Raw genomic sequence first — 72,089 nt, 5'->3', positions numbered from 1 at the left:
ACACACAAAAAGAAAAAGTAAGCGAGAAAATCCTGAGGTTGTGCTGTAGGTTACGGCGGCGAGTCCCCCTTTTGCCTATGCACTTTTTTCATTGCCTCTAGCGCCGTAACACGCTATGCCAGAACGGATGATTGTTACCAAGAATATTGACCTCAACTTACAAGGCATCGTAGGCCGCAGGGCTTAAAACTTATCCTTGTCGCGTTCTTTTCATTGGCCGCCACCCTTATCACGTTATTCTATTCTTTTACTGACCGTGCGGGAAAATACTGTTTGACTGTGGTTTCCAATCAACATTGACCTGTCACGTTCATTGACCTCAACACCAAAATGCAGGTTATACTGCTGGACTCAGAGTTGTCTTCGAACTTTTGTGTCCGTTGGCGCAGTTGTCCCCACGTTATGCCAGATCTGAAGTTTGTTACCGATAATAATGGGCCCAGCCGCAAACTGCTCTGTCTTTGTCCTTTTGTGGACGGCGGGAAAAACTTGATACAGAAAAACGCACACACACACACAAAAAAAAAAAACAGATGTTCGGGCAATAGAAGCTGCCGTTCTTTGAGTCCATGAGCTGACGGATCAGACGGTTCCGTCTGTCCAGAACAGCGACTTGGCTCTTCGACTACGAGCCTGCTGTGATACGAGAAGTGTTTGAGTAATGAATGGGTTTGAAACAGTGGCTGGCCCACCCAACTTGAGTGTACGTAGCCCACGCTAACTCTAGAAATAATCTCTAACACGAAGCGCTGTCAAAAAAGAAAAAAATGACAACACCTCTATAAATCCTGTGTTATAAACAGGTTGATCTTACAATGCAGCCACCTGTTTTTAACAGAAATTACACAAGAGAACTGTCGGCTTTTTTTGGACTGCGCTATGTGTTGCAAAGTAACTAAGTAAGTCAATAAAAATAACATGTTGATTTGCCACCTGCATTTGTATTCTAGTTATACCGCACGTGAAACGATTCCGTCGTATTCCGATACGAGTAATTTCTGCTTAGCGATGTTAGAGTTAACGACGTAACACAAAGGGGTCAAACGATCCAAGCCCGGCGAACCCTCAGACGAGTCAAGAGATCCAACCGGGTCAAGAGATCCATCGAGTCAAGAGATCCATCGGTGGATCTCTTGACCCGTTGGATCTCTTGACGTGGAATCCTTCTCCACCTAAGTGGCATTGTGTAGGGGAGAGGAGATAACTCAATGACGACACAATCACAAGAATTCAATCGCTTTAGCACACACGTGCATAACTTTTCACAAAAAATGGCACTTGAAGAAGAAACAAGGTCACGTGGAAGTCTATTCCATTCTTCAACTCAACTGTTTTAGGAAAAAAATAATTTTTGAAAAGGGACATATGGAAACCTTACAATCATGGTCTGCACGTTTTGAAGTATAACTCGGTGGAAAAAGATAATGCCCTCGAGGAATGTCTGTAAGTCCGTGATATATGCGATAAAAAAGCTTTAATCGAGACTGTCTCCTACGGCATTCGAATGAAGGCCATCCCAGCATGGATCTCAGATGTGTTGATCTAACTTGAGGAGAGTAATTATTACAAACAAATCTAGCCGCTTGGTTTTGTAGTTTTTCTAGTTTTCGCCGAAGGTTTATTTCAGGGGGTCCCCAAACCGCGCTACAATATTCTAAAGACGGTCGGACGTATGAGTTGTAGACAGTTTCTCTAATATCTCTAGGAGCTCTTTTGAAATTTCTTTTAACAAAACCTAATGTTTTACATGCCTTGCTTACAATTATGTTTATATGTTTGTCCCATTTTAAGTCATTACTTAAAGTAACGCCCAGATATTTATAATCACCTACGGTATCAAGAGTAGTGTTGATTGACTTCACTCTGACGGCGACATGATAGCATGGCGGCGGTCAGTCATGAACGATTACGCGCCTTTCACATAAAGACTCCGAGCTCAGAATCGCACAATTCCAATCCAACTACCATGAAGCGTCGTTTGCTTGTCAGGTGACAAGTTCAACATCTCCGTATTATTTTTAGTCCGTCCAGTCCAGTCCAGTCGTTTGCTGTATTCGCGTCTCCTGACTGATAATCAATATACATCAATATCAATATTGCCATGAATCATCATCGCGAAACTTCCAGGGCAGGCACGAAACGGTACATCTCATCCCGGCGCATGCTGAAGAAGAAGCAAGAAGCTTCCAGACACATCGCCTGCTCTCTGGCAAACGCACGTGCAGTTTCTAGACTTTTCGGCGCGACGCTTAAATGCTTGTGCGCTCCAAGCTGGGGCATTCATTCTTTGGACTCAGTTGTGTTCAGAGAGCTATCACTCTTGTGTTTTGCTACCAAGTAGTCTAATAAACCGTTCGCTGTTTATTCGACGACTCGCCGACCCATTTCGCTTCGTGACAATATCAATGACTTAAATCACTTAGGCCGACGTAGCAGGCTTGGTTGACTGTTATATTGCTGCCGAGATTCTGCGAACAACCCGGTGGGTTAGTTAACCACCGCGACCTGAGCTACGTGCTGGGGCAGTCAACCCAAACCAGTAATTCATGGTTACGCTGCTGTCGTAACCACTACTAGTCTTGTCTTTTATATCCCGCAAAATCTTTCAAAATCTTGAACAACCGTTGACGTCTTCCTGTCCACTGTACCAGCACTGTACGACACAAATGGAAGTGCCTGTTGTGCCTGCCTGTTGTGCCTGCCTGTTGCGCTTCATTCCCTCACGTGGGCCTTGAACCGGTTCGTGATTCGAACCGTTTGAAAAAAAAAACAAAAACGGTTCGAACCATTATAGTTGCCTCCTGGAACTGAACCGGAACTGAACCCTTACCGTCGAACCTAAATCCAAACCGAACCGAAAAACGTTTCGGTTCGACTCTCTGGTCTCCTGTGAAATTGGCCCAAGACGCAATGGTTTATATAATATAAACCATTGCGTCTGGCGTCTTCGGGCTACACCCGATTTCTGCACGAATTGCAATGTTTTATGAGTTTGTACTGCGGGTTACGTGCACTATTTACTAGCAATTTATACGAATGTGTGATGTAGATATTATCTGAGTGCAAAAATAAGTTTGCGAAGCACATTTGATCTTGCAACAACAACAACAACAAATAAGTAATTATGATGTAGTGGGACGTTTCGCCACTGAGACGGCACCCTATTCAGTTGCTTGAGGGGGTGAACATGGTGAATTATGATAAATATTCACCAGCTCGCTTGCGCACTTATATTGTGATGTTGATGTTTATATGTTGACGTTGCAACATGTGGTGCCAGTCTCTCTAAATCTCGAGGTACATATGCTTGACCAATGTAGGCTCCAATATTAACCACGGGCGGCTTGCTGGACAGAAAGAAGAAAAACTAACCCGGTAACACCCGAATGTATCAGTCACCCGATTTCACCCCGAATTACAGATTTAAAAATAGCACCCGGTTTTTAACTCCCGCATACGATATTGGCATATAACCCGAAAAAGTCACACCCATACTTATACTATATGGCATGCAGTTAAAACATAAAATAAAGGCCACCTGAGTTACCTACCTGCAGCTGTGGAACTGCTCCGAACGTTTAGTTTTCCCAAACTAGAGCGAAATAACTTTGACAAAAATGTAAGTGCTTGAGCCTGAGGAGGAACAACAACGAATACATTTATGATGATGAATGGGGAAATTCACCACCTGAGTTGTGGCCCACTACCCCCCAATGCCAACGGGACTGCATGAGATGTAAAATGACAATGATGTGACGATGGAGGAGAGGAGGTGACGATGGAGGAGAGGCGGTGACGATGGAGGAGAGGCGGTGGCAAGGTTGCACATCGGCATTAAAGGACATAAAGGAGACTGGTGTATTTGGTAGAAATTAAAAAAAAAAACAGTGCCGGGGAACACAGAAAAGACAACACGAACACATCGCTGAACTATAACCAAGTGACGTTTATTGCTGTGAAATGCTTTCTATCTACTTCAAGTTTTTACCAGATATGTTGGACCAACCAGCCCACACCCTCTCATTATTTAATGAGACTGGTGTCTTGCAGAAAATTTGCAGGGCGCGACGGTGTTGCGGGACATCGGTCCAGGCTCCAAGGACTGTCGCCAAAGTGAACAGAGCGGCAGTGATTTGCTTCAGTCGGTTTCGTAACTTTTCTCGTTGACTCCTGAGGAGGTCACAGTCCACCATCACGTGCTTGATTTCTGCTAGCACGGAACACCTGGAGCATAACGTGGTGTCATAGCGACCAAGCATGTGTTTGAAGAGTGGGGTGAATGTCACACCGAGACGGAGCCTGTACAAAGCGGACAAAAAGTTGCGAGGCAGCCGATTGGGCAAGCTCAGAGATAAATCGGGATCCACTTGTCTCATGAGGGTCCTTGGTGGGACATCTTGGCACCATCGTAGATGGGACAGGGGCTTTATCATATCGGCAAGGTAGCTTCTGCTATCCCATTTGGAGACTTTGGTGCATAAAACACAATCAGACGGGACGAGAATTGAGCCTCGTCCCGTCCGGTTGTGTTTTTATGTACCAGTATCTTGTGGTTCCTCATCAGGCTCAAGCACGGATGTTCCCAGGATTTTTTTTTCAAGGGGGAAGTGTGCACCCCCCCCCCACACACACACACCTCTTTTCCTGCACACGGACGCTGCGGACTGTGGGGGTGTTGAGAGGTTCATACTCTTATCATAGCAGAGAAAAATCATAACGACCTGTGACTAAAGAGTGCACAATTTTCACAAATGACCTTGAAGCTCTGGGGGCACATCACCCCTTGCCCCTCTCTCGGGCTCAGGGATTTCCATTTCCAAGTAACTTGCTTAAATGGTGCATCGGGATGCTAGGTGTTAGGTCTGGAAGTCTGGAACTTTGAGGCGGATGATGAAATCACCAAATGTTCAGCTTGGTCATATATCGTGCATATTATTGAGCAATAATGCGCAAGTTTGCGTTACAATTATGAGAAGGCGATTATATTACATTGAGTGTAAGAAAGAACGAACAGTGTGGATGGCAAGTTTCTCTAGCTTTCTTGTCTTCCGCATAGTTTTGGAGTCCGTGCCTTTCACTGAAACTAACCTTTTTTTTACTAACCTAAGTTTTTTAACCGCGTTTTAAAAAGTATAGTACAACAACAACAACTACATGAATGATGATGGGATGAGGTGACTCACCGCAACAATAGCGGTACCATACCTCAGTGCATAGTACAGAAGACAACTCTGCAACTGGCGGAAATTTCCCCTCTCTATATTCAGCTCAATTCTGTAGGCTGAAATTCCCAACGCGTTAATCCCCAGTGTGGAGAACGCTAAGCGGCCAAATAATCTCCAAAACGACCCACTGCGGATCACTGCAACGGCGACCGGCAGCTGTGAAATATGTGAATAAAGATTGCAACAGTTTATATCCTCACTTAAATGTTATTAGAATAACCCGAAAATAACGTGGCATATTTCATCCCTTCGGCATAACTACATTTGCATAAGCCGTGCACCATATTTCTTTATCACTTTTAACTTGAAAAGCAGACCAAGCTTAACGGCGCTGGGATTTTCCTCCACAAAACTGTGCATCCTTAACCAAGAGTGTGGTAACGAGGAAGCATGCCATGATAAGCACATGCGTTGACTTGTGGAAAGATCGAAAAAAGAATACGAGCGCAGTGTAGCACCCGAAGCGACTCTTCCTGATCGACGCGCGTCTGGTTCCGCATTTCGGTCGGCAGTCGACGTTCACGCGAACTGTTCAAGTTTAACTCGTTTAAATGCTATATATGAATGCATTTTAAAAGATTATGTTGGGTTCTTTAGCGTGCTTTGCATGTGAATTCGACTGCAACAGAGATTATAATGTAAGTAAGGGAGTACATAAACTAACGAGAAAAGAAAAAGAAGCCCATCATTGGAAATACACGGAAGATTGCCCAAAGAATCATCGTCATAGAACGTAAACGTTCCCATGTTATTCTTTCGAATCACTCATTTTTATGCGAGAAGTCGAGTGTCCTGTATAAAGTTATATTGAGATCTGTGCGTTCAGCCAAGAGAAAATGGATTCAAGGTGAAAAGAACGCCGATTACAGTTACAGACTAAACGTTTTTTAACTTAATTAGATGATCAGATATAAATGACGCAAACAAAAGAAAATGACGGGCTGCAGCAGAGCACTGACTGGCCTATCATTTCGGTAACAGCTCGAAGACTTAAATTTCTACATAAAAAAACAACAAACACATAAAAAGAAAGAGAAAGGGAAAAAACTAACTGTCCATCCGGTTATAATAATGCTTGGATATAGTTGCAACATATCGAGAAGTAACCGTATCACACGCTGTACAGCAGCACTCGCGTTTTCGACCTCTGCAATTTTGCACTTTAAGTTTAATGTGCACTTTTGATGGAGTTGGGAATGCGGAAGTCGTCAGCCAAGTTGATACCGAAATGTTTGAATGCCGATTAGAAACAATGTTGCCGAATGGATGCCTACAAGTTGATTTTACAGCATTTTGAGCGTTCTAGTGACACTTTTCTTGAGCGACTTGTTACAGTTGAGGAAACATGGTTGCCATCACTATGATCCTGAGACAAAACAACAATCCACGGATTGGCGGCAGTTGGGTTCTCCAAGGCCGAAAAAATTCAAGACTCAACGATTGTCGGGTAAGGTCATGGCCAAGGTTTCCTGGGTCAAGGAATGTGTTTTGCTGGCTGACTATACCTCCATAAGGGTGAAACAGTTTATGCGGCATACTGCTGTAGCTTGCTCTGGCGGTTAAAGGAGGCTTTGAAAGAAAAACGGCGCCCGGAAAGGCATTTTCTTTTTGCAGGGCAATGCATCGGCTCACAAAGCAGGCAAGACAATGCAGATTCTAAAGGACTTGCGATATGAATGCAATGAACATCCGCCTTACTCGCCGGATCTTGCCTCATCGGGCTTCTTTTATTTATTTATTTATTTATTATTATTATTTTTTTTTTTGTTGTTTCCATTCACGAAGAAAAGTTTGAAAGGAAAGAGGTTCTGAGAGGACTCTGAGGTCATTGGAGCAGTCGAAGCATATTTTGGGGAGCAGGCGTCGAACTTTTTTTTTTCTTTCAAAGGTTAAAGAAGTTTCGGAAACGGTGTGCCAGGCGCGATGAACTTTGAGGAGAATATATCGAATTGTAATAAAGGTTTATGACTCTATAGGCCGCGCTCTTCCTTGTCAGACCGATAACTTTTCAGCACTCCCTCATAACAGGAAACTGAAAAAAAAAAAAAAAAAAAAACACACACACACAAAAAAAAAAAAAAAAAACGAAGGACGAGAAGAAAACAGGCAAACGGGAGCATATAGGGTATGGTTCTTAAAGCTTTTTTCTTGCGAGGTCATCCGCCTCTCATTAGGCTGAAATAACAAGAAGCAAGGCAGATAAATCCTATGCAGGATACGAATACGGTAGTGGACAACGTTCAACTTTACCTGCACAGCAGTGCGATCATCAGACGACCTATTCGATGTTTTTCAAAGTTCGTTATTTATAGGTACATTTTATTTTACTCATGTACTTCCCTCCCTGACTTTTTTTAAAATTCAATATCTTATATTAACAGAAGTTTCCGTGATCATGAAACACTGTACAACAAAGGTTACGTCACCTGTCGACATCATTTTCTCACTATACGCCGCGGCTGTGGAATGTATGTCTTATGTGTTGCGCTCGCGCTCGGGTTACAACAAACAGGCTGTCCTTGTTTGCTTCGTCTCTGTGTACGTGTAATGACTGCACAAGTTCGTTTTGCCTCGTTGTGTGCGCAACCAGCAATAAAGCAACAAAACCCTTTCAAACTCCCCTGAACGCGGAAAGCACGAACACCTTGACCTTCCGAGTCTGATGCCGCCCAAGATATGCGCCAAAGGTGTAACGGTTAAATAAACACAAAGATATCTGGTGTGATTGCATCGCAACAAGGGTTCCGTGCGTTTACGCTCACTTCATTCACAGTACGTTCGATTACGACTTACGAAAGGGAAATAGATTATATCATTGTAATACCAGCTTTTACTTGTTGTTAACGTGATTCCTTCGATCGATTAGTATCCCTGGCTATACATTTAGAAAACGAGACAGAAAGCTACTCCGGTGGTTTTGGCATCTTCTCAGTGATTATACAGATGGTGAAGGAAATGAGGGTATCTGCGATAGCGGTACTTGTCCTACTTTTTTAACTTTTATATAGTATTAAGTAATCTTCCATGTATATAACATAACAACAAACACCAACCAAACGCTAGTGACGTGTACTTGGCGGAATGTATAAGCAGATTATCCTCTGACATTTCCCTAACTTCAAACAAATTTCACAAATTTGAAACAAGCCCCTGGGCTTAGGCGAGCCCGTGCACCGTACATGGACCATATTGCTCGAATAAAGGATTATTCTTATCATCATCATCATTATTATTACCAATCTTGTGTCATTTATGTCCGTTGTGGCACCTTGTGTCTCAACGTAAGAGCAGGTGCATGCCGTATATTTTGATATTTCTAATACACGCACGTATTCAGCAATCGACGAACGCCATTCACTTCTTTGTCGATATCTTGGACATGCGTATTAATTATTTCAAGTTGTGCCTATGACATGTACTATGTAACACCACACAACACGCAACTGTCTGTATGTGCTTCTCATGTATATATTCGGACGTGTATTCCCATGTATACATACTAGACGCTATGTCTCATGTGGACTTTACAACCATGCTCTTTCGCGTTTGGTGTGATCCGGGCCCCCGTACACTTTACGTACCCTCATTTTCTTGATCGTGCGCCAACGCCAAGGCCGCGAGCTGTTCTTCGGCACGTAAATAAGTATTATGATTATTACTACTAAGCCTTCTCGGCTTAGGCAGGCCAGCTGTGTTGTTGGTTATCCATAACGTGAACAAAACGAATTGAATTATTATTATTAGTTATTCTTTAGTTCCGTGTTAGCACCGCGAAGCAACTGTGGCTGTGAGCGGCGTACAGACGTGGACGGCGTACAGACGTGGACGGCGTACAGAGTGAGGACGGCAGGAAGGAGTGGGGTACAGGGGGTTAGTATGCCTCCTGGGCCGACTTCAGGAGGAACTGTGCCGACATTCGTCTGGAGATTCTTCGGAAAACCCTTTTTAGTTAGTCTACGCTTACATTCCTGCGACGTCGACTACATCTGAATATTTTAGGTTACTGATAGACAGACTATAGAGCGAAGGAAACAAAATCTCTCCGAATAACCTTTAATGGTCGAGCATTTCACCGTTGTCTGTGTGTCTCCTCTCTGGCCTTGTTTTCAGGTTGCGCTCTATACAAGGATATCCCGGGTGTTCTCCGCACACTTTTTCATCCTTACTCCTTCCCTGTTCACGTAAAGTTTGTAGCAGATTATAGGCCTCTCCGATATGGTTGCACTCGCCGCATTACTTCTGGAAAGTTCCGCGACGGTGCCGTGGGCGTGCAGTGCCGGTGTAGAACAATTCAACTGCAGCTTCGACAACCGCGCTCTTGCTTCCGCGGTTGCTTCCTAAACGAATGCGCGAATACAGAGGTCGTCCGCACTTGGCGACACCGTTCTGCTGCTCGCGCTCTAGCTTTTTTTTTTTTTTTTGGTTACGTGCCAGAATTTCCTTTAATGTATTTTGCAAAAAGGAAGAAGAAGAAGATGAAGAAAAAAAAAGTGCAAACGACCGCGACGTCCTTTCGCCTCCGATGCGGGCCCGCATTATTTGTAACGCTCGACACAGTTGCATCTCCTGTCCAGCATGGACCTCTGGGGACTCTCCTGTCCAGCATAGGCCGGTCGTGACCTCGTCCAGATGTGTACATGATGTAAGCGGCAGTGGAAAAAGGTACAGAAGTACTCTACTGCTTGAACTGGCGTGCTGGCTTGCTGTGCTCAAGATCGCGAGTTCGATCTCGGCCGAGGGTGGTAGCAATGTGAGGGAGGTAAACATTGCTTCCAGCACCGTGTGTCGGAGATTTTCGGCGCACATCAAAAGAACCCCAGGCGGTCCAAATTATCCGCAGTCCTACCCTGCGGCACGTGCAACATGTCCCCACACTGCTCAGACAAACCTTACATGTAAAATCACGGTACCATTATTATTTTATTTGTTTGAACTGCTGCAGCGAGTGCAGCAGACAACTAGAAGATATTTTATGTTGCCTTACATGCTAGGCCTTAAGGGCGGCTACTTTATTTACAGCGGTAAAGGGGGGGGGGGGTATCGTTATCGAAAGAAAGAAAAAATATATATAAGAAAGGGAGGGCGGTCTGCCTGCCGAGACGGGCGGCAATTGGCCACAGAGAGCTAGAGAAAAAGACAAGAAAGAAAGGGAAACACGAAAACAAAAAATAGAAAAAAAGAAAACTAAAAGAACAGGACACATCAACTAGACACACGACACATAGCGATAACACGTTCAGTGCAAAGTTCGGTGGCTGTGCCATCTGGTGGTCACCTTCGGTTCACTCCATGCAGTTCACCATAATAGATTTCAGTTTGTCACATTTGTTACAGCAGGCCACATATTTGTTAGTCACATTAGTTGGTCACAGGTTCGTTGTTCACACTTGTCACAGGTTGTTGGTAACTGAGTTCACAGCGTTGTCTATTTCTTGTTTGCGGTAGGGGAAACCGTGGACAGTTGTCACGCGGGTAAACTGTCACACTGCCTACTAAAAGAGAATGAAGCACAGCTGCGTGGCCGTCTCTTATTTACTTCCGTGTAAGCGCCGCGCAGCAACTGTTGCCATGAGCGGCGTGCAGACGTGGACAGATGGAGAGAGAACAGCAGGAAGGAGTGGGGGACAAAGGACGCGTGGCCATTTCGCTACTGTTTGCTAGAGGCACGTGTAACCGGTAAACTGAACAAGCTGACCGTCACGGAAAGCCTGGCTGCGAGAACAACAGCACAAAACGTTGGATAGTTAGCATACGTAGCATACGTTGGATAGTTAAGTACACTGGTGAGGCAAAAGACAACGCCAGTTACGTCGGGGTAAGTTGTTTCTTTTCTGGTAGGGTAAGTTGTCCCGTGTCTGGTCTGGCAGAGTCAGTGATGCCGCAAATTGCATCCACAATGAAGTTGAGTGGCTCTTTTTAGTACACCGTTATATAGGATTCGTGTAATATTGTAATTCTTGCAGTAGCGGTTCGGGTATAGAGCGGGGGTCAAAACAGACATGGGGTCCGAGCGGAGAGCAAGCTTCTGCATACCCTCTTTTGCATGTACAATGGGGGGGGGGGGGGGGGGGGGGGCTACAAAAAAGAAAAAAGTAAAAGAAAGAAAAAAGTAAAAGAAAGAAAGAAGAAACACTTAGATTTCCATGGAAACTGTACAACAGCTAGTACAGTCCTGTACACTGTACCACACGTGCAGGTTCTTTGTTCTCGTTCAATTTAGTTTTCATATGCACTTCCAATAGGCGTTGTATTCGTTACATGTCAACAATAAGCACTACGCGAGAGTGCACGTGAGACGACTTGCCCCAGCGTGTGTGACAACCTGCCCCGCTATCGGTGCACATAGCTACACTTGACAACCTCCACGCCGAGTGGTTTTACATGCTGCTTCTTTTTACCTGACACTTGTTTCATACGCGTGATGCGTAGCCAAGAGATTCCACTCAACTGCAGCAGTAGTTTCAGCAGCCTGATATATACGTACTTCCGTCACAGAAGAACGGAAAGTAAAGAATGTCACAAGTTCCACCGGTCTTTTTTATTTATTTCCGTGTTAGCGCCACGAAGGAACTGTGGCTATGAGCGGCGTACAGGTGTGGACAGATGGGGAGAGGACAGCAGGAAGGAGTGGGGGACAATGGGGGGGTTAGTATGCGTCCTGGGCCGGCTTCAAGGGGAACAGTGCAGTCATTCGTCTGGAAAGTCTTCGGAAAACCCAGGGAAAACCTCAGACAGCACAGCCGGTGGTAGGACACCAACCACCTCCCAGTCTTAGACACGACCTTGTTCTAGTTTGATTATATCCCTGCGTCTTGCATTCATTTCAGGGCCGAATCTCCGGGTAGGAATCCATCTGGAGCTGCCTTCCACCTATATTTCCCTCAAGCTACTCATGTACTGGTAAATGAAGCATATACCGCGAACTTTTTTATTCTGCTTAATGATACATGACGGAAAATTGTGTCCACACCTGGAGCTATTGCACTTAGCCAGCTAATTTTAGCACAATCTCACTGGTGAGTCCTCGTATTGATTTTCCACCAGTGCGCCTTGCGGAGGACGGCGCACCTGATGAGTTTGTATTATCAGTAGCGGCATCTGCTGGGTCTTTATGTACAGTCAATGGCAAATATCCCTCTCCAAATACAATTAGAACAGATTGTCGAGAATCTGTTGTGTCGTCCCTGTGTGCTCCTAGGCTGTAAAGGAGTTTTCGTTTCTGTCATGGTTCATCAGCTAGCCTGCATTTTGTGTCCTCTCCGTCGCGACGAAAGAATGAGCTTCGACGGCGTCGATGTATGTCATCCTTTGCATTGCTGTGCCTTTAACAGCCTTTTTCTGGACAGTTATGGATGGCATTATGTTCCCGTAATTGGCTTGCATGCCGAAAAATGACAACTTGCAATGTAACATTCTCGTCATGTGGATTTTTTCCTACAAATGTATTGACTGCGGATGTGCGAATATACAAAATATCCACACGGTTGGGGATGCGGTTGCTGATGCGGTTGCGGATCTTACATGCGCGGGTACAGTGCGGATGCAGATGTTGTCAATGTAATCTGCGCTCACCTCTAATTATAGTTGCGATCTCAGTTGACTCGCGACGTAAACCCCCAATTATTATTATTAATTGCTGTACGGGATGCATACGTTTCGCGTTACAAGTTTATAACTTCGCGCGACGATGCTCAAAAACTTTTTACTCAAATACTTTTTAGAAATTTACGAGGATAAAATCTCCTTCAGAACTCTTTATGTGAACAACATAATGTACCACCTGCACCGAGGAATTGCGAGCACGGAGGGAGCAGAGCTATTATTGGGTAATACACTGCATACATTTGTGCATAGCTCAACTTAAGCATTGGATATATTCAAGCATTGCACATATCATGGGCACTGTGGCTCATCATTGCTCACATTTGTCCAGCGGCATGCCTGAGCGGGTTAAGACATCTCATTCGTTGTTGGTAGCACTGGGGGGCGGTTGGTTGGACTGGGTTCCACCGGCTGTGCTGTCTGAGGTTTTCCCTGGGTTTTCGGAAGATTTTCCAGACGGATGTCGGCACAGTGCCCCCTGAAGGCGGCCCAGGACGCATACTAACCCCGGTCTCCCACTCCTTTCTGCTGTCCTCTCTCCATCTGTCCACATCTGTACGCCGCTCATAGCCACAGTTGCTTCGCGGCGCTAACAAGGAATAAAATATAATTGCCTACATTTGCAAAGGGCTTCTGGTTTTGATGCCCATGTTTATTCAACTAGAATGTCGTGGTTGTAAAAAAAAAAAAAAAGAAAGAAGAAATGCAGCGGCGTGGTTGAATGCTTACAGCTTAATGCTTAATGCTTCATTCGTTGGTGGCAGCCGTTCTAAAAACTGGCAGGTGATGGGTTCGAATGCTACCACCAGCTGTGGTGTCTGAGGTTTTACCTGGGTTTTCCGGCAGACTTTCTAGACGGTACAGTTCCCCCGAAGCCGGCCCAAGACGCATGCTAACCTTCTCTCTAGCCCTCCCTCCTTCCCTGCTGTTCTCTCTCTATCTGCCCCCTTCTGTATGGGGCCTATAGTCACAGTGACTTCGAGGTGATAACAAGGAATAAATAAGCGCAGCAGAAATTCAACACGAAATGACTGATTAATGATGCAGGATTTTATACGAGGAGGATTTTATATCAGTACAAGCGCACTGTATTTTTTTAAAGCTTACTAGTTACTTCTGCAGTTACTAGATAAAGCAATAGGAAGGATACTTATACGTAAGAGCATTTTGTACAGTTAATCTTAGAAGTTAATTTTTGTCTCTATTCCCTCTTACACATTATACAGGGTGTCTCCGTTAAATCCCCGGGCTAGATAATTCGCGAACGGTGCACCAATCGAAGAACTTTCTTTTTTACAAGTATCTGTCCGATACCACCTACAAGCTGCGCACCGTGTAATGAGTGGGAGGCGCTCATTATTTTAATAAAAATTCAAATGAGTTTCTTGAAAAACATTACTTCTAAAGTAGGGCGCCTTTGGCATTAAAATGGGTACTGCCCCTTTTGGGACCTTCGATGGACACCATTTAGAGAAAATCTGCCACCGAAGCGGGTCATTTGTTGCAAAAATAAATTATATACTATATTATTATAATTATTATATAACATTAATTGATGTCAATAACTACATTATTTTCATATAGGGTATTAAAGTAATTTAAAATTGAAAATTAATTTGAACAATTCGAAAAAAGAAACGCCTTACGAGAGAAAAAAGTTTATATGCATAGCGTGAACTAGAAAGCAGTACTTGCTGCAAAATTCAACAATACGATGCAAATATTTCCTTAAGTAAGCAGGTCGTACACGTATCAGATATAACGCTTGAGATGTTTTCTTCGACATTGGGCGTGACTGGGGTTCGCAGAAGTTTGACAGCCCGGATTGAGATCTCGCCCAGAGAGTGAGAAGGTCCGAAAGTAAAGCGCGAACTTTCACGTTTCTTAAAGCAGTGGACACACCTCGTTCGTTTGAGGCAGCCGCGCGGAAATGTCTGGCACGGTTTTCGCTTTTTGTCTGGCGTAGACTTCTTTTTGTTGCGTCACTTTTGTTTACAGCTATTTTGTTGCGTTCCTTCTTTTGTAGATGCGATGACTATTCGCGTCAGAACGAGGAAAACGAAGGAAGGGGAAGACGTCGACGAAAGACAAGTGCCGAGGAAATTGGTCGCATAGCCAATGATAAGTGGTTTGACGTCGCGAGACGACTATGATCCCGAGCGACGCTACAATTGTCGACCTGTCGACTGATGTGGCCCTCCTGAGGATTCATTCACGTGCGCCGAAATCTCAGCTCGCGGCACACACGTATATTTAGCGTCCATCACGGACTTACGGAAGAGGACGTGTCCAAGCATGAAGCTATCTTTACCTTGTCACCAAGTAGCTGGCGTCCTCTACCGGGATTAAACCTGGCACTTTTGGAATCAGTAGGCGGACGCGCAATCAACTGATGCATCGATGCTTTTTTTTTTCTCTTCTTTAGTACATGTGGGAAAAGAATGAATTGTTCCATCGAGGCTGGTAGCCAAATGGGAATAGCAATAGTTGTCGAAGCTCTATAGGCACAATGGCAGTGTGAACGTAGTATGAACTCAGCAGCTGCGAAGACAGGCCGTTCCGTATCCAGTGGTATGATTTTTAAATTTTTTTTTTTCACTTCTGGTATCATTTCAAAACGTTTACACGTAGAACGTTTTTAAGTTCGGAAATTAAGTTTGGCAATATGTGCCTAGACAAAAGTAGTGTGCGAGCCTCTCTAAATAAGCGTGTGTTGCTTGTGGTATACGTATAGAGGACGACAGGTATACAATACAAACATCGAGTACAGCTTCAACTCTTTCCCAGTGTCCGTACTCCATGGTTACCTGGATATTAGTTTTCTTCTGTGGACGCGCAGCAATTGAGCTTGTTTGAGGGTCGAGTAACTCTTGAGCTTGGGCTTCGGCCACGCTTTTGACCGTTTCCCTCTGCACTTCATCGAAGACGATGCCAATGTACGGACCACACGTCCAAGGTATGTGGTAATGGACGAAGTGGTGCTGTGACGGTATACACACAGCGGCTGGTTGATAGCTCTGGCTTTGAGACTCGCGTATATTAAACTACTACCATGTTGTTGCTCTTAAAAGTTTGTGCTAGCGCCGCGAGGCCACTATGTCTATGAGCGGGGCAGAGACGTGAATCATGCTGAAATAATAGCAGCAAGGATGTGGGAGGGGGGTTAGTATATGGGTCGTGGGCCGACTTCAATGTGAACTGTGCCGACATCCATCAGGAAAGTGTGCCTGAAAGCCCAGGAAAATCTCACAGATCAATCGGTGTTCTGTAGCAAGTTGTGGTATGCTGCCCGCATCATGTATCCCCCAGTCAGAATCACCGCTGAAATCAACTCTCTTGTATTTTGTTTTTTTTTCTGGAACGGAAGAAAACACTGGTTGCCACGGGACATCTTGCGATGGCCTAAGTCAGAATGTGACTGGAGCTTTACGTGTATCGAGATGTATTCCTCTATCTTTGCCATGAAAGGAGTACTGCACATTCTGAAACGAGCTGACTTCCCTGCTCGGCCGCTGGTACTGTTCTGGCTAGGACCATCAAGGAGAGTACTAGTGCCCCGTGGACTCGGAAACAGATGTCCGGCGGGTGAAGAACCACCATTCATTTACAAAAAGGTAGTCCAGCAATTCAATCGTTTACAGGAAGCTGTGCCTGATCCGGACTCTCGACTCGCCTCAGTTTCTCGCATATGCGTAGAACTCTTCCACAAAAAAGAGCATCGAACAAGGTGACGCACACTTGGGCAGGTTCAAGAAGGGAAGGCAGCCCACTGGTCTGCACAGTGAAGTGAGCGATTTTTTCAGGAAAGCTAGTTGGCAGATATTGCCAACGAAAGACAAACTGGCCAGATGAGGTCTTCTCAGCAGCCCCTCATGTTCCAACTGCGGCGCCGAGGAAAATAGTGACAATGTGCAACGAGAGTGTGTCATAGCAAGGACTCTGTGGACACTCGTGTGTCGCCGCTTTTCCATCCGGTATCGGCCTATGCAACAGATGAGGACAAGGTTCGAACAGCTAATTATGATAATGACAACTTTTACGCTTTGGAAATTTCGCTGCAGAGCCGTAGCTCAGAATAGGAGGAACCGCCTGATGCATAGGCTCTCCATGGTGATTCACCTGGTAACAGACTAGCTAGACTTTTTTTGTTGGGTGAGCAGGAGTTCTTGCGACAGCGGTCCATGCCGCCACGTTGCTCTTCGCAACGGACATGTACGGTTAACGGGCCTCATCTATACATAGTATACTTCTCTTAGTTAGGCAGCCACAAGTTAATGCACTTATAGTACGTACCTTGTATTTCTTGTATACTGGGACTGAAGAAGGTAAGTGACATCGTTTTGTTTCTAAAGGACGGCGGCCGTGTGGCACACCAGTCCGAGATTTTTCAGCAGTCAGGTTTTCTCATATTTTGAACATTTCGTAGACAAGTGAAATAAATATTCTATTCAGGATCAAACTCACCCGCATTACACGAATGCTTCGCGCACTGTGAAAGTGGAAGACTGCTGCACAGTGAACTTGGGTGAAGAGAGCCACCTTCTCCCGAGGGCTGGTAACCCGCGATGTCGAGATTGCTCTATGGGGGCATTCTTTCGATTAATCGGAAAACCCGTAACCATACCTATATTTTACAAAACCTTTCTTATCGTAGATTTCAGGAAAAAAAGACCAAAGGAAAAAAAAAAGATCAAAAAGATCAGGGAAAAAAAGATGCACTGATGGGTCTTCTTTTCTTATCGATCTTTTTACCACATGGGTCTTCTTTCTCGTTTGGATCGTTTTTCCCTCCGTTACGTGACCCCGTTGGATAAGTTGATAAGTAAATTTTAAAAAATATGGAGAAATTGGAACTTCTTTGTGTTGTATAGAGTTGTAGTTCGTATTGAGACTTGAGACATCCGTTCCAGCGTTTTCACAGCAATGCGCTCCTTGCGTATAACTTTTTTTGCCTGCTAACAACAATGTAGTACTACCGGTAATGCACTGCGTGGCTTGCATTTGGCTCTGCTTATTACATGGTCTCTTAACAATCAATATTTTTTAAATAAGTAAACAATGATAATAACTTCATAATATTCATAATATGTAAATGCAACTGCAAATAAACTGCAATGAAGATTAAGGGTCACCTGTCGCTAATACCGCCAACAAGCCATCTGTTGTGTTGGGAATCTCAGGATCCCGGGATGGATATAAAACCGAGACAGCACCTTACCATACGCAGTCTTTCAGTAACAACTCTGATTATTCATGTGTACGTTTCGCGTCTCTCTCCTCGGCGGTCTGCCTCTATACTCGTGCGTACATGTCAATCAAAACATTTCTCATAACTTAATGGTTTCCATTCTGCTTTACTATGCGACGCTTTTTAATTTCAAATAGCGGGGGGACTTTTTATTCGCAGTCTCTACACACAGTGTTCAAGATTTATTTGAGGCTGGCAGTTTTGGAAGCCAGAGCTTGATTTGGTCTTCAAAGACCAAACCAAGCTCTGGCTTCCAAAGCTGAGTGACTGAAGCATCAAAACCTATTAAACAACAAGAAGAGAATGCACCTGATTACTTAACGTTAAAGATAAAATTGCTTTTGAAACTCCAGATGTTTTATTTTCCAAACGAGTTGTTCATACGTAGTTTTAAAGGAGTTGTTTGTGAAGACTTCTGGTAGGCCTGACCAGTTTTCAGAAACTTGCTATGCCTCCTTAACTTGATGTCTAGGCCAAAATTAATCCACAGACCCGACCACTGTGGCGTCGCTCATGATCGCAGCTGTCTCACGACGTGAAGTCCTGAATGATTATTGTTGTTGGCTGTGGCACAAGATATCGGTGACCGTGAACCAAATGTTAAGGGAAGAGGAGTTCACATTTTTGGTTACTCGCTCTCAAGTCAACAAAGGAGCGGTGGTAACAGAACATTTTTTCGACTTGAAACGCGTATTTAAAGGGTGAAAACAAATGTAATAACGGAAGGCACAACCTTAGTTTACGGATAATATATATGTCGTGAACTGACGTTATTTCAACACGATAATCCTGACCCGAGGCATCATCGGTACTCCCTATACTCATACATTTCTCAACTCACTCCTGTTCAGCTGTGTGTGTTGGGCGCAATTTGCATTACATTTGCAATATTTCACTGCTTAAAAAAAGAAAAGAAGAAAATAGAATAGAAAATAGTTTTTCCTCTTTGTTGTCCCTCGCGGGCACTTTTGCGACTCTTGTTTATGCATGTGTATTAGCCGAGGTAGAAGTCTGGGTGGCCGACAGGCCCTCCCAACAGTTGGACAGGATAGTCGATACTCGATACAATAGTCCGCTTAAGCATTCTTTTCTGTCGGATTACACACGCGCGCACTTTCTCGTTTGGATCTTCTTTCCCTATATGGACGTTTCTTCCGTGTGGATCTTCTTTCTCGTTTGGATCTTCTCTCCCTTTGGATCTTTTTTTCCTTCCGTCACGTGACCCTGCTGGATGTTCTTTCCTGGTGGATCTTTTTTCCCGATGGATCTTTCTTCCACAAGCGCTACGAACGTATAAAGAAAGGAAGGGTTATTTTCTTCCTTTTCGTTGGTGCCATCCGAAAATGAGCCGTTTATATTATAGTCTGTACTGTATATTTAGTTCCATACTCCCACGTTTATGCTCGGCATTTTCCGCGGCACATCAACGACTAAGTTCCGTTGTGCCAACATGTCCTTTTTCCTTTTTGTTTTCTGTGTGGCCAGATGTCGCTTTATTTCCTTTTCATTTGAATGATCAATAAATGCAAAAGCTTATCGCAGATATGTCGGACGCTGCATAAATCTTCCGAGCTGCTCCCTCCCGTTCATTACCATACGAGGCGACGAAGGAAACTTGCGAGGAAGACAGAAGCATATAGCCAGAAGTATGACCAATGTGTCAGACTGGGACAAGAACGTGACTGAGATTCACAAGGCAAACGAAATGCTAGACGCACTTTGTGCGAACCGTTTGCAGAGAAATAGAGACGACCGACAGCTTCACGGAAGCGGATCATTCAGGGCGTCGACTTGCCGAAGGCGTGCTCCCTCATCATGGTACGCCATTATGGATTACAATCAGGTAAACCATTATGCGTGTACGCTGCAGAAGCAGATAAGGACTTTGGCGCGTGTACCGATATAATGTGGCTGTTTGAACCCGTTCCACGAGATCGAAGCTTTGATAGACGAGCGTATGAGTGCGTAAAAGAAGTTACAGAACTAAACAGGAAAAAGAAAAAAAACGATAACAAGAGAGAGAAAAGGTGGCTGTGGAGGATCTCCTTGGAGGTGGCTCTGAGGAAAAAGAGTACTTTGGTACTCTTACCGGAAAGAATTGCTAAGAGATTGTCCAAAGGCGATTTCCTGTACATTAACTTTTCGTCTGAGCAGTCAATAACAAGAGGGAAGAGGAAACTAATCTCAAGCTCGTCTGGCTATATAGTAAACTTTAAATCGACCAATAGAAAAAAAAAAAAAAATAGTAGTGTAACGCGAAGATGCGCAACTTCAGTTCTCAATTGATACACAGAAAGAAATACGTGTGAATGAAATATGTTAATCACTCAGTGTCATTAGGAGCCCGTTGTAAATATCATACTTCTTTTCACGCGTGCTGTTGCGAAAACTAAACAGTTTCAAACTCAAGGCGTGGAAGCAGAAAAAAAAAGAGAAAAGAAAAACGTATATGAATTTTTTCGTTCAGAATACGTTTTTTCCTGTTTTGATTTTGTCGCTCCCCCCAGAGATACGTGAGCAAACCGATGCGCACTGCAAGTCATCAAGCCACTACTAAGCCACTACCGAGCCACCATCAAGCCACCAGCAGCATGCCCTAGTGGGTTAAGGCGCCCGCTCGTTGGTGCTAGCCAAGGTCGTGCTGAAAACTGGGAGATGGTGGGTTCGAGTCCTACCACCGGCTGTGCTGTCTCAGGTTTTCCCTGGGTTTTCCGGCAGACTTTCCAGACGGAATGCCGGCGCAGTTCCCCATGAAGTCGCCCCACGACGCATGCTAACGACTTGTCCCCCATTCCTTCCTGCTGTCCCCTTTCCATCTGTCCATGTGTGTGCGCCGTTCATAGCCACAGTTGCTCCGCGGCGCTAACACAGAATATTTAAAAAAAGTTAATTGCCCCATCCTTGCTAACAAATTCCGTGGTCAGTCGTGTGACGTAGAAGGAAAGGGAGAGAAAGACTGAGCAGACTGAAGAAGGCATACAAAATATTTAGTGGCATATACCATTCCTTTCGTAAATTCCGTTTTCTTTCACAAAGTCAGCCTTGGAGCATGCGATATAAAAGCAGGGAGATGAGTGATATGAAAGCACTATCAGGGAAAGGAAGTTTGCACTCTAGTGCAGCGCAGATGTAGAGGTTAAGCAGCGATATCAGAGGTGATTGACGAAATTCTACAGATTACCGGCTGAAGCAGCTTGGATATTTGCCGATATTGCCACAAGACTGAGAGATATAGATTAGAAAAAAAAAGTAAAGTAAAGCCTGGGACGTTCAGCACCTTGAATAGAATATTTATTGTTTTCGAAATGTGCATAACATGACCAAACGTACCCGAACATGAACTATATCTATGGGCTCGTGACAGCTTCCGATACTGCAGAAAAATCTCGAACGTGTGTGTTACACGGTTGCCGTCTCTTAGAAATAAAACGATGTCATCCGCCTACGCGCTGATATTTTAAGTTCTCCAGTCCCAGTATGCAAGAAATGCAAGAAATACGGGGTACGTACATTATTATTAGGTATGCATTATTCGTAGACAAGTTGACAGGCATTGTAGCTACCTAACTAAGAGTATTCGACTATGTAGAGATGAGGCCCGTTAGGCGTACACGTCTGTTGTGAAGAGCAACATGGCGGCAGGACCACTGACGCAAGAACTCCTGCTCACCAAACAAAAAAAAGTCTGTGTTCTAAGTAGTCTGTTACCAGTTGAGTCACCATGGAGAGCCTAGGATGCATCAGCTACCTGCTTCATTGCTATGTACTGCTTATATTTACACAAAATTCGAACACCCGTCACGATTTTTTTTAAGGACTCGCTGATTCGCGGCAAATCGGTAGCTTCAGGTGAAAAGCTAGGCTTTTACATAAAGGGGTTTCGACAGTTTGACATAAGCTATCCCACCAGATCACTATAGAAGAGATTTGCATCAATGTGAATCTGTATTCCAAGGTTACAGCAAACGGAGTAATGCATTTGTGAACACATAAAGCGAACATGCCAGATTAACGGGGGTCATACTAAAGAGGGTTTACTGTATTCGAATTTTTTAATACTGAAGCGAATAATTCTATATCGATTCGATTTCCGAATTGAATCGATGTTTCTTCCAAATCGAATACAGCAATATTCGAATAGTTCCGAAGCTGCATGCACACGTAAGACCGAAAAGGAGCCCAAGAGAGGGCATAAAACAAAAGTAAGCGCTACACCATATTCTTTTTTGTTGAGTCCTTGTGCGCCGCGAAGCAACTATGGCTACGAGAGGCGTACAGACGTGGACAGATGCAGAGAGGACAGCAGGAATGAGACAGGAGGGTTAGTATGCGTCCCGGACCGACTTCAGGGGGAACGTTACCGACATTCGCCTGGGAAGTCTGCCGGGAAAGCCAAGGAAAACCTCAGACAGCACAGCTGGCGGTAGGATTCGAACCCACCACCTCCCGGTTTTCAGCACGACCTTGGCTACCGCCAACGAGCGAACGCATGCTCGCACACTCGGCAATGCTGCTAGTACATCGTTGATGTTGATGAAGAAAAAATACATCGTATTCTGACCTGCACGAATACATCGCGTATACATGCTGTACACATGTGTGCCCGGCCCGGTTATTACAACTTCGCGCTTCCCATTCGCTTCGGTTTTAAATTAATTATTTCCACATGCCTTAGGTAATAGACGTGCAGAAAATCGATTCCGCGAAACTCATCCGGCTGCGCAGGCGCATAGCTCGGCGTTTCGTGCCTTCGAAACTCACGGTCCTAATCATCTGATAAGGCGTGAGTCCGGGCCCTGCTACGAAATCACGTGAAGGTCGACATGACGTATCGGTGAGCTCGACCATGCCGGATGTTGGCGCATTCACCAGATAACATCACACCTGCTCTGCTTACAAGTGTGATGTAATCTGGTGAGTGCACTAATATGCGGCATGATCGAGCTCACCGATACGCCATGTCGACCTTCACGTGAGATCGTAGCAGGGCCCGAACTCACGCCTTGTCAGATTGTGATAGTGAGTTTCGAGGGCCCGAAACGTCGAGCTATGTGTAGGCGTCTCTGTCAGTGAGGTATCCACGGAAGACGTCATGTGCTCACGAGGACCAATCGGGATGATCGAGAGTCACGCTCCTCTGATGTCAGAGATGGACGCAGAAGTTTGAGACTTTGTATCTCGCCAACTACGACATATAGAGAGAAAAGAAAGAGGAAAAAAAAAGTTCTCCCTAAAAACTCTGGCATGCAGTACAGCGCGCGATGTAATCGGAGCAACATACTCGTATATGAAAGCGTCAAAATCCCTTTAATCAGGTTTTTTCGAACCACTCGGTGGCTCCGCGCAGTCAGATGATGACTAAGTTCTGATTTGGTTATGACTTCAAAGATCTACCCGCAAGTAGCAATAAGAATCATGCAGGACATTTGGTCGAAAGCCATTTGATCGAACGCCGTTTGATCGAAACGGCAGCGGTCGTTTGATCGATTTTTTTAATTGGTTCACTTGGGGTGTCAAAAATGACAAAAAAAGACAAGAAAAAAAAAGTCGCAGTTCTAAATGCAGCTATCCTAAGGAACATTTAACTTTGTGTAATCTGCTTCCCCGTAAACACATTCCTCAAGCTAACCCACTTTTTAGTGTCCAAAAAGCAGTACAAGGGCCAGGGTTGTCCACCGTTAACCCGTTGGACAACCGAATAGGTTTTTCCGCTCTGACACATCGTGACTAAACATGCTGTACTTGTTAATCCCCAACCCTTTGTGAAATAATAATAGACGTCAAGTATTAAACATTTTGGCAAATGAATTAAAAAATAAGTAAATGAAATTTTTGATGTTTATTCCCGTCGAATGTGAACAAATTTTAACAGTGGATTATTGTTTGTAATCAACTGTATACGACCACTGTATAGGAGAAAGAGCAGTTTCAGTTTATTTACTTTTCGCCTATGTGCAAGTGAACCTAAATTTAGTTCTTGCAACAGACATGTAACCGAAGAAGTCCTTCGAAACTTAGACAAGATTATAAGGCAGCATATCTTTGTACTTTCTCTATTTCTTCGGATATCGTGCATGTGTAGTGATTCGAGGCTGCAGATGCATACTCTAAGGTCGAACTAAGGTTTTACATGCTGTTAATTGAATATCTCTCGTTGTACCATGGCGAAATTTCGTTCTTAGCACCCACAGACTTCGAGTGGCTTTGCACATATGACTATCCCGTTTCAGACCGTTCCCTTTAAATATGTCGCCAGCAATAAGAAGGGTGCCCAGAACAAGGATAGACTATCGGCTGCTCTCAACCTGGGCAGCTTTCTTCAATATGTGTCCCACTGATTGGTAAATGACAAACGCCTGCAACTAACCAGTGGTCTCCCCTCTTCGGCTGCAAAAAGCAAAAAAAAAAAAAAAAAAGAGAAGAAAGAAGAAATAAAAAAAGCAGAGGACACTGATTGCCTGCTCCGTATGCTAGAGTCAAAAGTTACAGAAAAAGTGGAGAAGTTACAGAAACAACACAGTGCATGCAGCTTTGAATTCCCTTCGAACAAACGTCTTTCGAACAAACGGCGTCGATCAAACGGCTTTCGATCAAACGGCTTTCGACCAAGCGGCGTTCGGTCAAACGCCTTGGATCAAACGGCGTTCGACCAAACGGCGTTCGACCAAACGGCGTTCGACCAAATGGGCGGACACCTGGCACGGTGCCCGTGGCGGTTTTGAAGACGGTGGCGATGTGGCTGCTGCGCGGCGGCTACAATAGTTTGAAATATTTGCATGGTAGTCGGAGTAGATTTACACGTAAAGTGTGTCAGCCTAGTAGGGCGACATGCTGCACGTGCCGCGGGGTATAGGACTGCGCATGTCAACCACCTGGAGTTCGTTTGAAAATTTTTCCTTATTATTATTATTTATTTATTAGTTATCTCTGTCTGTTGGAAAATACATACATATTTACATACAGGTGGAGAACCCAGTAGGAAACAAAATCCCTGTTAAAGGGTTATCCATAGTGAATAACAAATACATCAAAGACAGTTCACCAAGCATTAACATAAATTAATTCGGCATCACACTTCTAGAAGGCTTCTGAAGACTGGTTAGAAGGCACTAACGGCAGCAGTAACACAGTTAAATGTACACAAAAAAGCAATCCGTATAACAACTCATTGCATAGGTAAAGAATATAGCAAGAAGCTTTTAGTTTGGAGTTTAAACATACTGTTGAATGCAGCAAGAAACACACAAAGAAGAACGAAGTTGACACCACGGCTGCTTACTCTCAACTGACAGAAAGTCTATTTCGAGACGGACAAGGAAAATAAAGCATTTACGATGAACAGGTTTGAAGCTCGAATAAGATCCACTGTCCCCCCAACCCCCTGTTAACACCAGACTTGTACACGTTACTAAAAAAAAGTAATTGATTACCGTTACCGTTACCTTGTACGAAAAAGTAATTTTTTACCGTTACAAATTACTTGCCGGAAAAGGTAATGAAGTAACGCCTTGAAAAGTAACGCGTTACTTTGCCAATTACTTTCGATATCTGAGAAAACGATATAAAAAAAAAGATAGAAAAAAAGATATCAACAAAAAAGGAAACTGAGCAAAAACGAAGCGAAACGAAGCAAAAACGAAGTCAGCATTGAAGCAGAATTTATTTCATAAGACAAGTCAAGGCGACAAGTCATTGCAGATCGTCGACATCGTTGTGATATCGACAGTATTCCGCACAAGACTGACAGGGGCTCATGGTCACAAGAGTGGCATTAGGTTATCGGGGTCGAGAGTTCTGTGAAAAATGTGTCGAGAGGTTGAGGGTTTTGAGAGTTCTGTGAAAAGAGTCCCAACTGGAACTCCCACAAATGACTCATCAGGTTCACGGTACAACCTACAGTCCAACTTACTGTATACAGGCCGGGTTACGGATAGATAGTACACATGAATGGGGAGAGGACAGTGGACTCAAAAATACACTACACGTGCGGAACACTGTGGCAATTGACCTCGGGGTCCTCGGGTAAGTAATTGATGCGGGAAAAGTCCTAGAGATAAGACAGCTGCCTTGCAATGAACTTGCAGAGGGCAGTTGGTTTTGTCTTCTCGCGGCGGTGAATCATCCCATATATGTGTGTGTGCGTCGTCCCGAACAATGTGGATTCTTTAGTTTCCAAGTAATCGATTACTTGGTAATTGATTACTGAAAATTGTAATCGAATTACTCAAAAAATTACTGGGCCCCAAAAGTAATCGATTACGTTACAAATTACTCAAAAAAGTAATTGATTACTAGTAACGCAATTACCCGTTACGTACAAGTCTGGAACACACATGCTTAAAGATAACCCGTCACTATCTAACAATTTCACACACATGCCACATTCACATGTCACGCATGCCTGACAAAGTACCGAGCAATTATTCCACACCAAAGATTACATCGTATGCATGTATGCTATCTCTTCCAAAGTCAGGTCACTGGACGGCTGGCTTACACACATATCCCCGTTCTCTATTATTAGAGATGCTTCAGCTACCTCCCTTGCTATCTTTTTTTGAGCATAGCTTTTACCTCTGTGTGTCCAAAAAGTGGCTTGCACCCGCATGTTCGACAGTGGACGGCAAGGTGTCCTGAGGGAGTTGAATTGGACACCGCTGCCCTATACTCACGCAGCCGTGTGTTGAGGCAGCGCCCCGTTTGCCCAATATATCGTCGGTCACATGAGAGCGGTATGCTGTAAACTACTTGCTGTCGGCTTACCAACTACCCCAACTTCGTACACTGGGGTTTAAACGCTCTAGGGCTAGCAATCCTCCTTATTTCAGGTGGTAAACGATTCCACTCGCATACACTGCGGAAAAGAAATGAGTGCTTACCGTAATTAGTTTTTGTTAGTGGTAGGTTGAGCTGAGCAGACCCTCCGCTCCAGCATTGCTTTGACGTTTTGCCTTCAGATGGTTATAACTAAGCGTTTCTGATTCTAAACAGCCAGTGATATACGACCGCGCGATGACTAAGACGTTATGGGAAATTACTTGTTGAATACTGTAATTACTCATCACAGGAGAAACAGGGAACTGATATGGTAAATTAAATATAATTTTTATAGCACGATTTTGCAATTCCTGCAGTGCCCGTAAGTGAATATTATAAGTAAGGACACAGACTGGGGCACAGTAAGAGATATGAGAATGGACAAAAGAAAAATATAAGCTTAGGAGCACTAAACGAGGAAAGCATTGTCGTGTCCTGACAAGTGCACTAATGCCATGAGAAATTTTGTTAGAGATATGCCTAACATGTGACTGAAAGCGGAGGTGCTTATCGAGCACAACACCAAGAAATTTTGCTTCATTACTAAAACTAAGTGGAGTACTGGTGATAGATAGTCGGGACAGGAGAGTTACGCGACGCTGCGGGGAATGAAATAGCATACAAAGAGTTTTATCAGAGTTTAAGTTCAACTTCTTCTATTTTGTAAGTACTATTTGCATAATTTATCTACTGATTATGCTAATTAAGGAACAGATTGCATGTATGATAAATCTGTTTTGCGAAGTGTGCATCAGCCTACGAAGTAATAGCGCTTCTTATTGCCGGCGTGCTAGCTATTCAAATTATAAAAATATCACATTATTTACAAAATTGTTTTCTTTGCAATGTCTGATAAGCTTCGTAAAGGCCAGGCTTAATTTGTCATGTCCTTTTCTTTACGGAGAAAGGTATAACCGACTTCTTTTTTTTGATCAGCCACATTTTCATTTACGTCATCCTCCCAGGCGACATGCAAGAACTCCGATAATTGGTACAAAACTACAAATGTGCTATACAAATAGGTCTCTCTAAACAAGCTTCGTTACCTCATTAATACCACGAGAGCATAAAAATCAATGCATGTCGCCAGAAAAATAACGTAGAAGTCAAAATTAAACACGATGAAGCAACCTTGCTGACGTTAGAGTATTTTTGCGTAATCTGAAAAGTTCCATAGAATTGCATGGTTCCGATTTCGGAACTGAACAAATTCCATCAAATGATATTACCTGCTAACGATCATACAAAGCTCGCAGGGAGAATGAATGTATGAAAAGGACGAAATGTGAATTTATTGTCACGTAATAATTAAAGGTACACATGGTCATTTTATATACAGGTAGAGGACCCAGGGGGAAACAACTCCCTAATAAAGGGTCCTCCATAGTGCGTACATGAGATCATTGACAGTATATACGCAAACCACTGAACCTATACACCATATACATGAGCTATAAATCATAGTTGGATTATGAGTATAATCGAGAACATACAAATCATATACGAGGGGTGTTCAAGTCAAACCGGGACTTGACCGGGACCGGGAAATGACTCGCGCTACTTCTTTTTGTTCGCTACTACGCTACGTTTACGTTCGCTACTACGAATTTTCACACGCGACAGGCCTCCGCGTTCACCACGTGGTGGTCCAAAGTTTGTGCAAAACAGAAGACACGTGCTGGACAAGATGGCCGACAACGAGGTGAGTGCGCACATCGAACAGCGCATTGTCAAGTTTTTCGTGAATGAAGGCATAGTCATCTCAAATTCACAGAAGACTTCAGGCTCAGTATGGCTACGATACACTTAGCCGCAGCAAAGCGTTCGAGTGGTGCAAACGGTTCCGAGACGGCCGTACATCAGTGCAGGACGATCCCGGCCGGGGCGGCTCAGAGCCCAGTGTCAGAGTTCCTGAGAACATCCAACTTGTGGAGCGCCTGATCCTCAAGGACCAACGGATAACATGTCTCGAACTGGCTCGAAAGACGGACCTTTCTGTGGGAACGTTGAACACTATCATTCATGAACACCTCCAGTTTCGGAAAGTTAGTGCCCGTTGGGTCCCGAGGCAGCTGGCCGTGTTTGACAGGCAGAGAAGACTGGGAATCTCCCAAGAGCTAAGGTACACAAGAGCTAAGGTGAGGTACCGTTTCGACACTGAAGGACAGCCGTCCCTTCATCGGATCATCACGTGCGATGAAACGTGGGTGCACCATTTCACTCCTGAGTCTAAACGCGCATCAAAACAGTGGAAGCATCCGGGCTCGCCAGCTCCCAAGAAGTTCCGAAGCACCCCGTCTGCGGGTAGGGTCATGGCCACGGTTTTCTGGGACAAGGCTGGCGTTGTTCATGTTGATTTTCTGCCCAGTGGTACCACCATCAATAGTGCATATTATTGCCAGGTTCTCAGGGATGTGCATAAGGCGCTGAAGCAAAAGCGGCCGTGCCTCATCACCAAAGGAGTCCTCCTCCCTCAGGACAATGCACGCCCGCATACCGCGCATCTCACGACACGCACATTACAGGAACTTGGCTAGGAGTTGCTGCCACATCCCCCTTACAGTCCAGACATGGCCCTCAGCGGTTTCCATCTCTTCGGGCCACTGAAGGCGTTCCTTGGGGGCCGCCACTTCAGCTGCGACGACGAGGTCAAGAATGCGGTCCGATCATGGCTGCTACGCGCTAAGGATTTCTCCGCTGCTGGCATCCAAACCCTCGTGAAACGCTGGGACAAGTGCATTAGTGCAGCTGGAGATTACGTTTCTCGCCTGTAAGTTCATTTTACTTTTGCGAAAAATGAGAAGCCCCGGTTTGACTTGAACACCCCTCGTAAATAAAGAGACATATGTAGTAATTGCTAATTGCTTGATATCCAACAAAACATTTTAGTTTGAGCTTCAAAGGCCCTAGAGTTTTTTTGTTTCAGGCCCGATGTTTTCTTATTTCAGGCGACAAACGATTCCATTCGCTCACGCTGCGGAAGAGAAATGACTATTTAACATAATCGGTTCTTACTATTAGAAGACTGAGTCGTTGGCAGGAGACGAAATGAAAACAAGAAAGAAGAAGAGCAGCAGTAAATGAAAGAGTTGTACATTGCGATCTTTATCCACGCACGGGGATCCACACATGGGTAGTTCCACTCACCTCCAATACACAACGAAGGAGACAAGGAAGCGTTAACCATGTACAAGCGACGAGTACAGAAGAATCACCAGAGCGTGAAGGACCTCGGCAGCCAGAATGCCCACAAATGACTCTTAATGATCTCCAAAATGATGGATGATCTCGATGAACAACCCTTGTGCAGAACGGGATAAACGCAGAAATGCGCAGAGGTTTCTCAATAATTTCCCGCTTCTTTGTAGAGTAGCGCATGCACTTGACATTAAAATATAGCAGTACAATGCAAGCTCCTAATCCAACCACACGTTCTTCTGTTCAGCTTTCCTATAGTGGGACGCTGTAATGTAAAAGCGGCAAGTTTCCCTCTTGTGCCCGATTGTGAAGATGATATTGGGCGCACGGCGTGATTTTTCGTGCACGAGAGGACCGTGTAATAAAGACCACGCGCGCTCAACGCGGAAGCAGAACTAGCTTATTTGCTCGGCTCTCGAATCCAACTGTGTGAACTTCTGGATTCTTCCTCTTTCTCAACGAGACAAGCTACTATCAGATTATCGAGGGTGATTTTCGAAATTGTTGCGCGGTAGAGGAACTAAGGTAATGCGCATATACTTAATAGGATTGCTCGAGTTATTTCTTGCGCGTCGAGTAATTAAAAGTTGTGATTGGACACTGTTCTCAGAATTAGGTGGGTGAGGCTTCGTTCGTCTTGACATAGCGCGGGGAAAAAAAAGAAAGGCAGAAGGCACCCACGTTATTAAGTTGTTAATACATTGCTTCGAGGTAGAATGAGAACCTGCGAATTAGAATTAAGTAGAATCTGCGTTATTAGATCATTAGTGCTCGCCTAGGATTTTCACAGGAATGAACAGTTTGGTGAAAATATACTACAAATTTCGAAGTTCTAAACTACGCTTCTACTTCCGTCTTTTATTATTTTTTTTATCCACGTGGAATGTACCGTACCGCACCATATAATACTTCTTATACATTTGCGCAAATAACGATGTTGGTTATGCAGTTTTACTTTGGAATCAGTTCTGTGTCTTAATGTGCCACGACAGATAAAAAAAAATCATTTTGTTTGGTATTGTAAATCAACATCGGTGAAGGGCTCAGTGTGCGAAACAGAAATCCGTCAGTGAACATTACGCGCTTCCATGAATTTTTGAAAGAACCCGCTAAACAGTTTCAGGTTCTCGAGTAGGTCACGTCACCGGGAGCTCCAGAGTCTGTCTCCTAGCAACAGCGCAAACACCCTCCCGGTCTCCAATCTCCGCCCCACTTTGGTAGACAGCCAGCAGCTGTGGTGAGGAGACGAAAAATCGACCTCGGAGGGGCAATGCCAGAAGCGTGGCAGATTTCTTAGAACTAGAAATCAATTAATCAATTCAATCAAGGATGCTTCCGTGTCAAATAGAGGAACAATATTTTGGATAATTGGATTTGGATAATTTTGGAAACAATATTTTGGAGGAATACAATGCCTTAAATTTGTTAGGATTCTAAAGACACGAGATTTAGCCCGCAGTGGCACTTTAGTGATCGAAAACTGAGTGTGTAAGAAATTACACTTCATCACTTTATCGCAAAATGTGTGGAAGACTCCTCTGAAGTTTGATTTCGAAAGGCTAGTAATGTGACTTAATTTCTTTAATTGTGAACTTGAAAGCGTTTGGATTAAAGGCACGTTTGCAGCGCGTGTTTGTCAAACGCGAAATGGTCGTCATAGAGCTATGTTAACATCAGCAGACTGTTTAGCAATCCGCGGCAGCGTGTTTTTTTTTCCTTTTCGCAAAGCAACTGATACTTACCAGTTCAAAATCCTCCGTAATTGGCCAGCGCTATGCGATACCACATAACTGCAGTGGCACGAAAGTGTATAAAAAATATGTCGACCTTTTACCGCACGTTTAAAAAGTCGTTTACAAATCGTTTGTCTTCCGAAACAGTCTGTATTACTGATTGAGAAGTATTCTACACAGGATGTAGGGCAACGACTATTCCACGGCTTCTTTATCATGGTTGAGCCTCTACTGCGAAAATAGCATTGCAACAAAATTCACTGTTACAAAAAGATATAATTTGGGATACAATCGTGGACAAAATAAAGCCAGAAGAGCTCCTGTTGCAGTTAACTGGCTATCCTCTCACTTTGTGGGAAGGTCCTTTCGCATTGAATCTTTAAGATTTCGCTTCTCGTGCGACCGTTACGGAAAGTATGTTCAAGCGTGTAATTTATCGAACACAACAAACGAACGAAGTACATCTGTGGCTTTACTGCGAAATGGAAACATGCGTACGGGTTTCGTTCGATCTCGAACGTTCTGACAGCCTTCAATCAAGTTCGCTGCTATCCTGTTGCCACCCTGTTATAATCCCATCACCATTTGTTCGTTGCTGTCTCCGCTAATACCTTTGCCACACGAGCATGAAAAATGACACGAAGTGCTTAATGCGCTTAAGTAACAATCTTATTCTTGCATAAAACCACTTTGTGCTGTGTAGGACAAGATTATTTCATAATTTGAGGTTACACGAGTGTTCTTTGAGGAAGGGAAAGCTGGAGTTGTTTGAAGTTTTCACCGACAAAAGCAAAAGAAAGCATGACGGTGCCTAAGGGACGGCATCGACATCATGGTGTTTGATGTCATTGCAAACTGACATGTGGCACGACCTTCGTGCATGCATAATGCCATCCGGGACCCGAATAGCATTAGACGGTAATGTCATTTGTGCTGCCCGTCTGGCACAGGTACAAGTCGCTTGAACCATACTCGTTCCTTTCCCCCGAGTTGTTTCATCGTTAACTGGTTGCAAAAGACATGTCTAAACTTGTGTAAAGACATGTCTAAAAGTTGCGTGATTCTCGCCGAATCCCACGGGGCACACTGCAGCGCTTCTCGCGGGTTCCGACATTTTCATGTTATCACGTCTTGTGGTACCAGTGGTATAACCTGCGCACTGTGCCACATAATAAATTATTGGCAGTGGAAACAAAAATAGTGTAGCTTCATCTATTGTTCAGCACCGGTACTTCCGGAGTAAAAAAGAAAACAGAAACATAATCAAACGGCAGCCAGAGAAGTCAAGACCTAGGCAAAACGGAAACCAATATTTTTGTTTTGTTTATTTTAAGATGAATGGATCTCACGGACGAATTGTCGCTATCAAGAGCCGATATATCATTTTATCAAGCTGAATATTTGGGGGCTGCATTTTAACCGGCATTGTCATAAACAACAGGAGACAGATTGCGAGGTCTGGACTGATTGCGTGTAGGACAAAATGGTCCCCGAAAAAAAATCGGTCCCCCCCCCCCCCCCCGCAAAAAAAAAGAAGAAAAAATGGCCCAGGAAAAAGTGATACAGAAATGGAGATTCGAAAGAAAAGGGAAATTTGTCCCATCTGGCATGGTGGGAAAATATGGACCCGCGCTGTCCGATGCTGCCTCAAGACTGTGTATGTCGGAATATGTGGGAAAAAAGAAAGGGAGCAGAGCGAAGCTCGTTTTAAACAAATCTAATTTAGCGACCCTCGTATTAATACCATGACAGGGAAAATGGCGACCTGCTAAGTCTTAGCGAAAATCGTTTAGGAGAATCACGTTTTTAGCGGAATACATGGCTCAGCGATGACTTTTGTTTCGGTTTCATGTCCTCTTTCTTCGACGAAAATACGCGCTAAAGACGACGAGGTGTCACTCTGGAAGCTCATCTTCATCCTAATAATTCCTGGCGGCTTTTATTCAAGATGAACTGACAACCCGTTCGCATACACTGGTTCATAATGTATATTGACACCTACTGCGCAACAACTGATACCGGACCTTCGGGTACATACTTTATCGCTGGAGATCAAAATAGACGATTACACTCATCGTGTAAATGCAGACTTTTTTTGTAATTGTAACATTAGAGACGGAGAACCAGAACGGAAAAATTCGTTATCAACAAAACGGATTGCCCTTTATCTGTACCGCTTCTATTTCGGTCATTGTGGTGATTGTTTCGGAAAATTGCACGACTGAATAATCAGTGATGGAAAGCTCCAACGCTTTTGAAGCAAATGGTTTTGTCGTTGAATGATCGCCTCGAGTGAAATCGTAAAACGTGCATCACCAATCCTAATGCAGGTCACCAATATTAAATGCGATAGCATTTCTTAAACGCACTTTTGACCCTTGAAGTGCAGCGTCAGTGGAGAGGGGCCCTTTCATTCTCGCGATGCGCTATCTCGCCCTCGTTTGTTTCTCTATTGCGCGCCTCGGCTGATAAACGTTTCGGCTGCGAGGATAAGACGAGCTGCATCCCTATGATATTGATTACGTAACGCCACCGTGCAAGGCATGCTGGTAGGCACTATCAGCTTTATCCAATCATCCAATAGTGACAATTAATGGCAAACGCTCATCCCTACGTGACATATTGTGCGGGGTGCCCCAAGGCTCCATTTTGGGACCGTTTCTCTTTCTTGTGTATGTGAACGATTTTCCCAAAAATGCTATCGTCCACTACAATATTGTGTACGCTGATGACACATATATTTTTGTCGAGGGCACATCAGTGGAAGACATTTTTAGAAGGGGGAGATATGTTTATTGAAAAAAAAAAAAAAAGCGAGGAAAGGTTAGTCAGGCATAGGCCGACTTGCTATTCCTTCCATAAAAAGAAAACGAAAAAAAAGGAAGAAAAGAAACACACACAGACACACAAAAGGGCCTTAGAGGCTGGTCAAGAGGCCGGTGGCACGGAGAAAGCTCAAGAGGGTAGTTGTAACTGCCCCCTGGTTGTGCAGGACCGGGCCGAGCAGGGTAGCCAAAGTGACGTTAGGGTAGCCAAGTTGTCGTAAGTGGCGTTGGAGGATGAGTCTTTGTGAGAGGTACCGGTTGCAGGATAGGAGGCGCAGTGCTCAATGTCGGCTTCCACACAACAAGTTGCGCAATTGGGGGAGTTCGTCTGGCGCATTTTATACAGGAGTGTTTAGAAGGGCTAATGTTCTGCTTGATAGGTTAACCATGTGGCTTGCTGCAAATACGTTAAAGGCTAATTTATCCAAATCGTGTTATACGATATTTCATCCACGACAAAAGATAATTGAATATAAGAGATTTCATGTGATGTTTTGTAACACAGAACTGCAAAAGGTTGACTCTGTTATATTCTAAGAAATTTATTTAGATTCTAATTTATCCTGGATCCCACACATTTCTCATGTGCGGAAAAAAATTTCGCAGGGTCTTTCTGCCTTATCACGTCTGAGGTTTGTTGTCCCAATCAATGTCTCCTTACTTGTGTATTTCGCGTTTACTCTATATCTATTTCTATTCTATTCCATTCTATTTCTTCTATTGACTGTCATATTTCTTACTGCCTGGAGGCGTATGGTATAACGTATAAATCGAATCTTCAACCTTTGTTTTTGTTACAAAAGAAAGCCCTGCGGATAATGATGGGCATACCACCTTATGAGACTGTTAATTTCTGCTTTTCATTGTTAGGTGTTAGAGATATATATACTCTTGTTTCGTACAAATGTCACATTTTAATGTACAAACTGCTTCACAACATGGTAAGTTCACTTAAAATATCAGTTGCAAAAATACTAGTTCGTACAGTTTTAGAAATGCAGAGTTGTGTGTTAAACTTCCCAAACCTCGTACACGGCTTGCAATCATTCCAGTATTTTGCTTGAAAGAATTGGAATCCCCTGCCACTAATTATGAAAAGTGAGTCAAGCTTTCACGCGTTCAAGAGTTTGCTTGCAGATATACTGTGAAACTTGTTAAGCATGTGCACATTTTGAATTACTTTTTTGTTATCTTTTCCTCGGCAAGAGTTTTGTTGGAATTTTGTTAACATTTTTGAGTACCATAGGAACCGCATTACAGGCTTGCCTGGCGGTCCTGTTTTCAAGCCTCGCATAAATAGCTAATGTACCTAATAAAACGATTTCTCTCTCTCTCTCTCCAGCCTATCAGCCGGCGCGTTTTTCCAACCTCAGCAAACCACAGCAAAATATAACCTCGAACCGGTCTTCTCGAGACGCCACCATATGTTTGTAAACAGAGGGTCGCGTCTATAGCAGATTAGAAGGGCTTTACGATAGCGGTTCCTAAAACACGATAAGCCAAACACCTGACTCCTTTCAAGTGGCTGACATGATGTTGTAGACCTTTGGTTTGACAGCTTCCTTTATTCTCGGAAAGTAATTGATCTCAGGCTGGAACATACATACAGACAAACACAACACAAACCTGTTTCGTAGACTGTTTGCGATCTGCTGAAACTCTCTTGTGTCTGCACAGTGCGTTTCATGTGACGTCATCAATAGAGAGTTTTAGTAGATCGTACGCTATCGTCCTTGCGTACGTATGAGATATTTTTTAAATTCTGTGTTAGCGCCGCGAAGCAACTGTGGCTATACGCGGCGTACAGACGTGGAGAGATGGAGAGAGGACAGCAGGAAGGAGTGGGTGACAGGGGAGGTTAGTATGCGTGCTGGGCCGGCTTCAGACGTAAGAGATAGCGTTGGTGGTTTTGCGCACGCGCAAAACATAAAGAGGGCTTCGCGCATTGCGCAGAACCGCCACACTATCTCTTACGTACGCAAAGGCTATACCGTACGATGCACTAATACCCAGGTCACACGGACACTTTCGATCCGCATTGAGCCAATGCTCATCGAGCTCAATACGGATCCGGCGCTGCTACACGGACACGTTCGAGTAGAATCGAACTCCGATCCTCCTTAACCCGATCGAGTTTGTTGAACGGAATTGAAATTCTCGAGACGGATTCAAGACCGCCATTGGCATCCTCGAACTCAGCGAATTTGTAAGTAGTCAACAAAAACATTACATCAATTTGCAAATGTTCCTATACAATCCCATGGAATTTCACGGTTACGGTTTTAGTTTATAGGTATGACGTGCGACTGCGTTTGCTAATTTGTTTAATCTCGACCACTCTTGACACCGCGCCCCCCATAAAGGCTTAGCAAACACCACAATGCGGAACCAGGTGCGGTTATTCCCGGCTTTTTAGGAACATATTTGTCGATCCCAGCGTACTGCCTCGAGGCTGTTAGCGCCGCCTGTCCACAAGCCGACCTTTCAATACGCATTGAGTTCGACCATGTAGCAGCATCGCGCACCGAAAGCTCCTGAGAAACTCGATGCGGATCGGATTCAATCCGCATTGAAAATGCCGTGTGACAGGGGTATAAGACTCACGAATGACATACTTAAGGTTTTACGCAGCAGAGACACAAGGACAGAAAGAACCAGATGGGAAGGTTTCCCGTCTGGTTCTTTCTGTCCTTGTCTCTCTGCTGCGTAAAACTTTAAGTAGGGTTTATTCACTGGCGTCACCTCGCCGCCATACTGTAGGTCCCTCGAAGTTATGTTCCCGCATTCGTTCGCTGCCATATGCTTTTAGGATGACTATTAACGTCGAAAACATGGAAATTGTTTGGATATGCTACAAATCACACAGCACAATAACTTTGAAACACCAAATATACGGTGAGTACGATATGGGTAGCGGCTTGGATGGGACCTACAATATGGCGGTCGATGCAGCACATCTGCCTGCAAGCGACAGTGGCGGTCTCCTGCGGATGACGTCATGTGAATAAATCCTATGACTTACCAACTACCCCCTTTTCTCTACCTTACTCACGAATGTCGTCCGACACAACGGAGTTACAGTGTAAACGACGTACTACGGAGCATTCGCGCAAGTATAGAGCTCTCTCCGATTTGCCGCCACTGCTGCGGGAGATGCGGACGCATTCGCTAATGAAAATGAACGTAAGCGACGTGCCGCCGAGAATGCCAGGAAACGGCGTGCCGCAAAGCCCACCACCGTTTCTGGCGTGGCGAAGGAAGAGCCGAAATAACACGTGACGCGGCATCAGTACCAGTCTTGTACCCGTTGCCGAAATATGATATCGCGATACCGATACTCGTTACTTGAGTAAAAAGTATCCCAATAACGATATGGATACTTCTTTTTTGAAGTAACGGAGCACCGGCCGCTACCGTTACTAAAAAAGAAATGCGATACTTTGCCCGATACTTCTATCGGAAATACGAAGAAGATGTAATATCGAAATCTCGATTACGTGAACGCCCCATTTGTATAATAGCAAATTGGGGGGGGGGGATATGTTTAATGCAAAGAAAAAAGAGAGAAGGGAAATGTTAGCCCTGATGTAGGCTTGCTAACAAACAAACAAAAGAAGATAAAAGCAGCGAATTGGGAAAAGACAGTGCTCCAGCAAAAAGACAGCATGTTTATTATGTAGCTGGGACACTTTGCGCTGATCCGTAGCTGGTTCTCTAAGTTTTCTTCTGTCATCCCAGCATACCCTGGTCTATCCGGCAGCTGACAGAGGCCGCTATGACAATTGCATTAGTGTCGGGCTCACATATATACCGTGGGGTCCAATGACAAAGCAAACACATCCGAAGTTAATAACAGCACAGTATATGTGAGCGTGACTTACTGCGACACGGCAGCTTAGCAGTGGAATCGAGAGCGTACTGTCAAGGACGTGACCTCTGTTCGTTGACTTCAACTCTTCTGTTGAGCCCAGCGTGGTTATTTTACTCGAGCTTCGAAGAAAAAATGAACATGTGTTTGGTATAAGTTCCGTTACTGAGTACGTAGGCGTGTCCATAGGCTTCTTGTCGAGCACTAGGCGGACCAGTGACAACGAATAAGAGTAAGAAATATGGTGGGTGAAGAAAGGGTGCGACACTAAAAAAATGTCTATATCGGTAACGATACGGAGATCGCGTTACCATAAATTTGTAACGGAAATACTTTTGCCATTCAGTTTTAAAAAGGATCGCGATCCGCACTTCGATACAGAAAAAAAGTATCGATTACGGTAACGGCGTTACGTACAACCACTGGTAAATACTAAACCATACTAAACCTCGAAATAGTTCCGTATAACGGTTCGAAACACGCCTGCTCGTACTTCCAAACCGGACCGCCAAACGCACACTGGCCGAAGTCAAACGTAAACGTCGGCGCGCAGAATCGTGAGTGCCGAGTGGCACAGGTGACGTTCCATTTTGACAACGTGGGTGATGTGTGTGTATGTGTGTGTGTGTGGTAGGGGGGGGTAATCGCAAGATTGGCGCGCCGTTGTTTGCTACACAGATGTGGGCGTCGTCACGACTATAGCAAAAAATATATATATATAAAAAGAAGAAAAGAACAGAACACAAAACAAAAAGAAAGAAGGACGGACGGATGGAGCATAGAGGAGGATGAAGGTTGGAAACGCGGTAGGTGATGTGAATGTGCCGACCACATGCAACGACACAACGATAGACTGTGTATTCCCGAGAAGCTGATGATGTTGATGCCTGCGAAAAAAAATAGTGAGGTGAGATAGAATTCGTCACACGTCAAATTCGGCTACTCCCATAAACCAGAGCGCTAATATGCTTCCTGGGTGACTCTGGGCTCCTGGACTGCCTCTGAGCGATCGTGTACTCATGCCCCCCTGCTGCCCATGTGCCGCTTGCGTCTTTCTCCTTTTCTGTTTTTTTTCTTTCTCTTTCTTTTTTACAAGGAATAGCAAGTCGACTTCTGCCTGGCTGACCTTTCCTTTTTACCTGCCTCTTTTTTTTTTCGTAATAAACACATTCCCCCCCTCCCCCCCAAAAAAAAGGAAAAAAGAAAAGAGAGAGAAAGCTTCGCGGCTTTCGCCTGCCCTACATGCAGGAAATAAATATCGGCCAAAGGCTAAATCATCGGTTAACGTAGCGCACAATGAAGCACACGGTCCTAATAGACAGACTCCAACGCACACTCTGAATAAATGTCACAAGCGCTGACAAGGCAGCATCCCTCTCGTCTCTCCAACTACCCCGCATTTCGACGCTCGTTCAGCATCCCTCTTGTCAGGTGGCCAAGGACCCAGCACTTTTACAAGGTCAAAGCTGCGGTTGTCCAGTCGGTCGAGAGCAGATTCCATCGTAGCCCTTTGAGATGCATATCTGGAACAGTGTACGGTCATCTACGGTTGCAGAAGGTGTACAGTTCGCCGAATCAGCTCTCTCAATTTTATGGAGGAATTCGCGCCCGTTACGGGGCGTTCAAACGGAACCTGTGCAAGAGCGTCTGCATAGACCTGGGTAACGTGGACGTGGTTCACGAGAAGCATTAGTGTGCGCTGCACGGACTACATCTCCTACTACAGTATTCACAAACCCATTCTCTGCATCGCCAGAACTGAAGACCACCCAGACGAAGAGGAATCGTCCGAGTGATCGTGGTGACACACATACGTTCAGGTTCACGGCCTTAGGAATAAATAGCGAGTGTTAGGCTTAGCAGACCGGAAGGTTTTAACGATAACGCTTCGGAAAACATGATACGTTAGTCGCCTAATTCCTTTGAAGTGGCCTCACGTTATCGATCTTTGATTTGACAGTCTTCTTTTATTGTATCGTTTCCGAAGAGTGCTGCCGATCTGCCACCCGACGGAGATGATCCTTCCACGATTCATCATCCGCCTCTACGTGAGCGTAGTCGCTCTCCGATGGTTCGAGACCCAGCAGCGGAACCGCCGTCACCTCCGTCTTCCGCCACCGCCAGACCACCTGTATCACCCCAAGCCAGCCTATCTCTATCACCGTGTTCTGGCGATGGAGGATTGACAAGCGTGTTGACGTTGAAAGGTCAGATGTTGCACAATGATTGGTCCGAGACGACCCAAATGTACACCACTGTTGTCACTGATCCCGCGAATGATCAGGAAGAGGAGCAGGACATTGGGGATCCTTTTACCCTTGTCACGTACAAAAAGAACAGGCCTCAGGGCATCCCAGTTCTGTTCAAGCCGGTGCAACCGGACAAGTCCTTCTGGAAGGTGAACCCCAACCTGATTGCGAAAGACATTCGGTCTGCTGCGCAGGAGCTAATAGCGCACCATCGTGTAAATAAGGACGGCTCGATGTGCATCTTCGTCACCACGGAGGGCGCAGTCTCCAACCTCCTTTCACTTCGAAATGTCGCTGGTATTGACGTCGAAGTCAGCATCCCTTCGTCATATGTGAAGAACCAAGGAAAAATCAATGACGTTCCGCTTGCTTATACCAATGAGGATCTCACCTCCTACCTAGAAGGCGAAGGCGTCATAGCGGCTCGTCGGCAAATGCGGTACGTCTCCAATGACGACGGCTCGGACCGCTACGTCCCTTTGAGAAGTGTGATCCTGACGTTTCAGTCTAGTCAAAAGTTACCTATGGAAGTTCACTTGGGATTTTCAATCCATAAGGTACATGAATACGTAGAAGGCCCGCTACAGTGCTTTCACTGCCAAAGGTTTGGTCACCTCGCACGCAACTGTCGCTGGCCCCAACGCTGCAAGATTTGCGCCGGCCCACATAATTTTAAGGAATGCACGGCTCGGCGTCAGCCGAAATGTGCTAACTGTAGAGGACCCCACGTTGTCTCGCATTCCCAATGCCCTTATAAGCGCCAAGCTATCAAGCGTTTTCAAGAGTCTGTTATCAGCATATCCCAACCTGTGAGAGACCATCATGCGTCCGATGCTCGTGTGCAACATCACCGCCCCCACGTGTCTGAGGGCCCCGCTATGTCACCGCGGCCTTCTCGAATTGGACAGAAGTCCCCTCGTCAGCTTGATGGCGACGCAGCTCGCGTCTTCCACAGTAGTAATGGGAAAAAGACGCTAATACCACCTACACCTGACGCCGATACACCCCAGCTTTCACGGGCAACTTATGCTGAGGCTATACGAAGGCCTTGGAAATGCGCTACGCCGAAGCCAGTGGTTTCCCGACGATCGAAGCACGCACACACCGCAGTATCGAGTGACAGTACCACAATGTCTGTCCTCCTCCCTCTAGTTCTGGCCGCACTCAAAGCGATTGTGTCCTCTTTCCCTGCTGCTGCGTCCTTACCCGAAGTTCAGCACCTTCTTGCTGCGGAAGGAGTGCTAACATCCTTGCATGGACAGTCTTTATAGGAGAGCCACAGTGCTGCAGTGGAACGCGAGGGGCATTCGCAATAAGCTCCCCGACCTCAAGTTGTTTCTTCTAAAATATCCCATTCCCATACTTGCCATAAGCGAAGCGTACATTAAGGACGACTTTAGACTCAGCGGGTACAACGTATTTACATCTGGCAGCCAAGGCGTATCAAGGACTGTGCTTTGTGTCCGGAAGGACCTAACGGCTGCCCAATTACAGGAGCCGCATATTTCTTCCGCTGACCAAGTGAGATGCAAGGTTCGACTGGGCAACATTGTACTTACTGTTGTAAGTTTGTATCTCCCGCCCTCTATTACCTTGTCGCAGCAGAGCATACGGGACATATTTCTTGGGCTACCACCGCCGTTCCTGGTAGTGGGGGACATCAATGCCCACCATCCACGGTGGGGAAGTGCACGTACAGACAGGAGGGGAATAAGATGGGTTGACGTCATCGACGAAATGGACCTGTGTCTGCTCAATGATGGTTCACCAACGTTCCTGCGTAGAGATTTCTCAACTGACGTCCTGGACGTGTCCATCTGCTCAAAAGATGTTTCCAGGAGTCTCTCGTGGTCGACTGATGTCGATGGGAAAGGAAGTGACCATTTGCCCATCTACATTTCATGCGACAGGTATACTGGCCAACCCAGGACCAAATTTGTTAGGTTAATTAACTGGAAGGACTTTCGATCGTCTTGTTCAGAATTGGCGCAGCCGAACATGTCAGCAGAGCAGCTAACCGAAACGCTGACTACTTCTCTTCGATGCTGTTCGCGAACCGTAAAGGTCGCGACAGGACATATGGGAACAAATCCTCGCGTGGAACAACTACGAGCGCAAAGGCGGAGAGCTGAACGAAAGGCTAGACGATCGGGGCTGTTTCAGGACATCATAGAAGCCCGGCATACTGCCAGGGTAGTACAGAAGGAACTAAAGGATGTTGACAGAGAGCGCTGGCGTCAATTCTGCGCAACGCTGTCGCCTTTTACCCGCGCTGCCAGAGTGTGGAGCGTGGCCCGGAGTCTGAGAGAGACCCTCCCGCCCAAAAATCCTTTGGGAGTGCTAGCGCTGTCTCTCATGCGGTCCGAGAACTCTGTTGCGCTGGACTTCTGCAAGATTATATCCGCAAATTCGCAAGCTTCAAACACTGACGTATTCCGCGCTTCCACTTCCGAGATACAGGAGGCGATCTCACGAAGAGAACCAGTGGTGAACGCACAGATGGATATGGACTTCACATTGGGTGAATTCAGAGCCGCGGTGTGCCTGTCACGAGTACAATCGACGCCAGGTGGAGACGGAATCTCCTATCGAGCCATCCGAAACCTTAGCGACGGCTGTGTTTCCTGTGTGATCCATGTCTTCAATACATCATGGAGAAGCGGTGAAGTGCCGCAGTCTTGGAAAGATGCCGTAGTAGTCCCGCTGTTAAAGCCTGGCAAGCACCCATCTGACCTGTCATCCTTTCGTCCAGTTAGCCTGACGAGTTGTCTTGGTAAAGTCTTGGAGCGAATGGTCTTGCATAGACTGGAGTGGTGGCTTGAGGGTCATCGTACCTTCCCCGAAGAGATGGCAGGCTTCCGTCGGAATCGTAGCTCCATAGACTCTGTTCTCGATCTCGTCACCACCGTCGAGCAAGCGAGGAGCCAGAAGAAAATAGTCATGGCAGTGTTCCTGGACGTCAAGAGAGCCTACGACACCGTCAGTCATGCCAACGTTCTGCATCTTTTGTTGCAAGCAGGCGTTCCCGACAGAATGTTCTTCTGGCTGGCTGATTTTTTGCGCCATAGAACACTCTCTGTTCGCACAAAAGAAGGAGTCACTTCGAAAGTTGTCTTGACTCAGGGCGTACCACAAGGCAGCGTTTTAAGTCCTATCCTTTTCAACCTTGTAATGGCAGGCCTAAAGTCCTGTATCGCCCCTAAAGTCAATATATCTATCTATGCTGATGACGTCTGCATTTGGACTGTTGGGAAATCGAGGCCTGCAATCCTACGCCGTCTTCAGCATTCCCTGGATAACATCTTGCGGTACCTAACGGAGGCAGGCATGGATATATCAACTGAGAAAACAGCAGTCATGGCTTTTACTCGGAAGCATATGCGTCGGTATCAGCTCTTCCTTGGCGATACGCCCCTTAGGCTGGTAGCACACCATAGATTCCTGGGTGTCATCCTAGACTCCAACTTGTCCTGGAAGAAACACATCGATCACCTGGACACAAAGGCACACCGGTGGATTTCCGTCATTCGCCACTTTGCTGGGCCGAAGTGGGGAATGAATGAGAAGTCTCTTCTGGCCATCCACAAAGCCCTAGTCCGAGGGACTCTGCTATATAGCCTACCAGTCTTGCACGGAATTTCACAGACGCAAGAACATCGACTGCGGTGTATTCTAGCACGGAGCTTAAGGGTATGTCTTGGCGTCCCGAGAGCCGCGGAAACGCGGATGGTGATAGCAGAAGCCCGCGAAATACCTATTGAAGTCTTACGGCAGAGGGAGACCATTCGCCATTACTTGCGCCTCAGAGCACACCACCGCCGCCATCCACTAATAGCAAAAGTTTGTCGCCGGAAGCAATGTAACGCATACAACTGTTTCATGGAAGTGAAACCTAAGGTTCCCCCGTTTTCTGCAAGATCACTGGTGCCCACGACGCCTCCGTGGTCGCTTCCAGTACCATCGATCGCATTGTCAATTCCTGGTCTTAATGTCAAACGAAACCAAGTGCCTACATCAGTTCTGAAACAGCTTGCAGCGGATATGATGCACAATCGCTATTCTGACCACACTGCAGTTTTCACTGACGGATCCTCCAGTCATGAATGTTCATCGTCTGCATTTGTTATTCCAACTGACGGTGTGTCACATGGATACCGTCTCTCACACCGCACATCATCAACGTCGGCTGAGTTATATGCTATCCTGTTGTTTCTACGTAAGACGCCCTGTGACGATCCGCGGGCCTGGGTCATCTACTCAGATTCAAAGGCTGCTCTTCAATGCATAGCCAACATGGGAATACGTGGATCGCTCGCCCCAGTTGTCACTGATATCCTCCATCAGGTTCAGCTTCTAAGCGATCACGGTCATCATATATCCCTGCAGTGGGTCCCGGGTCACTGTGGTTTGAGCGGAAACGAAGAAGCCGACAGAGCGGCAACGGCTGCCCAACAGTCTCCGGCTGTTGTACCAACGGTGTTATCAAGAGGAGACAGGAGATCACTTCTGAATGAGCTCATTCAGCCACTAGCTCGCCAGCAGTGGAGTCGGGACATCACTGACAGGTCTCTCATGTATTCTGTGGATCCCACTATGTCCTTCTCAGTTCCTGACCGTTTACCACGCTGTTTCACGTCCCTCCTGCACAGGCTTCGTCTCAACGTTGCCTTCACTCCCCAATTCAAGTGCCGAATCGGATACTGTGACAGCTGCCTATGCTCCAAATGTGGCGTTGAAGCGAACATTGAGCACGTCCTAATTGAATGTAAGCTCTACGAAACGGAGAGGCGGCAACTCTGTGCTCAGCTGAGTGGTGCTAGCCGGCAGACGTTCAACCTGGCTGCAATTCTTGGCCCATGTCAGAGCCATGTCCAACACCGTCGAGGACTTCTGATGTTCTTGGAGTTCCTCTTGGCTACCGGCTTGCTCCAGACGCTGTAGGGTCCACCCCTGCATCTCAAGGACCATTGGCGCTTCTTTCATGTGCTTCTTCCTCTTGTGCGACGTATAGCGTTGCGCAACCAGACGACGGGAGTTCGAGTTGGACTTGCACATAACTTCATTTTCATATTTCACATCTCATGCTTCTCGTGTAATGGGGTAGGGTACTGCTCTCAAGCGGTGAATCACCCCAGGCCATAGTCATGATTTAGTTGTTGTTGTTGTTTTGCCGATCTGCTCAAACTCCCGAAAGTGTGCTTCTTTCGCATCCGAAATGGAGCCGTCGTCATTCGTCTGTTGTAATACCGATAATGCTACAGCATTTCGTATGCGTTTGGCAGTGAACCAAATACTACAGTAATTTCTTACGTATTTATTTATTTACACAATACTGCAGGTCACTAGGGCCCTAGCAGGAGTGTATTCACTGTAAAAATGTACACGTAATAACAAATACGTACATAAAAAGAAAAGTGGTGACACAAGTACAAACTATATACCAGTCACACAGATGAAAACATGCTATACATGGTCAAGATAAGCATTCTGGTTACCCGGGGATATCAGTATGGCCTGCGGTATCTTATTCCAATCTTCGATTGTACTTACAAAAAATGAGCTCTTGAAGCTGTTAGTGCGAGCGGATATGGGCGTTATTTTAAGTGCATGCTTTACGTCGTGTATGTCTGGTTTGTGTCTTGGATAGATACTGGTCGGGTTGTATGCCTAGCTGGTTGTGTAGTATAGCCGCATAAACTTAAGTCTAGCACATTTCCTACGATGAGCCAGCGCTAATAATTTGGCCTCTGACAGCATCTGTGATGGAGAGCAGTACCTATTTTGTCAATTAAAAATGAATCGATCTACGAATCTTTGAATTTTTTTCTGATTTGTTTATGATGTTTTGAGCATGAGTGTCCCATATACTATCGAGGCGTACTGGAGTGTGGTACGAATTGTTGCATTGGAATATAATTAAATGTTAAGCCCATAGATGAGACTTTTTAACCGGGAAAGAGGTACTTGGCTTGCATTGAAAAATATTATCCTTCCATTTCTGCCCTCCACAGCTCACAAAACCGTACTTTAGGTTTCTGAGGAGCACATCAGTTGAAAATGCAAAATATGTGCAGACCTTGTCAAATTATAGAGCGTGTCCTAGACTGGAAATGACATGCTTCGCCGATTTATACCGGCTGTTGGCCCGCCATTCCTCCATGATACGAAAACCGGAACTTCACACTAAAATGAACCTTTTTTCGCTAAACCGTGCACATCTGCTCAAAAACGAAGCTCACTAAACCATAGAGCGACCCTAAGAAGAAACCAACGAATTTTTCGGGTTTCCCTTTTTTTTCTCTCTTCATACGTGTCGACATACGCCGCCCAGAGGCACCATCGACGCCCACGGGACCATTTTTTTCCTACCATGCCAGGTGGGACAATTTCTCCCGGGACCATTCTTTCCGAGACAATTTTTTCGGGGATCATTTCGTCCGGGACCTCTTTTTTTTTTTCATGTACCCGTGCCGACATTACGGGGAGCTGCGGCGGCATTCGTCTAAAAAGTCCTTTGGCCACCTAAAGTAAGCCTCATACAGCTCAAGCGGCGATCGGATCCAATCCTAGGTTACTGCCAGCGCCCAGACACAGCGTGTAGTAGGCGGAACCTCTTTACACAAGATCACAAGTTTACTCTGGTAGAAATCCTGAAACCAATCGTAAGAGGGAAGCACCCATGACTGGTGTATGTAGCACCCGAAGTGTACGTGTAGTTACTTTGTGCTGGATATACTGTCGCACTTCGTTAGGGCACGTGCACGCACACGTATGCAAACGCACAACAAGAACAGCAATCGCTTTTTCTTTGTCAACTATATTGATTACTGTACTTTTCCCTCGAGTAAATAGTCCTTGACATAAAGTCTGTGATTGACCAACCTTGCTACGTGCGCTCGCTTCACGTGTTTAGTTTCCGTTTAACTATGCAACGTGATACAGGTGTGGTGAGATGCGAATCAGTCCGCCAACCTACCATTATATGACTAGGCTGCCAAGTTTGATTGGTAGCGCCCAATAATGCAACCAAGAAAAGAACCCGATGAACAAGGTAGTAAACTCGGCAACTAACCAACCAATCAGAAACAAAAAATAAAGAAAAGAAAAGGAAGAAGAGTAAGAAGAAGAGTAAGAAGAAACGGAATGCGCCGAGCGTCCTCAGTGCGCTGCACTGCGACTTCTCTAAGACGAAATGCGCTTAACAATGAAAAGTCTTTATCGTGTGCAGGCTACCTGTCGACGAACTATTGCTCATGCCATCCATGCAATGAAAATCTCAAAAGTAAATGAATCATGAAGCATTCAATGGTGCAGGAGAGACTTCTGCGATTCGCATCACGACGATTCAGTACATTGTCTATGGACACGACGAATCGCCGCCAGCCCCGCGTTCCGAAAATAGTAAAGCTTCTGATCAAAAACATCGAAGCATCCAGTTTGGCCGTAGAAAAAAGAAAACTGGGTCTACATACGAAAGCGGAGGAAAACTTTCAAGGGCTGGGCGTTGGCGAACGCCTCCCAGAAAGAAGGTCACATCGCATCCGAACCACTCTTAATCAGAGGAGAGTGGCAGTTTCTTATAATCAGAAGCTACGGCTTCCCAGTTGACGGAGGAAGGTTGCCTGGAAATAGCCACCAATTAGGGTGGAAACATAGCCTTAGTACGGTAGTATTTCGTTTTCTTTTGAATGGCGTTAAGATGCGGTGAAGTTTAGATAAGATACACGCGGCAGACCCGGTCTTGTAGAAGGAAGGGATGCTGAAAGGAAAAGGGATCTGAATACAAAGCCGGTGTACCTATTCTAAGGCATCCACAATCGTCCTTACATCGAGTCACTAGTGGTCAGTTTCCTTCTCTCTCGGATACTGTGCGATAAACGTGTTATGATGAGTGAAAACCTTTGGAGAAGTGAAAGTGAATGGGGAGGAGGAGGATCGAGTCTGGTGGAGATGCATATATAAAGGATAGGCACTTGGTTGAGAGCAAGTCAGTTCTACGTCTAGTTCCAACTATGAACACTCTGGTAGGTATTCGGAGTAGAACTTTTCTCACACAGGATGGAAAGTGAAGGCTTGAATGTACGCCGAAGTTATGCGTTAGTTTTCTCTAGATTTTCCCTGGTATTTTTTAGAATAGGAGCACACTGCAATGTTGGTCGAACATACCGCTGTTCTACTAGCATTCTGTGTGGGCTGTTCATAGTTACGATTCATAGTTGACATAATTCATAGTTCAGTTTAGAAATTTTCGACGCTTGTTCATCACAATGGCCACTTGGATTCATACCGCATTTTCTGAATGAACGTTTCTGAACTTGACTACGCCGCTACATGTACATGTTGTTCTTGACTACGTCTCCCGTTTTCTTGTAGATCGTTGCTCTTGTAGCCTGCGGCGTTGTAGGAGTCGCCATGGCTGGCGGGTTCTTTGGCGGCCACGGCGGTTGGTACGGTGGAGGACACGGCGGCGGCCACGGCGGTGGCGTCGTTGTGGTGAAAGGTGGCTTCGGCGGCCATGGTGGCGGCTTCGGTGGACACGGATTCGGCGTGCAGGCTCTTCAAGGTCCCACATTCCTTGTCAAGACTGTTCACCATGTTCACAAGCTCCACGGAGGTGGCGGCTACCTTGGCGGCTACGGTGGTGGCCACGGTGGTGGCTTCGGCGGTGGCTTCGGCGGCGGCTTCGGCGGTGGTCACGGCAAGGTCGTTCTTCTCGGTGGCCACGGACACGGATGGCACGGTCGCTAAGGACATTACATGGTACGCAATTTCGGCGTTGCCGATATAATACCGGAGCGAGGTTAAGTCTGTCAGACTGTATAAAACCAAGGAAGGGTAGAAAATCCAGCGAACCGGTAAGGAAGATGTAGGGGAGTGCCTCAGGACGAGAGCCATCGATATTTCGAACGGACAAAATCGAAGAAATAAGACCAGGCTTCATGACAATAGTTGCGTTTGAGACCGAAATCTGACATATTCATTGAGGAATAGTGCCCCGCAGCACTTTCGGAACATTTTGGCTTATAATTGTTTCCGTGACTAAAGCAGTGGTAGAAATAGATGTTCAGAATTGCGCTTCCCACGTTCCAATGGGATCATCGAATATTAAAACGCATTTTCTGTGCATTGTACTGGCGCAGAATAGAACTTAGTGCCTTCTGTGCCATTTCTCATGCACCTTGTGATGTACTTCTCACTTTTTCAGCAGCACACACACAGTCACCCTGTTCTAGTGTGCAGAACAGCAACACAGACGACGAAGTTGCACTGTTGTGTGCCTCAACACATCGAAGCAGCGACGTTCAACACTAAAGCAGCCGAACCTCTTGTACATAGTCTGTAAATAAAGACATCTGACATCGTTTCATTACAACCTGATCGCCCTTTGCTTGCTTCCTTCATTTTGACAAACAACATACATGTTCACGATGGCTGGAAGAACGTGCGAGACGTGTGACGATTTTAAATGCTCAAATTCACTATTAACAAGGATATTGAATGAAAATGCCATCAAGGCCAGTTACAATGTTTCTTTTCTGGACAAGTCACCAAAACGCGAGGCCACATCCTTCAGACTTTCTCCCACACTCACTAACCGATTTCCTCTATTTCTTCAATGAAAGTCAACGACTGATGTCGTGTCCAAAACTCTACATCGTTGCTTTTGCACTCATGTGTGACGCTGTCATTATACGCTTGAGAACAATACCAGCATTGGTGTGCCTCGCATTTAACCGGTGTCAATTTTTAAATATGTCATTTACCTTCGCCAGTTTTAAATTTCACGTAGGGGAGTCTTGTGATTTTAATTTGTTAACCTCTTAATCTACCCTGCAGTATTTACACAGCGGATCATGATAATGAAGGCTGAGCGTAGGGTAGAGCTAGGACGAACACAAGACCAGCTCAAACCAACAAACAACCTTTACTTCATACACAACCAGGAATACTCGTATGTGTATACGCTATTAGTTGCGGAAAAACGAACAACGAACACCAAACAGCATTGCTATAGCCCACGCTCAGGGTCCTTGATCATGAATTTGGTCCTCCAGCGTGTCTGGGTTTACGCCATTTCTTCAGTTAATTACACTGCCATTATATTTCGAAATACGTCACCCTACTGGCTTACAGTTTCTCTCTCAGGCCATGTCCGTAGGAAAAAATGATTGTGCGTCTCATCCTTTCTTCACCCCAGTGCAGTCGCTCTATCCACCAGCTTTCAAATGATAACACAAACGTGCATGCATGCATGCATTGTATGTACACCGTATATGCGCGCGCGCGCATATACGGTATATATATATATATATATATCTGCACACCATGCACGCACGTACGAGTGTGTGGTGCGCGCATGTGTGCTCGACTGCCACAGACATGAGTCATAAACCATAACCTTTCCGACATGTATGCATACTACTTCTTCAAAGGCAAATTATTCAGAGTTGAAAGTATCTCTTGAGAGAGCACCACAAGTACGCTGGTATAAATATAACTTCATACGCAGATGGCACAGTGATATCAGCATAATTTTTGACCGAAAGCGCGAGGGTGCCGGGCACGCGGAAACCCAATAATGCTACGTGCAGTATTAAAAGTAACTCATCTTGCGTGTATGACTACTCCATAATTCATATTATTTCTACTCGTTTCTACTCGATCATCACGGAAACACTTGAATCGCTTGGTACGTTAAGCCATCGCGTTTTCACCGAATCACTTTCTTACAGAGTGATTCGGTGAAAGCGCGATCGCTTAACGTACTAAAGGTTTGTAAAACAGTTTTCGATTTTTCTCGAGCCACGAATCCTCCAGCCAAGTGCCACAATAGACCTTCCGAAGAGGTGACGGACCAGGCAGCCCAGTATAAAAGAAACACACATGTTTAGTCATTAGAAAATTGCACCCATACCATTATACTATTTCTCGGAGCGCGCCTTTTTTTCTTGCTTTCTTATACACAACTCTAGCCTTTCCTCCTCTGCGTCATGATGCTCTTCTGCAGCTCTCATTTCTCCCTCCTGGATTCAGCTATCATTTTCCCCTTTCACGGTACTTAACGTGCTATTTCCTCACTGACCTGCTGTATCACTGCTTCCAGCTCTTCTGAACTTTCCAAACGGTTACAGCTTACATGAAGCAAAATGAGCAGGAGAAGGTGTCTCCGCCTTAAATCGAGGTCCGGGACATTCTACGTCAGGCGTCTACGTCTACGTCTCTGCGTACGTCAGGAATAGGCAATAGAATAGGTCAAATAGGTGTATAGGTTAATAAATAATAGGATAATAAAGTTTTCATATTTCACTTCGTCCTGTCACTGTCCTGTTCGCTGTCAGACACCGCAAACCGCTCGCCATGCTGTGCTCGCGCTGCTTTCTCCACTTGTTTCCTGTGTGGCTGCTCGTTCGCTGCGATCGGAAATGAGAATACGCGCACAGAATAACGAGCGTGTGACGGTATCGACTGTTGTAGCAAACTGAATTGTTATACAAATAATAACGTTATTGGTGGGCTCATGTAAAACTACACGTTTTACCGGTTCCCCTGCGATGTGTGTATTTAGACTGTCTCTTCGTATGGTTGGCCACATGCGCTTAAGAGCATTCAGCAGTGTCAGAAATGTGTCGAATGAAAAAATGATGAAACCTTTGCCAGATGCGTCACCACCTTCATGCCAAGTTCGCGATCTTCGCGAACAGTGACACCATCGGTGACGTCTTCGGTAGCCAACACATCGTTGAAAACGTAAAAACGGTCGTTGTACGACGCATGTCGTAACACGATGTGCCATTATACGAGCGCTAGTAAGAAATGACGCAGGCAGGTTTCCACAGATGATCTTTTTTCATCCCGGATAATGTGCAATTTTGTAGTCAAGTTAGTTGTGTAGTGTGCATGCAACCGGGTCTTTTAAAGCAGCGCCCTTCAAAAATACACAGTTGAAAGAGGTGTCGACTAGCAGCTCCCGCTTCATTACCGGAAGCGCTGACAAGACACGCAATGTGACGCCCTCCACAAGCGTTGTCTCATTCTGCAGCCGAAAAGCCATTTTAAGCAATTTTTTATGCTAAAATAGGCACTAAAACCGAAATATGCATTTATATAGGCACAATCAAATCACTTATGCAGGTTCCCCATCACCTAATTCGTGCTCTTGTATCAAAAGTGCACTATAAGAAGGTGAAGAGAAAAACTAGGCATTTGCTTAAGAATCCGGGGTCTGGTGGTCACCTTCATGCTACACCACGCCGCCAGGGGAAAACATCCCATGTCATCATCACCTCTCCATCATTTATTGTTGTTGTTGTTCATGTTACATAGCGTCTCAACATTTTTTGCTTGTAGCGTGCCTTGATTTGGACTGCGCTTGTTTCTGTTTTTGAATGTTGTTTTTCCTTTGTCTACATTATTACTCTTTTTGCGTTTCTTTGTCAGAATGAACAACGATTTCAGCGTCACTTTTCTGTGAGGACGTGTCCGGCATTATATAGGAACTTGCTTTGCACGATTCCAGTATCAAAAATCGTTTGTTTTTTTTTGTTTGTTTGTAAGGAAAAAAAAACAAGAGAAATTGAACTCGTTTCCCGACTTGTTCTGCTATTCCTAACAAATTCTCACCCCCCCCCCCCACCCGCGACGGTAATACCGCGCTGGACTTCACCACTTTCATTTCACTTAACGGATGTAATTACAGTCACGTGTCCTACAATCAAGACCAAAACGGAAAGCTAGAAAAAATAAACAAAATGATCACTCGGAGGAGCGCAGCTTAACATGAAGCATGCACGACAGCTTAACATGAAATGTTTTATTGCCAATTATTGGTTATCCTTTTTCGGTTTTATTTAGCGGATGGTTTCGTTACCGACGAAAAACATGCACCAGCGTTCTGGCAGAAGAACCAAAAAAGCTTTTGCTGTAAATGACAGTAAGAAGATTTTTTTCACGACCTTAATTGAACATTCAGGGGGATCGCAACTCTGTGAGTGTTTGAACTTTCTTTGGAACCAGTATCATATTTCACGAAGCATCAACACTGCAAGCTGTCTGGGACGAGTGATGTTTTTTTTTTTTTTTTTGTCGAAATCTGTTCTCGACCTTCAGCGCAGGTTAAAAAGGAAAGTTTAGTAGCCCTCAGAAAGGTCGAATTCGAAAAGGATTTATATCAATAATTCACCTTTTTAGTAGCAAAAGTGGCGTATTCCGTTGGTCGATTTCGTGCAGCGCAGTGTAGAGTGCCGGTGTGGGTTCAGTGTAGAAATGAACGGAACGGCAAGTGAGACGCGACGCACGTTTCACTGAAGCGACCACCAGTACACCACGCACACTAAATCCTGTGTATGCTGTTCTGCGCTACAACGACCAGTGGAGTTCGCCAACAGCAAACCCGATGAATAAACGATAACGATACGCGCATGTATTGCCGAAGTGATTGCACTGCCCGAGTAATCTCAGGTCACCTCTGCCAGTTATCATCTTAGCAGCCAGTGCAGGGTTATCAGAAGGCAATCGCATTTCCCGCGTGACTGCCTCAGACAGCCACGTCTACGCCCCCAGCAAATTCAAATCAAGCGATATACGTCATCACAAAATGGCTTTAAAAGAGAGTGGAACCGTTGTCGGTGTCACAAGCTGCTACTGAGCCTTTGACGAACAAGAACCCAACTCGGAGCGGACAGCCATGGAGTCCTGGAAAAAGATGGTCGTGCTCGCCACCATACTTACCGCAACCTCCGCTGCCATGTATGGTAGCCCTACCACAACGACAGGCTCACCTGAAAATGCCACAGAATCGACGTCTTCGGGCTTCTGGCCATTCTGGAGAAGAGATGTCCCTGCTTCAACAGGTTTACCCGAAGAAGATCCAGAGGACGGGCATTTCGTTTCCGAAGCTCTGGCGAACAGCACAGACTCAACGGAAACTCGTGTCAGACGCCACGTGCCTTCTACAACGTTCGCCTCCACTGGTATTGCCAAGCGCTCCGTCGACGTGTCCACGCCCTTGGTGCATGGATACGATGAAAATGCAACGGTGGGAGCCTACGAATCTGACACTCCTGGATTGACCAAACGAGAAGCCATAACTGCTTGGGTTGAAGCTCTTCACAGCGAGCCGGCTTCTACAGAGCATCAGACCTACGAAGGTCAATCCGAACAGGGTTTCCCCACAGCGCAGACCGACGTGTACAGCACTCGTTCAAGGGGTCGCCGAAACGCGGTGACTCCGTCTACTACTGAAGGTTCCATCCGCATCGAGCGTAGCGCAGAGATGACACCGTCTGGAGGCCCGTGGACGACGCTGTTTACTTCTACAGGTGCCACCGTAGATGTCGCCAAGCGCAGTATTGGGTCGTCAACTGTACCGCCTTCCACCACCGAAAGGAATAGCTTCGGCAAACGCGATGTTATCCAGCCTCTCACGGAGGCAACACCTGCGGAGGACATGCTTTCGACTACGGCCTCAACTACATATTGAGAGCAGCTCTTTTCCGTTATGTCGGTGACCTTCTACCATGTAGTTGCTGTTTTTAATGTTCTGCGAAGTGTTTTTGCACTAAAGCATTAAATTGCATATTTGGCTTTTATCTTTTGGGTTTGTACTTGTCACCGAATAACGGCTATTTTAGACTAAAGCAACCTACGCTCTTGGAACGTTCAGGACATACTCTATACTAGCGACCTGGAGACATGGCAATCGCCTATCGGAGAGCCGCGTAATGGGTTAATTACCATAGTGTCCGCTGCAAGCGCCACATAGCATTGGAGAGGAAGGGACATGTACACTGTTATCATTGCCCCCGTCGTGGTCTGCTACACAAGTTATTGCTAAGCACATGCCACCCTCTCCCGTACCTCTTTCTCGTTGTCAACGCAGCCCACGGTACAATGCCGCGGTTTCGGCAAATCACGTGGTAACGAATAGTGCTAACTAGCGCCGAATACCATAGCAATTGCCAGAACTACTACCCCGGTGCTGGGAGCTTTGCGCATGTCCAGGTCTGCAGTAGGTCGTGGTAACGTTAATTCTTTGGCGATAGAAGCTGCAAGTGAACTATGGATATGCGCTACAAAGTCATCATTGTCTCTTTAATCGATTCTAAATCCAGTTGTCGTGCTCCTCTATTCCGTCGAGGGCCTGCATCCAAAATATTTTATGACTTCGTCTGCGAACCCGCCTCAGATGGATGGCAACGTTTTACAGAATAAAGTCGTCACGTGTAGCTTGCGCTGGCATTGATTTGAGATTAATGCGTGGTTTTCGTTCTTGCCTTTCACACGTTCGATGCACGACCTGTCCGCGTGATCTGTATGTGCGCCAACAAAAGTAAAAAAATCTCCTTCGCAATTTCGACCCGAAAAGTGAATATATGCCTTTATGATGCACTAAAGGGACCTAAACATGGTTTATTTGCCTTAAGTAGGGGCGCCTGCATATATGCCTCTGAAAAAAACAAAAAAAACATGGCCCTATATCCAATACGCACATATCCCAAGACCGCGTTCTAAATGTGTGTCCTCACTATGCCGATTGGGAAGGCCGATCGGCGCAGTGAGCCACCCATAGACAAAGCCCAGCGGGGAGAGCCGATCGGCATAGTGAGGACGCACCGTAAGACGCAGTTTCGTGCGAGAATGCAGTATACTTGCGGCATGCAGCTATATTCACGATAACTGTTGCAAAAACATGATAAGCCAATCGCTTTATTCCTTCGAATTGGCTGACAACACCCTGCTGATCTCTGACTATACAGTTTACCTTTAACGTACCGCTTTCGTAACGTACTGCCTACCTACTGCAGCTCACTAGTATACGCTATGTTAAAACCACAAAAACGTTGAATACTAACCACAGTGCGTATTTTGTGTTTCCCCTACGTTTCGCATTTTTGCAATCCTCGTTTGATGTTTTGACTTGCCAACCCTTTGGCGCCTGTGCAACAGCCCCCACCTCGTCAACATTTACGTTCTGTGCTCCCTTTTTTCATTTTATGGGCAAATATTTTGACATCACGAAAGGCAAAAGCGGGTACAGCCTCCTGTACCCACTTATGTGTACGCACAAACGTCATTACGGCATTTGGGAGCGCGTATTATATAGAAAACTAGAAAACTAAAACCATTTAGAGAGAGTCAAATCTGGTTTTCAAATAGATTTCCTTGTATACGAAAAAATTCTGAGGTTGCTTACCCTGCTATGCCACTCCTTTTACTAATTTTGTCTACTTGTTATGCAGCACCAACAAGGCAGACTTTCTACCAGAGTTCGAGGTAACTCGTTACAAGTAACTCGTTACTGTAACTAAGTTCGTCTTTTTGGTAACTTGTAACTTAACTCGGTACTTTTGCGCAGTGGTAACTTTCAGAGGAACTCGTTCCTTTTTCAGGTAACTTTGCCGAAGTAACTTAAGTTCCAAATTACTTTTAACTCGCTTTTCACTAACGTCCACATATATTCTTGCTTTCTCTCCGGTTCCTTCATGGCATTTTTTGCCATAAAACGTGATATTCAATCAATGACATTATCTTATTCAGGAAGTAAGAACCGCTGCCATTGAAATGAAGCTGAACCATTGTGCGCCCACAGGGAGTAAGAAGCAAAGCGTTCGAATAGACCTCTACCAGAGAAACGTCATCATGACGTTGGTAGACAGACTGAAACCGAAACAAATCGGAAGGAGAGGGCTGGATTCCACGATCGGGCACTTATTCGCTGCCTCCCATTGAAAGAAAAGCAGGACCGAGGGTCGCGTCTCTTTAAGGGACCATATCGTAATCCCCTCAAGACCGTTGCTTTCGGGCGCGACCTTGTTCACCTCTACACTCTTACCTGAGTTACTTCTATTGTTACTTTTAGACCATTGTTACGTGTATTTAGAAGTAACATCGGCTCAAAGGAAGAGGTAACACAGGAAATTGCGAATTTTAGAAGTAAATCGGGTCTCGAAGAGCTGGGGCAGAGGTAACCTGTGGGGAAAACCCCTGTCTTCTCCTGGTTACTTGTACGTGTTACTTCTAGTGGGAGTCCGTTGCTTCTACGTCGTAATGCGTTCGCAAACAATCACAGCCGCTTTTGATCGCTTTTGGTCGCTCATCTGGCAACAGTTTACAGTATCACGCGAGAAGGGACACTACATCGCGTCCTCGTGTTTTGTCGGTTGCATCTTTTGAAATGTGACGCCTCTGTGGCTGACAAGTTAAGTCATCTAAAATATGAATACTGTGCGCACAGCCCGGTTTCACATAACAGGATACGTGAAATAGGTAAGTGCGTATTTCATCATGATCGTTCTAAGTACATTCGCTGTTGGTTCCTGTCTTATGGTACATAAGTCATACATGATGTGCTGTCTGCGCATATGTAAGCTGTTGGTCGCAGTGTCAACGCTCGGCCTTAGCGCATTCTGCCTTCTCTTGCCAGCTTTGCTCTCTACATCGACTTTACTTTGTATCTCTCCGTGTCGCCTTCTTGTCCCAGCATCTTTCATACGCTGAAAGGTATACGATACCTATAGAGCCATTTTGACATTGGGTTTTGTGTAATGAAATTTAACTACGAGCAAATTGTTTCCATTCAGCGTTGAAGAAGAGTGATAAGCGCTATAGTGTGTGTCGTAGCAATTACAACGAAAAGAAATTGGATTTTTCGTAGTACATTGTTCTGAGAAGTACTTAGTTCTCTTATTGTGGGGTTATACTTTTCATTTCGTTTTTATTTTTTTTGACGGACTTAATCGATTTTGGTGTATGGGCTAATTGCTAAAAAACTAAAGCCTAGTCGACTCAAGGTGAAATGATGCGCGATATGGGATTCCTCATGAATAGGCAACTGATTGACCACTACAGTAATTTTATGATTGCGTTTCTTTAGGCCCAGGTGTGTGTGTGTGGGGGGGGGGCGATTAGTATTTTCTTTACTTCTTGATACGGCTTGATTTTGACTTGTTCAGGGTCGTGTTGTCAATGACAGGTTATTTCGTCGTCTAATACCCCTGTCACACGGGCATTCCGATCCTTCTCGAATCCGATCTGCATCGAACTTCCCGAGCACGCTCGAGTTTTGACGCTGCTACACGGCCACTTTCAATGCGCATTGAATGGTTGACCTGTGGCGCGAGAGGCGGCGCAACCGTCGCCGTCTGAGTACGTATCCGAGTATCCGATTAGCTGTTCCGGCTGTTGTCGCGCGGTGTCGAGAATATAGGCAAATGAATAAACGGAACTCATTAGTTTCGCGTTTCCTATATAACAGCGATATTAGTGGTAATTTATCGTATACCGATGTAAGCATCATTTGTAGCTTCGCGCGCATGTCCGTCTTAAGTTATGACGGTTATGACAGTTCACCGGGGTAGAGGATGCAAATGGCGTCCGTCGAGCCGTCTTGAAATTCTCAATCCTGTTATGGGAACTGTCTTGAGTCAAGCAGGATCAAAGTTCGATCCTGCTTGGAAGCGGCCGTGTAGCACCATCCGATCTGCATTGGGTTCAAGCAGGTTCGGTCGAGCAGGATCGAAAATGCTCGTGTGACAGGGGTATTACTGGCTGGTTGATGAATTGACTCAGTCATTTTCTGGCTGATTGCCTTCCTAAATTTCACTGATTTCGTGGTAAATGGGTTGACTGATGACTTGAGCCACTGTGATTGGTCGACGTGGTTAATTGACCGGAATGGTTGCCCACATTGATGCCTTAATTGGTTGTTATCAGTGGTTTGCTAGTACAACTGACCACTAGATAGCATCTCGCGAATTATACCAATGAAGAAAGTCAAGACAATCAATCAGTCAATAACGCCGACTAGTCAGTAAACTGTTAAAAAATAAGAAATCGATCACATCTGCTACTGAATTACATTCAGATGAATTTATCTACCAGGCAACCTAAATCCCCATCCCGACGAGTCGGGCAGTGGAGGAGAGGGTGGGCTGGTGGTAATTAATATGTCAAGGGCATGCAAACTAATGTCGACTGATTTCCCTCAGGTGGTGAAGAACATGTTCAGGACGTGAACTTGCAGCCACAGGAGGAAACAGGGCATAGCTGTGACGTTTTCATGGTATTTATTTTCTTACATATAACGACCTGCCATCCATAAAATATTTTGCCATCTGTGTTTGTTGGAAGTTAACATTTCAGTACCCTCTCCTTTTTATGTGCATGTATCGCTGGCCTCACAATTATGTTGCCTTACACCTTGCCTTGAGGAAGTTCAATGTGAACTCCATACTGTGGCTGGTTTCATCACTGCCGCTACATGTACAAATATGAAAGCTCGTGAATTGGAAAATCCCCCGTTTTCGGCACACGACGCTACGATACCGAACACCGAGTCTTCCAACATATCAGGTATCTACATTTTTTGCATTCATTACTCGTGCCTGCACAAGTGTAATTAAAATCTGCTTTTGCTATTAATGATGTACACAAACAACGTGAGAGCGATAAATAAGGAGTGCCCATTGCATTTTAGATATTTATGGTGGTGAAAGCGGCACCCTCCCCACAGCAACAAGCAAGAATGAGGACAAGGTCCGTATGCATGCATGCCGCCCCTGCAATTTTACAACACAATATTTCACGTGATTCTGTGAACACATCAAAGCCCCTTTGGAGCTGTGTTCATTCTACATAGTCTCACATATGCCACCACATTGAGAAACGATATCTCCGTTATCCTACGTTGCCAGTGCTGGGTTGTGTTTTCCTGATATTCACAATAAAATACGTGCCCAGGAAAGCCCATGGTCATTCTATTTTGGTATGTCACCCGTGTCGTGTTTCGTGTGTGCCTGCATGCAATTTGCTGCATGCATGCACGGACGCGAGGAACGGGCGGGTGTAGCCCAGCCCCGGAGCCCCGGGAACGGTGTTACTTCTAAATACACGATGCATCTGGTTACTTTTAGAGAGGTAACCCCGGCAGAGGTAACGCTGTATCCATCTAGTGTACAGGTAACACTATTGCAATTTTTTTACCTTTACTAGAAGTAACCGGGCTAAGAGTGTAGCTTCGAGCGTAGCTCAATTCTACCAAATTTGTGGCGCTGTCGAACACTCTGGTGTCATTTGTTTACAAACAGGGAGAGGTCTATTGTTGGACATAAACGAAAACGATCGAAGCGTGTTGCACTCCACCGCAGGCAACTCAAGGTCTAACTCAACTGCTCACGCGCGCTGCACCTGCGTAATGCTGTTTTGTGTCCGAAGTAACTTGGAAGTAACTCGTTCTTTCTTTTTAAGTAACTCAGTAACTGCGAGTTACACTTCAGGCTCAAGAACTTCGTTACTAACTTAGTTACATTTTTCACACGGTAACTTAACTTGTAACGAGTTCTTTTTGACGGGTAACTTCTCAATCTATGCTTTCTACTTCGAGTTAGAGCGCTCCCGCCCGGTTCGAGTTCCACACAAGAACCGCCCTGGGGCGGTCTACACCTGAATTCACCAGACACTCTTACCACAAGAGGTGCTGCGCACTAGTACACTAGGAGCACCTCCGGCTCGGCCTCTCCGAGCAGGAGCCAAAACAGCGACCTAGAGGGGCTGAAACTGCTCCGTGCTGCATGACTCAAACACGCGGCTCTAGCTCCATTTACATCATCCGAATGTACCGCTCGCTTTAAGGGCAGAAAAAGCACCCCAAATGCGTCACCGGAAATTGCCATAACTCCCTGAAGTGTCTGTAAGGGCTGAGGACTAATATGCTAAACCGGTGTGAACCAGAAAACAATTCATATATTTTCTTTTCCTAACGGGAACAAGAGCCTAAGGAAAAACCTGTACCCGAGAAGAACTTGGTTTAGGTTTGATGGTCCCACAAAGTCAACGTACGAAATCACAACAGGAGGAGCTTTTCAGGGACGCCGACTCCAATGCATTCTTGAAAATCCATGCATTTCAAACTGTTTACTCAGTCTTTTCAGAGCAGCAATGTCGTCAGTCCACCACAGTAGCGCTCCTACGGCTATCCTATACAACAGAAGCGTTCCCCATTAGCGATTGAGCATCGTGAAATACACTGCACACACAGTTTTGGTCAGTCGTTGTCAGGTCGTAATTAGACACCATTTGGCTTCCTAGTTTAGGAAGGAAGCGCCGGTGTAATTATAGCCCCAGATAAAATGAAAGCACGGGGTAATGGCACAGTATTTCATCCGCTTCTGTATGGCGTTAAGATGCGATGCATTTTTAGATTTTTAGGGCGGGTGGCCACAAAAGGAAAAGTCGAATAAAGCAACCGGACTTTCTCCCCCGAAGACACGAACGAGGCATCTATTCTGAGATGTGGATGAGAGTCTCTGCACGGAACAAGGTGTTGCCATTTCCTTCTTTCACAAATATCGTGCGATAAATTCGGTTACATTGCGTAAAAGTCGTTGAACGGGTGAAAGTGGGCGAGGTGGGCGGAGTGTGTGAAGTACCATATAGGTATATATGTATATATAGTGGGCAAAGAACAGTCAGACAGCACGTCAGCAGCGTCTGAGATACCAACAATGAACACCTTTGTAGGTATCTTGTGCAGTACGATACTGAAGGTGTAGAGGTTCGACAAAGCCTGCTTGAACACGCACGCCCTCTTCGCGTTGTTCAGGGGAGCGTTGTCGAAGCTGTGCAGCTCGAGGGCTCGCTGAAACACGAGTGTTGGGATGTGTATTGAGGTGTCGTCGCAATGCTGTAGATTGGACGAGTATTGTTGAATTTTGAGGTGGAATGAAGACGAGCATTCTTTGATCGTTCGTTACTTCACAGGACTAGTGTATTGCTGAAGCCAGGGGGAGGATAACGTAAATCATAGTTTTCTGTGTTGTGTGATTCTTCTTGTGCTTCTAATCTAGTGCTCGAGTTTTGTGGGTTTGTATAGAGAGTTTAAGCAGCGGATAAACGGGGCAAGTCGAGGTGCAGGTGGAGTGGAGATTCCTCCTGCCCTTTCATGTGGTTTATTTTCCACCCTTTGGTTTCTTGTGGTTGCTGGGGTTCCATTCTTCTATCGCTCTTGTTGTGCGCTTGATTAAGTAGGCGGAAGGGACCAGAAGAATGCATACGACACTCGCCTTAGTATGATTTATTGGGTAACGTTTAGTATGCGAAGCGGACTACTCATATAACGTGTGATGCAACTGGTGCCGAGGTGCAACGATGCGGTATGGTATACTTGTATAGGTGCTTGTATACTTCATAAGGGCCCAACCTTAACAGTTGACGAAAGCTTAAAAAAATGGAGTGATGTAGTTAAATGGGACGTTATCATACGTGTTATGTCGCTTGGTGTCATAGCGTATTTGATATTTCTTCCAGACCGTTGCCCTTGTTATTTGCGGAGTCATTGGAGCCGCCATGGGAGGACTCCTCGGTGGTCACGGGGGAGGATACGGCGGTGGCCACGGTGGTGGCGTCGTTGTTCTCAAAGGCGGCTTCGGTGGAGGCTTTGGTGGCGGTCATGGGCATGGCTTCCACGTTCAGGCTCTTCAGGGACCCACCTACCTCGTGAAAACCGTTCACCACGTCCACAAGCTTCACGGTGGTGGTGGCCACCTCGGTGGTTATGGAGGTGGACACGGAGGCGGCTTCGGTGGCAAGGTCGTTCTCCTCGGCGGTCACGGACACGGATGGCACTGATATTAAGATTCTTTCGCGTCAATATACATTAGAAACGCCAAACGTTCATCAAGTCAAGGCTAAACCTAAAAGAGATGCCCACACCGTCACTTGTACATAACATGTAAATAAAAACTGCAGTATTTTTCCTCAAGACTTTGCTCACGTGTGATTGCATTGCAGCTAATCGGTTTTTCAAAGTTTAAAAGTGGTTGTAGCGCTTTTTATCTTCGTTTGATGATAAATGTGTTATAAAGCGCAAATCTATCTGTATTTAGCTGTCACTAGAAACTTTCTTCTACAGCGGAATTCATCAGGCGCACTACCAGTCGGTGCGTTTTGAAACTTTTGAAGCACACTTTTTCCTGCTTGGCTAGCGATCTATTCCCTCCTCACACGTTCCAGTGTGCCCAAGTTTATCGGCTGCGAACATTATTGATGACCAAAATTTCGAGCGTCTAAATCTTTTAGCAGTGTTGCACACATTTACAGCCAAGTCAGTTTACCCGTTGTTTTTCTAGATGTCGCGTAGTCTTATAGCGGAAGGTACGACTTTTGCATCAGTTCAATTCAAAGGCCAGACGTGCCGTTAAACGTAAAGAATTTAAAGGGACTTGACACACTGATATTTGTAGTTTACTTCTTTGTTATGCAGTTCTATTATGCTGCATGGGAGAAGAATGAGTGACAAAGAAATATATAGTATATAGGGAGATGCGGATTGTTCAGCATGTTGCTGCTCAACCACTGTGAGCGAAGGCGTGAAATGCTTCGCAATTCCTACTCCCTACTGGTGAATAATCAGGTGACCTCTCCCAATGCCGCTGGCCGCTGGAGCTGCTAACTGTGCCGGTGGAATGCCATATTTCGCGATATCACAGCAGCAGCAGTCTTTGGAGGCTTGGATGCCTGCGTTTCTGCAAAACTTGGACAGCATGTTCACATGGGTGCAAGTAATGTCGAATACATGTGTAAAAATATATTCAATATCACTCGGCGCGAACTACCACAGCCCATTCTAACCCACGAAGGCACCTTCTCTGCACGATGAAGATGCACATTGGGTAAGCTCGCTTTAGGCTGAGAGTAACGTTACTTTATACTGCCTCTATGTTATCGACCAATATCTCTTATACAAATGTATGAGCGCGTGTTTTCTATGTATAGGAATAGCAGGGCCCAGTACGCGGTGGAAAATCCCCCTTGTTTCTTTCTTTTTTGTCTCATGAAGTGAATGCAAGGAGTTGCCGATTTCAGGGGTTCAAGTCTGGGTGGAGGCGATGTAGGTGTGACTATTACATTACACAACGTGATACTCTAAATGAGTTGACGATATAGGGGAGACTATATGCACGGAGCCCATTATTGTAACACGTTTTGTTGCACAACCTGAGATTCCACACACACGCACACACACACACACGCACTCACGCGCACACGCACACACACACGCACATACACACACAAATCAACGGAACACTTCAAATCGGTGAAAATGTGTGAATCAAATGTGTTCAAATGTTCAAATCAAATGTGTGAAAGTCGCATCTTTGTGATGAACATTGGCACAAATCTCGAACTTCAAATCGGAACGGATGCCGAGAAAAAAAATTGAAGCGCGCACGACGGTGCCTCATCGGAGCGCCCGACGGAGCACTCAGGCCGAAGTTTGAGACAACCCTATGCACCCTACGTACAAGTGACGGGGACGACATTTTTTCTAACCGTTCTCTACATACTGGACTGTAACTGTGTGGCATATGCTGATACCTACTACCGCCCTTTCGCGTGAGAAAAAATCGCGAAAACGCCGCAGAGCGCGTTTTTGCGTGAGCTTCGTCGCCTTCCTGTCGGGAAAGTGGACATTAGACCGAAGTGATTTTTACACTGAAAGATAGCCCATTAAGTGATCTTTCTAACGGTATGCTGTTAAATATTGTGAATGATAGTGCTAAGGGGGTATGAGGGAGCAAACCTGGATCACCATCGAAAAATACGCCGACTTCACGGATCGATTTCTCGAAAATCCCACCATTAATTTTTTCGAAAAAAATATCATGTATTCATCATTCTATTGCCTTTCAAGCGGTATAAATTTTGTAGGGACTAAAAACATTTGACAACCATAGCGGAGCGAAAAGGCGACACATGGTACGCAATGACATCTCACAGGCGTACGGCTGGATTAATACACCGCAGGCGTGCGCTAACGTCTGTATATCCACGTCACCATTTATTTCCTGCGTTCCCATATGCAGGAGAATGATCCCTAGTAGTTTCTTGCGCCGTCACCGTGTAGGCGTGTTTATATTTTTAAACAATATAAGATCTAACGCCAAAAGGCCAAGATGCTGCTGCCAGCCTTCCGGCTCTTTCCTTGCATTTCGGTTCGCTTTGCGTTCATCCACCTATCACGCGTCAACGCATCTTTGACCAACACACGTCCGGCTTCCAAAGCCACGTCTTGGGAGGTCGTTTTCATTAGGTCTGTCGCCGGAGCGCTGTACTTTACAACCTAACACTTCCTTTCCTGTGTGCTTCGTAGACGTGCTAACGAATATGACCTTGCCAGCTTACCTTGTGGCTACTAATCACCAGGGGAGAGGGTCGAGCTTGAACAAACGCGTGTTCTTGGTTGTGTCCAAAGTGAAGGCTCCAAACCATTCCGTGTCCCTGTTCGATATACACCATGTTTCGACTCGTCCACAGTACGGAACGTGCCTATTGTGCGGATTACGCACGACGACATCGTAGGAGGATCAACAAGCAGCGCGGCTTCGTGTCTGTTTCATGCATCGACATCGATGCACTGAAGCAACTCCTTGGCTCGGATGGCAGTGGTGCAGTCAATGATGAAGACCAGTTGTGCAAGAACTGCGCAAGCTATTTCCGTTCAGCTATAGCTGAACTTTCTCAGTGGTCTCCTCCCACATCTCCACCAGACGAAGTGCACGTTCAGAGCGCAGAAATTGTTGCTGAAATTAACGAGAGTATTTCCACTGCGAATATTGATGTCACTCCACTGCGGAACCCAACGGCAGTAAAACGGAAACGAGTGGCCTCGTACGTTTCGCGTAAAAAGAAAGGAGTTGGCAACGCACTAAGCAAGACAATAAGCCGCAAAATCAGTGAGGCATTTAATGTGGATGAGCCTACGACGTCCGATGCAAGTTGTTCGAGCTGCTCTACCTATGTAGAAAATATTAGGAGCACGTACCAGAAGTGCACCTCGCATCAACAGCGGTGTCAACTCCTAACACTTCTTCATGAAAGCATGACAAAGAAAGAAGCGTTGAGACTAATCCCAGAAGCCACAAAATACGTGATAGAGAAATCAAGAGCTCTAAGGGCGGAGCACGGAGTGTGGGCAATGCCCGAGAAGTACACGGGACCCCCTGTCAGCGAGGCTGACGTAGTTACTGCGCTGCAATACTATCTCCAAGACGAGATGGACCGCACTGACCAAAGCCCTAACACGAAGGATGTTATCCACGTACTGGAAGACGGCGAGAGAGTGGCTGTGACGAAAAGGTTGTATTCTGATAGTGTTCACGGCAAAAATGCTTGCGATGGTGTTGGCGGTTCTTTGAAACATATGGCAAGCTTACACAACCTGCGGTGTACAGTTGCTGCAGCTATTCGAACACCTGCTGATTTCGTCCGTGTTCTCAAAGAGAAAAATCACTCAACGCACCTGCTGGAAATTCCGTCGAGCGACATCACGGTGTTCCGAGAAGCAAGAAAGGAGGAGTGGGGGACGGTCCGTCCCGTCGCAGGCATTCGTTCCTCCCACGTGTGGTATAAGAAATGGAATAGAGGGTTCGACAATGAAGACGTCCTGCTAGCAAGAAGCGTCATCGACATGTATCCGCCTGAGTGATTGGGCCTGGCTTCAGGATCCGAACATTCCGTAGTCCAGACCCGCTGGTTCGTGATGCATGCAGTTCATCTACTTCAATTTTGTGATCTTGTGCCCGTGAAATCATAGACTCACGAGCCACGAGCCTCGTGATGTCCTGTGCCAACTTGTATGTGTCATGTGAAATACATTTTGTACGCGGAACAGAGTAAAATACATGTAAAGAATAAATACTAAATAGCTGTCTGTCAACCTGTGTTCTCTTAACGTGATATCTCGTGACTGCCGAAATGGAAATACGCCCAACGGTACAAGAAACAGTTTGGGATTATTCGCTTGCATGTAGGAACGCAGGAAATAAATGATAACGTGGATATACAGACGTTAGCGCGCGCCTGCGGTGTATTAATCCAGCCGTACGCCTGTGAGATGTCACTGCGTACCATGTGTCGCCTGTTCGCTCCGCTATGGTTTTCAGATGTTTTTAGTCCCTACAAAATTTATACCGCTTGAAAGGCAATAGAATGATGAATATATGATATTTTTTTCGAGAAAATTAAAGGTGGGGTTTTCGAGAAATCGATCCATGAAGGCGGCGTATTTTTCGATGGTGATCCCGGTTTGCTCCCTCATACCGCCTTAGCTTTATCATTCACAGCATCTTTAACAGCATACCGTTAGGAAGATCACTTAATTGGCTATCTTTCGGTGTAAAAATCACTTTGGTCTAATGTCCACTTCCCCAACAGGAAGGCGACAAAGTTCAAAGTTCACAAAGTTCAAGATTTTTTCTCACGCGAAAGGGCGGTAGTAGGTATCAGCGTATGCCACACAGTTACAGTTCAGTATGTAGAGAACGGTTAGAAAAAATGTTGTCCCCGTCACTTGTACGTAGGGCGCATAGGGTTGCCTCAAACTTCGGCCCGAGTGCTGCGTCGTGCGCTCCGATGAGGCACCGTCGTGCGCGCTTCAATTTTTTTTCTCGGCATCCGTTCCGATTTCAAGTTCGAGATTTATGCCAATGTTCATCACAAAGATGTGACTTTTACACAAAAAATATGTAGCAAACTCGAAGGACCTCGACGGGCGGGCTTCCCCGAATTGAGAGGAAATCACCCTTCTGGCTTTTTTTTGTACCTTTCTTTCGCACGAAGATTTACCCAGTTGCGTAGAATGTTCATTCGACTGGTTCTGAGTCTCGGTGCCGTTCCTGTGTCTTATTCCTGAAACTTCAGCAAATAATTAATAATTGGGTAGGTTGGTACATAATCCTTTGCTTACGGCGAACACACTATAGGACGAGGTGTCGTCCTAGCGTGTTCGCCGCAAGCAAAGGACTGCCGTAAATGTCTCACAACAAGGCGAGCCATATTATTGAATCAGATTGGCTCGAAAGAAAAAAAGAAAAGAAAAAGTATGGCGAATGTGGTTCCACGTAGGTGGAGCCAGCCACCCCACAACGCAGCAATAGAGTCAGGGGCATAAGAATGTGGGGGCAAAAGTGGCGGTCTCCCTCTGACCTCTAACTGTTGGACACTCATCCACTCTATATGCTTGGAGTTCTGGCGGTGTACCGACAAATTTGGAAGAATTTGCATAAATTTTGTTTCCCGCACTTTGATTAAACTTATCTCGCGTTTCCCTGAAAGCATCTAATTACTAAGTTAATTAACGAGTTTTAGGTAATTAGTCGTCCAGTAATTACGCACGCTTTCCGACAGGATGTCCGCCTGGCCGCATAACTCATCTGTGAAAACTGGATCCAAATAGTTCTTAGTTCTCATAGTTTTATTATAAAAAAAAAAACCCCTACAGTATGTCCTGTGTATTTTCTGCAATGCAACGCGACATGCTCGAGCGCTTGTGTGGCGTCGCAAGAGATGCATGACGCATCTTCGCTTCTGTCTGTGAAGTAGATGACTGCTTTCGTCTTCGCGCTTTTAGTTCTCAGCCTCATTAGGAGCAACGCGTCTTCTCTTGTTTGCGTTCGCATGCGGCTGCCGCATTTTTGGAATGTTGCATGGTTACGACTAACTCGTAAATTAGTCCTGGCCGGGTTTGAGGAGGGGGGGGGGGTGCCGTTCAATGGGAAAAAGGAGTGAGGTCTGCCTGCTCAGCTTAGGCGGGTGTGAGCAGTGGTGCGTGAGGTGAGACGGCATAGAGATAATTGTAGTCTGGTCACTTTGTCACGCCAGGGGGAGCCAGGCCCAATGCCCAGTCTGCTCTCTGATGTTAGAATGCACGTATTGGCGTTCGTGTGCTTCCTCTCGCGTACTGAAGTGGTTCGAGGCTCTTGAAATCCGCTATTTCGATATTTCCGCTATTTATCCTATATTTCGAACGGAATGAGAATCTCTGTTCGAAATATCTGCGGCTCTTATCCTGAGGCACTTCCCTTCACGTTTCCTAACCGGTTCGCTGTATTTGCTACCTTTCCTTGTCGTGATATGACCTGTTATATTTATGAACACAGGGTAAATTTCGCTTTAAGACACATTTAGAAAAAATTGTAACGACATTTTGTGTGAACACGCTGGTTATTGGTGCTCCGCGCGCTGTCTTAATAGTTTTTCCTTTTCACTTTTAAGCAGAATTTCATCTCGGTTTTCAGTAAAGAATTTTAACAAGATATACATAAGTGCAGCTACATATGAAACAAAAACAACAACAAAGAAACAAACAAAAAAGACACACACGCACACACACACACACACACACACACACAGAGAAAAGATTGTAATCTGTGCAAGGACAAAAAGAAAAGAAAACGGCGAAGGAAATTCTGAAAGAACGATTAATGCAAAAGACCCAGATTTTTCTGTCAGTGTAAACTAATGTTCGCAAATGGGGTCTCACTAGCTAAACGAAGGTCTAACGGACTAGCAGGCTCATATGACGGTGAAGAAATGCGTAACATCATTATTTTTCCAGGAACCGATATCACTTGTCCGCCTGTAGAATATTTTGAAATCACGAAGATGCTAAACACCGATATTTGGAAAGATCTCCTTTGAAATGTTCAAAAGTTCACGGATCAATTACAGATAAGTAGTAGTATTCAATGTCGTGGGACTTTCACGTCATTTGTATCTTCTAGCAGTCTCAGGTTTACCAAAGCGTCATGTCATACATTGCCGTGTCATGTACTTGTTAACGACGATTCGATGACACGGCACAAGAGGTCCGTAGAAGAGAATGGGTTGTGAAATCAATTACGACCTAGATCAGTGGCGTGGCCGAGCGGGTTAAAGCGTCCCCTCGTTGGTTGTGCTGTCCGTGATTTTCCCTGGTTTTCCGGCAGACTTTCCAGACGAATAATCGGCACACTTCCCCTCAAAGTCGACCCAGGATGCATACTAACCCCCCCCCCCCCCCCAACACGTTCCTGCTGTCCTCTCTCTATGTGTCACCGTCTGTATGTCGCTGATAGCCACAGTTTCTCCGTCGTGCTAAAACAAAAACAAAACAAAAATTTACCACCTAGTGCTGGCCGTGTCATATAGGAAAAGGACACCGCGATTAAACGGGACTATGGATCGCATTGCAGACGTGTGCTACAGTTATTTGCATTGAATGCAACACGAATTTCACCGGATATTTATGTTTCTATTTTCATGGAGGTAACAGTATAGGAACGAACAAACGAGGCATTGTTAATACTTCCGTTACTCGAAATTCACATCTAGCCACTAGCTCCCACGTAAAATGTTACCGAGCGTGCCGCGTGCTCGCGTTATGACTCCTTCCGACGAGGATGGCGTATGAATACGTATCGTCCAAACCGATCTGTCGATCTGCCATCCAGTCGATCTGCGACGTTGTAATGACGAGAGTCTCTCACACTTCTTGTTTTTAGATACAGTGCTATCTAGAATAGGCAACAAGACCAAGCAGGACGGCACGAAGTGCATTTGGGACAGCCTCCGGGGAGGCCACTTCTACGTTGAAAAAAAGAAAAGGAAAGAAAGAAGAAAGGACAGAAAGGTGACGCGGACGTGAGGATAAAATTCGCACAACCGGCGAGCACGCATCGAGCCTGGAAGGTGTTTGGACGTTTTCATCTATATGTGGAGCAGATTATAGGGCAACCTTGGCTATATGAACAATTTTTAGCGCACAAAGTGGTCAAGCTAGTGAAAGTGGAAAAGAAGGGAGTGGGGTGGGCGGAGGTTGTATAAAATGGAACCGCAGCGGAGGAACGGCACAGTTCACATCACAAGTTCCAAGAATGAACAGCTTGGTAGGTATACCTGTGCGCGGTGGAGGGCGGGGTCATAGACGCTGGGTGGTGTTTGAAGACTGTGCTACTACGCTATGTCTCGAACACCTGAAGGTGTCTTGACGGTAAAAATGTTCTCTAACGTTTTGTTGGTTCCCCTTAGGGTTGTACTATAAGTTAACACGGTGTGTGTAACAATCTTGTAATACGTCCCATGTAGGAAAACTAGTGTATAGAAAATGCCTATAGGATTTAGTTCGGTGCTGAGTGTACTCTAGTGAGCCGCGGTTCTGCAAATGAAGAACCGTTTCCTATGGTTCTCTGCAGGAATTCCTTGATGCAAGGACCACGAAAGTGTCGTTCACGTGGGTATTAGTGGATCGTTCGCAGAAAATAACATTGGGTCACGTGAAAGGAAATTGGAAGCCGAATCTCTACGCCATTGGGGAAAAGCCGACGCTAAGTTGTTTGTAAGGGTTGGAGGCTGACCGTTGTTGTAATATCAAAGAGACGTACGCCTTTTTTTGTACAAATTATGTACTGCATAAGTATGTACAGCATCCCCCTCCCCAACCCCCATCATTTTTAAGAGTGAATGTTCAGGAGTGACTTGGAGGAATGCATTAAGCGCTCGTGATATCGGG

The 72,089-nt window shown here is 45.4% G+C and overlaps 2 protein-coding genes and 1 long non-coding RNA gene across 3 annotated transcripts in view; 2 read left to right on the top strand and 1 right to left on the bottom strand.

Annotated features, from left to right (window-relative positions):
• Nucleotides 1-12,106: 12,106 nt before the first annotated feature.
• On the top strand, nt 12,107-49,513 carry LOC135396465 (uncharacterized). The gene is made up of 2 exons (XM_064627486.1): nt 12,107-12,125; nt 49,139-49,513. The coding sequence occupies exon 2, from the start codon at nt 49,178-49,180 to the stop codon at nt 49,511-49,513; it is 336 nt and encodes a 111-aa protein (XP_064483556.1). The 5' UTR covers nt 12,107-12,125; nt 49,139-49,177.
• Nucleotides 49,514-62,817: 13,304 nt separating this feature from the next.
• LOC135399213 (uncharacterized) lies at nt 62,818-67,378 on the bottom strand. The gene is made up of 2 exons (XR_010424225.1): nt 67,062-67,378; nt 62,818-63,384 (listed from the first exon to the last, which is right to left on the bottom strand). It is a non-coding gene; the product is annotated as an uncharacterized LOC135399213 (long non-coding RNA).
• Nucleotides 67,379-71,268: 3,890 nt separating this feature from the next.
• Nucleotides 71,269-72,089, top strand: part of LOC135399204 (holotricin-3-like) — a 1,495-nt gene continuing 674 nt past the window's right edge. Inside the window, exon 1 of the mRNA XM_064630986.1 lies at nt 71,269-71,466. Coding sequence (XP_064487056.1) covers nt 71,455-71,466 — 12 coding nt within the window. The 5' untranslated portion in view covers nt 71,269-71,454. The remainder of the gene's footprint in view (nt 71,467-72,089) is intronic.

This window comes from Ornithodoros turicata, chromosome 1 (genome assembly GCF_037126465.1).
Source record: "Ornithodoros turicata isolate Travis chromosome 1, ASM3712646v1, whole genome shotgun sequence".
Classification (NCBI taxonomy): domain Eukaryota; kingdom Metazoa; phylum Arthropoda; class Arachnida; order Ixodida; family Argasidae; genus Ornithodoros; species Ornithodoros turicata.
The sequence above is the reverse complement of the archived record's forward strand: the minus strand, read 5'-3'. Positions and strand labels throughout refer to the sequence as shown.

Excerpts from the sequence above, each read along its gene's own strand:
- LOC135396465 (XM_064627486.1), top strand. The coding sequence starts at position 49,178 with ATGGCTGGCGGGTTCTTTGGCGGCCACGGCGGTTGGTACGGTGGAGGA.